At 37.5% G+C, this 72,089-nt stretch overlaps 1 protein-coding gene across 1 annotated transcript; it reads right to left on the reverse strand.

The window, feature by feature from the left end:
* Positions 1-26,155: 26,155 nt before the first annotated feature.
* On the reverse strand, positions 26,156-48,551 carry LOC113711684 (LRR receptor-like serine/threonine-protein kinase FEI 1). The gene is made up of 14 exons (XM_027234853.2): positions 48,191-48,551; positions 45,855-46,077; positions 45,355-45,490; positions 44,436-44,507; positions 44,253-44,324; positions 43,064-43,135; positions 40,732-40,803; positions 40,575-40,646; positions 34,765-34,856; positions 32,602-32,766; positions 32,151-32,483; positions 30,516-30,761; positions 28,248-28,381; positions 26,156-26,806 (listed from the first exon to the last, which is right to left on the reverse strand). The coding sequence occupies exons 2-14, from the start codon at positions 45,949-45,951 to the stop codon at positions 26,588-26,590; spliced, it is 1,782 nt and encodes a 593-aa protein (XP_027090654.1). The 5' UTR covers positions 45,952-46,077; positions 48,191-48,551; the 3' UTR covers positions 26,156-26,587.
* Positions 48,552-72,089: the final 23,538 nt, after the last annotated feature.

The following is a 72,089-nucleotide window of genomic DNA, read 5'->3' on the forward strand; positions in this document are numbered from 1 at the left end:
TCCGAATCTGGTTTCCTTTTTCTTTTCTTGCATTCTCTCCTTTTTTTTTTTTGAACACAACCAGATCTCTCTTTTCTTGCTTTCAATTCGGTTCACACTTCAAGGACAAGGATTTCGTGTGAGTTTTTGTGCAAGATCAGCCCCAATTTCAAGAAACAAGAACTAGCATTTAGTTTTTCAAGATATGGTCAACTTGACTTCAAGAACTTCAAGAACCAATCCAATACTTCAAGATTTGGTCCAAGAATTTCCAGAAATTCAAGATATTATCAAGACCTTCAAGAACAAAGGTAAACAGCCTTATGTAGTGCAAGATACAACTTTCCCAACCCTTTTGTTCAAGAAAAAAAAACCAAATCGCTTCAAGAACTAGCAATCAGATTTGTTGTTTGTTTTTTTTTTTTACTCAAGACACAAGGAAACGAGAAATATTGGCAACTAAACTAAACACAAAAAAAAATTACGAGTGAACAGTGACTTCGGATGAACAGTAACGATTTTTTTTTTTTGGATTCATGAATGACACAAAGAAACACAAAGAACAAGAAGGATATAACCTGGAAGTTGTCAACTAGCTCTAATACCAGATGATACGAACCCAACCGTGCTTGGCGAACTCGAATTCCAACAAACAGAATCTAGACACGTGACTCCAAGGTTTGATTGTGCGGAACCCTAAACCCCCTTAGAATCCCTTGGATGAAAACTAAGAATGATTCTTAACCCTCAAGAAAAGATTAAAGGAACTTATGATTTTGGTAGAATGGCGCCACAAACAAGTGTGATTCTTGCTTGATAAGCCAAGAAGAACACTTAGAACGAATCTAAGATATTCAAAGAATAACCAAAGCTAAGAGAAAGCACTCTTAAAACTTGAAAACTTTTATTGATGATTGAATTCAGAACAACTCGGCCAAGCCTTATATTTATAGGCTTTGGTACCCCTAATCCTAATTTGTAATGGAAACATCATTAACTCTAAATAATCCTAAACCTAACTTACTAAGGATCTACTTAATAATCTGAATTACTCATTCGGCCCATTGGACTAAGGCTGATCGGTTGGCTCAACATGAGCTTATTCTGCCTTTTATTCCTACAACTAGCTATTTAACTTGACAAAGGAAGCCCATCATGCAATCCGTGTACTCTTAGTCACCCATGGCTTTGGCTTCCTCATGGGCTTGGAGTAGGTTCACCAATGTGTGGTGATTCTCTTGAACCCTTCCTACGCGTGTATGCACGACTTGTAGGAATGCTTGGACAATCTTCATGTTCTCATCAGCCAGGCCCGCACGTCAAACAAGATGTGATATTACTCGAGTATATCCAAGCAAGTCAAGTACACGAACCCCAAGGTTTACACTCCTCAACCAAGCCCTTGCTGGCTCTAGTTGAATGGCTAGCCATTGGATTTTTGGGCCCCCAAGATCAAGTATAAGTCGATGAGATTGCTCTCAAATCGACACCAAGTCAAGCACAAGCACAAGTATAATTGTCAAGTACGAGCAAGTAAATTATTAATACAAGTAAGAGAGGACGAGTGAGATAAAGTACACACTCGCCTCGACAAGTTTAATTCACACAATCAACAAGTATCATCAAGAAGCAATCCAAGTAGTGTGCAATAAGACATGCACTTGACACTCACCAAAGCCAAAAGCAAACAAGTAAGCAAGTCCTTTACTATTCTGCACCGGGATTCCTTTCGAAATTCTCTTGGACACCTAAAGCAATATCAACCAACCATCACTAAAAACAAACCATCTTTAGCCAAATCCCCCCTTTTAACCATCACTCACGTAACTCTAAGTTACTTAACACATAAGGAGGAAAAATTCATTTGCTTAATCAACTAAGACAATACACCAATAGGGGTTTAAATCCTTTGAAAACCAAGATTCAAAACAAGGGGTTAAAGTCACAAGAGACCTTGTATCTATCCATTAAATCAACTTGAAATGGACTAACAATTTCAAAGGAAAGTTATAAGTTCTTAAAAGAATGTTTTTGTTTTAAACCAGAAATTCAGCTTTGCGCAACGTTACTTGAAAACTCATATCTTGAGTTCCATAAGTCCAAAAATTGCAAACTTTATACTTGGAAACTAGACTCAAAGGACTACATTTTTCCAGAAGACCCATTTGTAAGACTCTGTCCATAAATCAGTCAAATTCCAGTCTCAATGTGCTGCTTCATCAGGTAGAAAAACAGAACAGGTGTGAAATTTCAGTCAACTTTGGAAAATCATAGATATTCATAGGAATTGAGAAAAATTCTGAAATTTGCACGGTAGAAAGTAATCTGAATATAGTTTCAAACACAATAACCAGAACTCAATTTGGTTTTTTCTACACCAAGATACGACAGATTTCCCAAGACTGCTCAGAGTCTCCTACGGGAAAAATTTTAGTAACCCTTGACCCAACCTTCTCATTTAAGCTCATGTTTTTGGTTCAAAACCAACTTGCAATCAAAGTTTAATGTCTACACAGTTTGTGGAGCAAGATTTCCCCCAAAATTTCTTGAAAAATAAGGGCTAACAACACTCAAAAATTTCGGCCAGCTTGAAGCTTTCAAAACAGAATTTTTCCACCACCATTTGCAACAAAATCCAACCAAGATTTAAGCTTTCCAAGAAATATACACACAAGCCACAATATCAAGCTTTAAAGCACTAAAATCTATCACAACATTCATCATAAAAGCACAAGAATAAATCTCAAGTCCTCTACCTAGCTTGCCATGGAGACACAAGAAATTTTTCCTCAAGTCCTCTACCTAAAACAAGGTTTCAAAGAAACCCGTCAAAGATTTAACCTTTCAAGATACAAGTCTGCTAGAATCTAGTCCACAATTGCTTGAAAACAAAAGAGTGAAGTAGATTAATCACTTACCTCTTTAAAACTTCAAACCCTAGCAAGATTAACTCAAGGTGATGGCAAGATCAACCCTTAGGAGCCTCTTTCTCTCAAGATCTTCCAAAGATGCAAGTAAATTTGTGGAAGGAAAGCTTGGATCTTCAAAATTTTCAAGAAGGATGAAATTTCTCTCCCTCTCTTCCTCTCTCAAGTTTCGGCCAACCAAGAGGGAAAAATGAGGGTCTTTTGGTTGTTTTTGGAGGTAATATACAAGCCACAAGAAGGGTTTGCAAGGTCAACTTTGAATAGTGACCAATAGTGTCTCCCACTTAAGCTTTCTTACTATCCACCCTTAGCTCCTCTAACCTTCTTTTAACTCCCAAAAATCTTTCTTAACTTTACTAATGTCTCAACTAATAGTCTCCTAGGGTTTCGGCCAATCACCAATAAGTCGCAAAATCAACAATTTTCAAGAGTTTAATCGCTCGAAAGTTAAAATAAACAAGTAAGAGAAACTCTTTTATCAATTAACAAGTAAAACACTTAATGAATGCAATTTTTTGCAAAAAACATAATTTAAATAGAAATGCAAATAGTTGGGATGTAAGAAAATAATTAAATTTTTTTTTCCGGGTCATCACACTTACCACTTAGCTAATGATATTCCATTGCTTATATATCCAATTTCTAGTTCAAATCAAGCTGAGATTATTTTGTTTTTGTAGGATGTAAAACTGTCCAACCGTGTCCAAAATTATCTTGTGTAATGCAACCAGATTACATACGTGTTCCAGCAAAATGTTGTGACCTTTCATGCTTATTCCAACGTCTAAAAACTGGTTGCCAAGAGTTCATTTTGTCAACTTCAACTTGTACTAGTTCGTGTGCTTCTCATGAAGTGAAATTCAATTGTTTGCAGCCTCATATGTTTGAAGATGTGAACTTGTGTGTTAAGCAAGATCCACAAGCTATTCTTAACTTGTTGATTCATGCTTCTAAGGATGTACAACAACAAGTTGCTCTAGTTTTATTCGTGCTGGTAGATGCAAATGAGGTTGTTTGTGATGATTTAAGAGCAAAGTGGCGTTCCCATCAGATTCGTGTGCATTGGTACATACCTTGGTTGAAGTCTTTGCTCATAATCTTCTCACAACTACATAAACGCCATGCAACTTGGTATGCTCATATGAGAGTGATGCTCGAGTTGTTACATTCTCTCCAATCCATCGATTTGTAGGCAAATCGCTTTCAAGAGGAGGGGAATGATACGAACATGGGATCCAATGATTCATGTTCAAGTTATACAAGAGGTTGATCCATTGGAGTTCATCAAAACATCCATTAGAGTCATCAAATCCAAGATCCCTTCCTTGATTTTCCTTAGTTTTTAGTCATTTATGTTAGTCATTATTCATGATTGTCATTTCTTTAAATTAATTCCAGCAATGGTTGATTAACTAGAGTTAGCTTGGGTTTAATTGAGTTAATAGTTTGGAAGAATAAATGGCTCAAGGTCATGTGGACCAATGATCAAGCCGAATTTGTGTTAAGTTTCCTAGTTAGAGTTGAGTTAGGTTTAGTTAAGAAGTTTCCTAATCTAGTTAGGTTTTTGAGTCCTTGTAAAGGCTATAAATAAGCCTTAAGTGCCAATGTTTTTCAGAAGTCATGATGAATTAAAGAAAATTCCAGCAAAACATTTTGTGTTTAGCAAGTCTCTTGTCTAAGAGATCTTTTCTTGAATACTTGAGAGGATTCTTGAATTTTCAATCCACTTATCAATTCAAAATCACGTTGAATAGTGGCGTCATTCTACCTTTCTAATCAATCTAAAGCGGTCCTTGACTGTTTAGAATCCATCTTTTTATGTTCATAACCTGATCAAGATAGATCTTTCCGCTGCCTGTGCAATTTGTTTCTTCAAGAGCGGGAGTTTGAAGAATCGAGTTCGCATCAGGGTGGAATGGTGGACTTCCCTTCCCAGTTAGAATTTTTTCACAAGTATTCTTGTTGGCGTAGGTACCCTACAACATTGAAGAATGTTTAATTGGTTCATAATCTTTTTGGCTGATTAAAGCCATCCAATTTGTAAACATTTATACAAGATTATTTCTTGGGAAGTTGGTATTACTATTAATTAATTGAGTCAGCCATTATTCAAAAGTCTCAGTTTGTATTCATGATTAATTGCTATTTATTACATTTATTCAAGTTAACAATAATTATAACTGATATATTATATGCATGGACTATTAACCAAAAGTGTGTAAATCAAGATAATAAGATATGTGAGCACAAAACAGGTTTAATTCAAGGACAGTGGTGGAAATTGTACCTTGGGAAGTTACCAAGATGGACAAAAACATCCTATTCCACTCTCAGTCATAATATTCATTTATTTTGTTACATTTTTTCTCCAAATAATGTGGCAAGTATATATTTTACATATGGAGAGTAAAAATTATGATAGATAAATATTGTGTTCAAAGTAAAATGAACTTTGTTTTTGGAGAGAAAAATCACGAAAATTACATGGTGTGCATATGTGTATAACTGTGTGATCTAGGGTTTCTCTGACGGCATCTAGGGTTTCTCATCAGATTATGGATGCCCTTCAGCCATCGACTGAAGGGCAAAGCATTTCTCCAACAGCAAAAAAGTCTTTTCCCAACTATTCTCGTAACCAACCGTTTCTCCAATGCATGTTCGGCCAACAACCACGTACAAAGGTGAGGCTGCAGCTTTTTTCTCCAAAGAAGATGCTGACACACTTGTAGCACCTTTTCGTTTGGCTCTAGTTGGTAAATTTTCACATGAATGTCCGTTGTTGGAAGAGATTCGGAAGTTCTCCTCTGACCCTAAGAGACCACATATCTATCGGCTTGATGGACTATAGACATGTACTTATTAGCATTCAATTGAAGCAGATTTCAATCGAATTTGGATGTGGGGTATTTGGCAATTGGGAAAATATCCTATGCATGTTTTTTGTTGCACCAAGGATTTTCATATTCATAAGGAATCATCTTTGGTTCCAGTATGGGTTTCTTTGCCAGCTCTACCTATTCACTATTATGTCAAACACTCGCTTTTCTCAATCTTATCTCTAGTTGGGAAGCCCCTCTTCCTAGATGCGTGGCTAGGGTGTGTGTAGAAGTCGACTAACTGAAGCCCATTTGTTCAAGGGTGTGGGTGGCAGTAGAGGGTGAGACAGGTTTCTAACAAAAAATAGTGATAGATGATTTGCCTTCATATTGCACCTCTTGTTGGCGGTTGGGGCACTCAGTCGATGAGTGTAAGAAGGAAACTTTGGAGTTTGCATCCCTAAACCAGAATAGACGGAATCTAATTGCACAACATGTTTCAAAGACTGAAAAAGCTAGTAAAAAAAAGGTTTATGTCCCTGTTAACAAAGGCTCAGGTAGTGTGAATGTAGGTGTATCGGAGGTACCTCCTTTGGCTAAACTAGTTTCTAAAGGGGTTAATGAAATCCTCCCTGTACGGGATGGCACTAATCAGCTAGCAAATGAGATGCTTGTCGCTCCAAAAAATTCAGCAAAGGGCAAAGCAATCTTGGTTGATGGGGAGTGGCTTGTTGTTATAGATCCACAAGCTGAGTTAGCTGTGGGTGATATGTTTGATCAACGTTTCAAGGTTGCGAGTGATGTTGAAGAGGGAAAATTAGATGAGGTAGATCAAGAAATTACGATTGATTTGCCTCCCATAGCAGTACGTGAGTGCGAGGATCAACAAGTAAATGGGACTAACTTTGCTTCAGAGAAATTGATGGATGGCAAGGAACTCTTGGTTGTTGGAGAGCATCTTGCTATTGCTGTCCCGTCAGCTAATGTAGCTATAGTTAATAGCATCGGGATAGCTCATTCTACTTCGGATTTACCCTCACATGATGGAAACTTAAAGGGTGGAGCCAAGGGAGTTGTAATTGAGTTGCCTCTCGTTGCAGGTAACTTGTCTCCATGGATGGGTGTTGTTCAAGAGCAATCACTGGCTTCCCAGTTGATGATGTTGAACACTGACCATCTGCTATTGCTGAGCAAGGATTCAAACAGGTAAAAGCAAAAGGTATATGAGCTAAATTTCTGATACGTTCCTCGATCAACTCGTTTCGAGACACGTAGCACGTTTGCCCAAAGATCTAGCGAGGATGTCCAACGCTTGGAATTGCGGGATCTAGAACCAAACGGACGACACGATTTGATTCAAGACTGTAGGATGACGACTCCAATGAAGGTGGATACTCCACGGGATAGGTCGGTAGAACAATCTAGGACGAGACGCAAGATTGCTCAAAATCCTTGCCAGAGCAAGTAAAGGGTCGAATCTCTCTCTCAAGAAGAATCGAAAAATATGCAAACTTTATTGATAAAACGACTAGCTAAAACCTTACAAAGCAAGCCTATTTATAGGCTAAGGGTTACTAAAACCCTAAGCAAAAACAAGGAAGGGAAATTCGGCCATCTTGGGGTCAAGATGGGCCGGCCCATGCTCTACTAAATAACTAATCCAACTCTAAATAACTGGACTCTAACACTAAGGCCTAAGGCCCTATTTGGCCAACTCACTTGGAGGCCCACTTGACTCTTCATGGGCTTGGATCATGGTGTAGATAACTTGATTGTCTCCTTCCAAACCTTCAATATCTCTATGGACTCCATGTTGGTCTTGGACAATTCGAACAAGGGCTTGGAGGAATTCTTTGAAGAGCTTGGCTCGTGCATGTGTGACTGGGCCCAATGGAACTCGGACTGGGTCATTACTTGGGCTAAGGTCCATGCACACATCAGTCCCCTTTACTTGAGAAGGATTTGTCCTCAAATCTTGATGGAAATGAATGATACGAACAAAGGTTGGTAGTATGAATCCTCAAATCGAACGCCACCACACATTGACTTACATGTTTCTTGGTTAGTTTGAAAAATGCTCACAACCAGCCAAGAAAAACTCATGGCTTTACTCCAGAGGCTCCTTTTGTTCGTATCATTCCCCTCCTCTTGAAAGCAATTTGCCCACAAATTGAAGCACGAATGGTGACAAGACGAGTTACATTCCTTCGACTCAATCTTGTCATGATGGCTACAGATGGCATCCAATGCAAAGCCCATGTCCTAAGTGTCGCGCCCCACTTTTGAGTGTGTGTGAAAGTAGTGTGTATGTGAACGTGTGTGAAGATGAAAATAAAAGGCCGTGGGATTGTGAAATGCGACGATTTGGCCAAACAAAGTTCAAAAGGGTTTTTGAATGGAAAATGGAGTCGCCACTTGGTATAGAGTTAGGGTGTACCAAGTCACCCAAAAAGTGATTTTTTGGAAAGAAAAGTAAACAAACCTTTTTTAAAGAACTTTTAGGTCTACGTAACCAAAGAAAGGGATCGGGGGTCACATTTGATAAGGGAGAAGGCAAAGGCAAAACCTAAGGCACTCCCTTACCCTAGCCAAAGCTAGTTGCGTGACTTAGCCCTTCTTTTCTTAATTCTTCTACCCAAAATATGTGTTGCATGTTGGATGTAACTAATGGATATGAAAAAAGAAAAATGCAATCCTAAATCTAAAATGTCTCTTATGAGGCTTTTTGGTCCCAATCGCATGAATTGTGATGGCCAGTAAGGAAAGCCCTCATAGAGGTCACGAATAATGCAAATGAAGACCCAAATATAAGTGCAAGTGTGCAAATGTAAGAAAAGTGCATGTGTGCCAATTGAGAAAAGTGCATGTGTGCAAATTGAGAAAAATGCATGTGTGCAAATTGAGAAAATAAAGGTGTTTGTGTGCAAGTGGATGAAAATATGGTATAATAGTAGTAAATGCATATAAGTGCAATTGGGTCCAATTTGTGAGGTGAAAATAAATAAGTGATAGGGAAAGAAGAGAAGTGTGTGAACATGGCATGTGTAGTGAGAAAAATATAAGTAGTGAGAAAATGTAGATAAAAAGATGAAAAAGTGATATGGTAAAATGGGAGTGCATGAACCTAGAGGAGTGCATCAAGTCGGGTACGGGAATGACTTCTATCTTCGTGATTTTTATTTTTCCCTTTGATTAGAAGGAAGAACTAGCGTGCTAAGGCTATTTTGTAGCCACACTCGCTCGTTTCCCTTACCTAAAGGGGACTCTCAAGCAAATGTACCCTATAACTAGCATGAGGATGCAAAAACCTAAAATGAAGGGGAAAGGATTGGAGGAGCATGCCAAATGCTAGAAAACTAAGAAAAATGTATGAAATGTAGTGAAACATGCAAGTATGTACTAACGAGAGGGGACGGCCTATTGGGTCTAGCATTGGACTAGCCCTTTTTTAAAATTCTCTCACAAGCATTGGACTTCCGAGAACTCGAGGGGAAAGACCATGACCAGCGTTGGACTAGCCACGGTGATGCATTCATCCATCGCGTTCATCTATGACTATAGAAAACAAGTAGACATGCCAATCACCTATAAACACGTAGCACATAACACTTAGCATGCTCGACTAAATGCAAAAACCTAATAAAGCAATTAAACACATAGCACGTAGACATGCAAAACACACAAGGCAATTAAGGCCCTAACTATTACATTTTTAGGGGGGAAGGCCTACTACAATCTAAAAGGGGAAATAGAAGGAATAAAGCAATTAAATCCCTAACTATTACAATTTTGGCATTCGAGTGCCTCCCAAATGATAAAATTGAAGCCCAAAAATAAATATATGAAACTAAAACGACTAAAGCGAATAAATAAATAAAATGAAAACATTCAAAAGGCATGCAATTAAACACATAAATCACATAATGCACATAGGGTCAAATAAAGTGGAAATAGGGGATAGAATGTACCTCCCTTTGAATTGGCGCCCTAAATGGAGTAAAATCACTTATTTATCCTCCAAAATAAAAGAAAAGGTCAAGGCATCATTTTAATTGAGAAAATTAAAGAAAGTATGCAAACACAAGCTCACTTGGTCCGAAAGCCCTTAAAATTATGAATTAAAAGCAATTTAAACAAAGCAAGGTGGCTAATTGAAGCAAACAAGCAATGAAGTTGCCAAAATTAAAACTACCGAGGACCAAATTGATGAAATTATTCAATTGATTGGGTCCTAGTGGAACAAGGGGAGACTTGAGGGAGCCAAAAGGCAATATTTGAAAACTTTTCATGCAAGTTCATGCAAAGTAATACGAAACAAGCTTCTGCAAATTTTCCAGCCATGTTTCCTGCCATTCTTGTGTTCATTCTAATGCAACTTTTCCATCCAAACACAGCTAGAATCTTAAACAAACATCACCACCTTGACCTTAACAACAAAATCACCAAACTCAAAATCCAAATAAGCTAAACGACTTAGCAGGAGGATAGGCAATTCCAGAAAATTTCTGCTATTGCTGTCGTGAACAACAAAGCAGCATTTTTGATCAAAAACACAAACACAATCCGTTTAAACATGATAAAATGTGCACTAGACATTCAACCAATAACAAAACGGCCATCTTGAGCATTTACATACATATTTGTATCTACCCTGCTCCATTAAATTCACAAGTACAAAGCCCAAATAATAATAAAAAATGCAGCAGAGGTGCGAAAAGAAAGAAGCTTGCGGATGAGCATGCATGTCTTCGCGCAGAGACCCTTTTTATTTGTTCTGGGTTCCATAACTTTGTAGCTTGTTAGCAACTACAGACAGTTTTGCTAAGACTTTAAACACTGCCGTGAAACCCAACTCTCATAAAACAATCATGACACACGAAACTAAAATGTGCAAGCAAAGGAAATCTAAAACTGGCAAGTTCGGAAAACATCCACAGGTTTGTTGCTGCAATTTTCCCTTGGGTTCATCAACTACCCGAAGTAATGGGTAGGCTAACAAGATCATACAATTCACGGGTCATACTTCTATCATTCAATCCTCAAAGATTCACCAACTCAACAAGATTCATGGGCGAAGAAAATCATCTGAAATCCAGCATAGCAAAGGGAAAGGAAATGGTTCAAAACCCAGCAACAAAAGCTCAACCTTTCACGCATGATGGGATCCAGTTTAACATGCATTGTTCTTTCCTTTTAACAATCAAAGCAAACAATACTGGATAAACACAAGGTTCGGAAGAAACAATCACAGCAATCTGGGAAATTTCCTGCAAGTTCGTTTCATAAAAATACCCGCACAGCTGACAAAAACCAACCAAAATGACAATCTTTTGAACCAAAACATCACGTTATTCCTCTTATCAACAAGACCCAACCACATGTTATGCATTCCTTAAAAGATTTCCAACCCAGATCACGCACAAAGTCAAGCAAAACAGCCATGAATTCCCACACACAACAACTGACTTCACATGAACTCCCAAACAACAACGAACGAGAAACTCAAGATGACGACCCAACAAATGCATGAAGATGAAAGGAACTGAACATCCATCTAGGGGAATACATGATATAGTCGTTTGTATCGAAACCAGGACAGGAAAATGAGTGAAAAGAAAGCTGCTGGAATTTGCTTCGCTGCGGTTTCGAACCCGCACCAGTGAAGCCAAGTAGCGGGTTTTGGGTCTGAATTTGGGAGACCTCTAGGTGTTATTTGCGGAAACAATCTGAACACAACTCATTCTCCCAATTACCTAGTGTGTGAAGAGACTGAAATCCACCCGAATTAAGCTATGATGACCAAGATAATTTAACCACAAGATGGCTAAAAGTCAGCCTTTTTCCCGAAACTTCTGCAGAAATTTTTTTAACCACAGTTCTTTCTACAACTTCTAAAGCTTAACAACCCAGAAACCACACGAAACACATTCCAAGCAAAACAATATCCCCATACTCATGCACTTCTATCTACCACTAAAGAAACACAAAACAAGAACATCGTGACTCAAAGAAAATGTGAGAAGGAACTAAAGCCGAGAACTGAGAAAAGATTAAGAAATGGAAACAGCAAGATCAGATTACCGTGAGTATCGAGAATTAGCGAGGTATGTGCTCCTGCAATCTTCTCTTGATTATCCTGTGTCTCACAACGCGGTAACTCCCTTGCTAATGGCAATATCCTTCAAACTATATCTGCACCAGAATTGCCCACAAAGATCGTAGCTTTTCCCAAGATTTTCTTGCCCGTTTTCTTCTTCCTTCTGCAATCACTCGCTCGGCTCTTTTCCTCCTCTACTCTAGCCGCTGCTCACTCAACCCTTTTTTTTAGCCCAGCCGCCAACCTTAACTCTCATCCGACGTCAAAACCCTCCTCTTTCTACCTAGCTCTGCCTTTCCCTTCAGCCGTGAACAACCCCCATGAAGCTATCCGCCGTTTCTTGGCTTTCTCAGCTTTGCTGTTTTCCTCCCGTAGCCTAACTCTCCTTATCAGCCGTCACCTTCCTAACCCTCTCAACTCTCTCTCGATTTTCTCTAACTATCCCCGCCGCTACTTCCTACTCCCCCCTCTCTCTTGCCGTATCCCTTTGCCTTTTATATGGGAACCTCAAGTCCCTAAAACCCTCAAAACTCATCTTGATGGCCCTAAATGATTCCAGCACCCCGCCCCCCTCCTAGCCATTGATCATGATTTTGAATTGGAGCCCTTAGATGGCCTGTACTTACCTCATCTTAACGGAGCCAGAAAACGCAGTAATGAAAATAGGCCAAATGCCAGAAACCGCAGAAACTATCTTTTTCTCTTTTTCCATTCATTTTTCTTCTTTTTTTTCTCTTCAGAACAGCCCAAAACCCGCTATCGGGTTTCCCTTTTTCCCTTTTCCTTAAATAAATAACAATAAACCTTCCTAATTTGAATCTAAAAATTTAAAGAATATTTTTTTGTGAGCAATTCTCTCTTTTTAAAATTAATAGACAAATAAGCAAAAATGACTAAAATTAACAAATAAAACTAAATTAGAAGATTTAATGTCCAAAATGCTTTAAAAAAATGTCTAAGATAAAATTTTGAGATAATTAAAACAAAAATAGTAAATAAATAAACGAGTAAAAATTAGGTGTCTACACTAAGTTGGAAAATAACCCTTGTCGAACCTTGAATCTCACAAACCATCTTCAATGTATGCTCAACTTGATCATTTTTGGTCATGAGGTAAGGGTCCTCAAAGTGGTATGAAGTGTATCCCATGAAATCAAACTCTAGCTCGAACACACTTGCAAGGCACCAAGGCGGATTTGGTGATGTTGGAGCTTCATGTGGACTAAAAGCAAGACGAAAATCATAATGGTCATTGAGGTACTTGTTCTTTAAACGAACCCTTGGTACACAACCATCCCCAAAATGTGGAGTGTTCCCTTCAAGATGAGCTTGAATCAACTCCTCTTTGGTGTGGACTGATTTGGGTTGACATGGTTCCATGAATGGATACCAACGGGGTTTAACTGTTGAAGTTCCAACTCCATGGAGGCTTGCAAAGTCTACAATTGATTTTGGAATGGAACACACCAAGATCAGCTCAACTTGCCTTTGCTTGATCTGTATAAAAGAAGAAACACTAAACAAAGCAAAGGTAAGTTCGTTAGGAAAATAATAGGCCTTCACCGGGTTGCTCAAGATCAGCCCACTTTCTCTCTTTTCTTCCTTTTGACCACCTGTCTCATCAAATTTTTCCATCTCTTCTTCCAATTCAACAGCTGACCCTTTCATCTCATTGCTTTCAACTCCCTTGGGTTTTACCGCTTCAGGCACAATTCTCTCATCTAGCTTTTTCTCCATTCTATAACGTTCAAGCTCACTTTCCATGTATGCTAGATCAATACAAAGCTGGTCATACGTAAGTGATACAAGTGCCGAACGATGACTATTAAGTAAGAGGGAATACTTATTAGTATGTCCGACATATTTAACTTCTCGCCTCGACATCCATGCTTTGCCCAACAACACGTGTGTCACTTGAATTGGGACTACATCACACAACACCTCATCCACATATTTGCCGATTTGAATAGGTACAAGTGTGTGCTTAGTAACCCAAACATCACCATGAGGGCTCGTCAACTTGTACGGTTGAAGATGATCAATGGTTGGAAGATTTAATTTCTCAACCATGATAGCACTTGCAAGATTGACTTCACAACTCTCATCAATGGCCAAGCTACAAATTTTATCTTTGACACCGCAACGAGTATAAAACCAACCAAGTGATTGCGATGTGACGATGTCCAATTGCTCATCTAAGCCACGTAACGCCACTTCGTTGACTCCCTTAGGATCAGGAAGACAATGTTGTGAGTTAGCTTTTATGCGTCTTGTACTCGCCATGATGTATGAGGGAGCCTGCAAAAAATTAGTAACGAAAAGGAATTTTCCTCCCACACACAAGCTCACGTATGTACACTCTACTCTCGTGTATCACTCATCCTCGTGTGTATCACTCAAATAAAACACTCTAAAGGACTTACAAAATACCTTTACTTGTTGGTTTAGGTAGTTGAGAAATGCCGCTCAAGTCCAATAATTGTCACCACCTTTGCCATAAGAGTACCCAAGAAGGTAAGACACAAATGTGGGTGCAAAATGAAGTGAAATGGACGAATTTGGAAGGGATGTGGTCAGCAATGGTATGTGCGTCACAAAGAAAAGGAAACCCTAGCGTTCTAAAGTGTAGGAGTAGTTTCCGAAAGTGGATGAGAGAATATAGGAGAGTTTCCTAGAATGGATGAAAGTTTCCTAAAAATGGATGAGAGAATATAGGAGAGTTTCCAAAAATGGATGAGAGAATATAGGAAAGTTTTCCTAGAATGGATGAGAGAATATAGGAAAGTTTCCTAAAATGGATGAGAGATTATATGAGAGTTTCCTAAAATGGATGAGAGATTATATGAGAGTTTCCTAGAATGGATGAGAGAATATAGGAGAGTTTCCTAAAATGGATGAGAGAATATAGAAACGTGTTCCTAAAATGTAGGAGAGAATTTAGGAGAGTGTTCCTAAAATGTAGGAGAGAATGTAGGAGAGTGCCCCAAAATATAGGAAAGAATATAGGAGAGTGTCCAAGTGAAACAAAGAAACCCTAGCCGCAAGTAGACATCCTAGCCGCAAGTAGAAAACCCTAGCCGCAAGGATAACCCTAGCAAGAGAAGGAAACCCTAGCAGCCGTCACGTTATTGTTCTTGCTGCCCAAGCGACAACCAACTAACGAGACAGATTTGGGAGCAACGTTGAAACACCAACAACCAGAATTTTTGATGCAACAAACGACTCAAACGCAAGAAACAAGTTGTGGACAGAAATTATCAACAAACTAGACACAACACAAAGGAGATAACACACCAATAGATTTTGTGTTCGGTGAACAGTAACCATGAACAGTGACTTTTTTTTTTTTTTTTTTGGTAAAACAAGGCAGCGGAAACAAGGAAAACTAAGACAAAACTACGAATATAACGGAAGATACCTCCACCAAAGCTCTGAAGCCAACTGATACGTTCCTCGATCAACTTGTTTCGAGACACGTAGCACGTTTGCCCAAGGATCTATCGAGGATGTCCAACGCTTGGAATTGCGGGATCTAGAACCAAACGGACGACACGATTTGATTCAAGATGGTAGGACGACGACTCCAATGAAGGTGGATACTCCACCGGATAGGTCGGTAGAACAATCTAGGACGAGACGCAAGATTGCTCAAAACCCTTGCCAGAGCAAGTAAAGGGTCGAATCTCTCTCTCAAGAAGAATCGAAAAATATGCAAACTTTATTGATAAAACGACTACCTAAAACCTTACAAAGCAAGCCTATTTATAGGCTAAGGGTTACTAAAACCCTAAGGAAAACAAGGAAGGGAAATTCGGCCATCTTGGGGTCAAGATGGGCCAGCCCATGCTCTACTAAATAACTAATCCAACTCTAAATAACTGGACTCTAACACTAAGGCCTAAGGCCCTATTCGGCCAACTCACTTGGAGGCCCACTTGACTCTTCATGGGTTTGGATCATGGTGTAGATAACTTGATTGTCTCCTTCCAAACCTTCAATATCTCTATGGACTCCATGTTGGTCTTGGACAATTCGAACAAGGGCTTGGAGGAATTCTTTGAAGAGCTTGGCTCGTGCATGTGTGACTGGGCCCAATGGAACTCGGATTGGGTCATTACTTGGGCTAAGGTCCGTGCACACATCAGTCCCCTCCACTTGAGAATGATTTGTCCTCAAATCTGGATGGAAATGAATGATACGAACAAAGGTTGGTAGTATGAATCCTCAAATCGAACGCCACCACACATTGACTTACATGTTTCTTGGTTAGTTTGAAAAATGCTCACAACCAGCCAAGAAAAACTCATGGCTTTACTCCAGTGGCTCCTCTTGTTCGTATCAATTTCCTTCGGATAGATAGCTTCAATCCTCAATTTCTTCCCATAACTCTTTCTAGATTTTGTCTCATGATTAATGGAATTATTTGAAATATTAGAGAGGTCTCTAAAGCCCCTAATTTAAGAAGATTGATTAAATTAGTTCGGTTGTATGATGCTAAGTTTGTTTCTATCTATGAGCCAAAGTCAGACGTATCTAAAATTGATTCCATTCAGTAGCGATTGTCATTGGATTCAATGGTTGTTAATTTGTTGGCTAATCTTTGGGTATTTTATAGTTTGCCGTTTGTATGTTCTATAGTAGACAATTCTACCTAGCATATTTCCTTATTGATTCAGCATCCATTGCTACCTGGCCCTTTGATCTTTTCATTTGTCCGTGCTAAATATTCAATGGAGGAACGAAGGGAATTATGGTAGGCTTTACTAGCTGATAAGCCAAGTTCCCTTCCTTGATGTATTTGGGGCGATTTTAATGCGATAATGGCACCTCATGAAAAAAGAGAGGGTTGGCCCTTTACTACTTCTAAAGGATTGGAACTTATGTCTTTCATGGATGTGGCTGAAGTTTTTGATGCAGGACTTTCGGGATCCAATTTCACATAGTGCAAAAATCGGAGAGAAAGAGCTAGAATATGGAAGCAATTGGATAGGTTGCTAGTTAATGAAGAATGCTCGAACGTCTCTTCATCCATTTCTGTGGTTCATTTGGCGAGACATCCGTCTGACCATATGTCTTTGAAGGTTTCGTTTGCATCTTGATTGGATAATAAGCCGCAGCCTTTTCGGTTCTTGAATGTCTGGACTTATAAACCATCACTTTTGGATGTGATTAGAAATGCTTGGCAACTAGATGTGAATGGCTCTTCGTTGCGTATTTTGTGCTCTAAATTTTTGGCTACAAGAAGGGTTATTCATGAATGGAACAAGCAATTTTTTGGAAATGTTTTTGAAGTTGTTTGAGTGGAAGAGTCTATGGTCTTACAGGCAAAAATTATAGTGGAGAGTGATGATTCGAATGAGGCTCAACAAGGCTCAAATGGAATTGTGACAAGCGCTTTTTAATTGACCAATTTTGAAGTCGAAAGCCTCGAGTGAAATGGCTTCTCAGTGAAGATCGTAATTCCAAGTTTTTTCCTGTGGTGGTTAAGCAGAGGAGAGTGTAAGGGATGATTCATAGAATCAAAAATTCAAATGGAACTTGGGTGGATGCTGATGAAGATATAGCGAGGCAATAAGATATTTTTCAGATTTGTTTTTCGCGCCTGCAAGTTCTTCTTCTGAATTGTTGCATCTAATTCCGCTAATGATCACGGGGGAGGATAATAGGCTCTTTGAGGATATTCCTTCCATGGCGGAAGTTCAATGAGGGGTGTTTGCAATGGATGGGGATAGTACGGCTGGTCCTAATGGATTTACGGGTAAGTTTTTTGTCACGACCCCATTTTCCCCTAAGGCGAACCAGAGGGGTCAACGGGCCGCCTGCCCAGCTCTCGCCGGGACTCAGTCGTTCACTAAAGTCCTCAAATGAATTACCATATAAATCCCGATTATAACTCAAATATACATTACATGGTCCACAAATATACATCCAAGTCTCCAAAAATTACATGTCACAAATGCAGCGGAAACAATTCCAACTAAGCCATCCAGTCACATGAATAAGCACAACAAGCCCTTGCGAAGCCCTACCTTCGCCTTGAGCCCTGTGGAGGGGAATAAAATAGTTTTGGGGTGAGCTAGAAGCTCAGCGAGTAACCAGAAAATCAGTAATCAAATCGATTTAACAATATTTCTTTTCAATGATGTCATAAATCAAATGATAAGTCCAGAAACAATTACAACATTTACAAAACATTAAATATGGAGTATCAATAATTCAAGAAACATGTACAATGGAAAGCGATAGTAACATTCATGAAAAGATACGTTCGTTCTCCTGTCATTTCCTTTTTTTTTCATTTGAAATTGCATCATTTTTCCACCAACCTCCACCAACCTACAAAGGTAATACTCGAGTATACCAAACGTTCACCCAGGTCCCTAATCGCCCGACCGAGTCCGTTTCTGGCTCGAGACGACCGGTAACAAGGGGCAATGGCCAGTTCAGCCCAAAAGACTTACATTCATGCGCAAGTAGCATTTAATCATTTATCATGAAGATTTCACATTGATTTAGGTCGAGTGCGATAAAATACACACTCGCCTAGAAAGCTCGTTTTGGAAATCATTCAATGCACGTAACACGGTATCAATCAATAATACAAGTCATGAAGTCAAGGAAATATATCAAACAAGGAACACTTTCATATAAACACGCATGATATGCAAGAAAACAGTTCAAAAGTAGCTTTGGAAACAGTTCAAAAGTAAATAATGTAAGAAAACATTTCACAAGTACTTTGGAAATAGTTTAGGGTCACTCACCTCCATGGCTCAGAAATCATCCATCAAATATCATTGCCTTGCTCAAATCCAAGTCTTAAATCACAAACTCAATGCAAACGAGTTCCTTCAAAGTTCGGACAGCACTTCCCCTGAATTTGTTAACTTTTCCAGCCATCATGGCTTCATTACTTCCTCAAATCAGTCCCAAAGGTACACACACAACAACAAGTTCATCCAATAGCCATTCAGCAAGCTCCAAGTAGTACTAGTACAAGTCCAGCTAGGGAAAAGTCCGGAAATGAAAGTTTAGCTCAAACCAGAAAAACAGTTTTGACGTCATTTTGCGGTAATAGTATCAAAGGCGCTACGATTGTCGGATGAAGGTGTAAGACCCACCGTTTCGAAGCTAAAAGACAGGGCTACAACAATGTAGAAGGCCACTCAGTCCAAATCCTAGCATAACTAGGTCAAATATGCAAGACACTATACCAGAATCACAAAACAGGATCACAAACCGTATTCTAGTACAAACATCATAACTCAGCCTAAACAAGTCCAAATCCAGAAATTCCAAAGGCATATGATAGCTAGGACATCAAGCTACATTTCATCAGAAGACCTCAACACCCAAATCCAAACCAGAACCGTAATTGCAGGTTTACAAATCACACTATGCTGTAATTAGTCCAACTCAGTCTATACAGGTCCGAATGCAGAAATTCCAAAGGCATATGATAGCTAGGACATCAAGCTACATTTCATCAGAAGACCTCAACACCCAAATCCAAAACAATTCCAGTCAAAACAACCCATTTCAGACGCAGTTCTAACATCCTGATGAACCCAGAACAGCAATAGTAATTTCGGCTTATCTCATTCTACACTACTCCAAATGACCTGAAATTTTACAGGCACTTCAAACACATCAATACCTACAACTTTCATGTTTTAATCCAAGGCCAATTCGGCCTTTATCTAGGACCTAAAATTTCGGACAGAATGAAGAACCAAGAACCCTAATTTTCCAGAATTTCTTCCAAAACAGAAATTGATTGCAATTGCCAATCATTTACACTTACTAGAGTCATTCTAGGCCATTGCCAATCATCATACAAGGCCACAACAACATGATCACATTAAACCAGAAAATTCATCAATAAATTGAAAACTTCACCAATTCATCTCAAACCAAGAAATAAACCACAAATTTCAGCACTTTAGCCATCACTAAGCACAACTTAAGCTTCATTAAGTATAGGAGGAAGTTCATTCACCACTCACCTAGAACACAAGAGAGGGAGAGTTGTAGAACACCTTAGCTTCCTTGGACACTTCCACAAAAACACTTACAAGCACCAAATGGAGGGATTTTATGGAGTAGAAACAAGATCAAATGGTTGGATGATTACACTCAAGCAAGATGGAAGCAAGAATCTTGGAGAGTTTTTCTTTCTTCTTAGCTAGAGAGGTTCGGCCATATGAAGCTTAGAAATGAAGATATTTTGGTCAATTTTTGAAGTTATTATGGTAAATGGTAAAAGGTTGAATAGTAAGTCAAATGTCAAGACTAAATCTAATGGTGACACTTGTCACCTTTTTGGTTCAAAACTTATCTTTTTGTCTCTCCAATACAAATATCTTAACACATTGTAAAATAATATCACTTAATACCAAATTCCAACAAGTTGTCAAAAATATAATGCATTTACCGCACTTGCGGGTCCCACGTCCAAAATACGCTTTTAATTTCTCAAAAACTAACCGATACTAGAAAAATCATTTTAAAACTATCTTTGCTCATAAACTTTATCTGGAGAATTTTTCTAATCAAGAAAATGTAGAAAAGGCGGGCGATTAAAAAAAATAAACCCTAGAAAATTAGAAAATTTTCCGGGTTCTCAAACTCTCTTTTTTTTCGGGGCGTCACATTTTTTACTTTTACGTGGGTGTCATTGCTCATGATATTTATAATGCGGTGTTGAGTTTTTTCTGTAGGGCAAAGTTGCCTCGTTTTCTTACCTCCACCTCTATTGCTCTTATTCCAAAAGTTATGAATCCTCAGGATTGCTCTAAATTTCGGCCTATTAGTCTTTGCAATTTCTTTAATAAAGTATTGTCCAGAATTTTGGTTGATAGAGTAGCTTCTATTTTGCCAAAGATTATCTTAGCCCAACAGACTGGTTTCGTTAAGGGCCATAATATAACAGAAAATTACTTGCTAGCCCAGGAAATTATGTCGGGTATTGGGAAAAAGTCTAGAGGGGGAAACGCAACTTTAAAGCTGGATATATCTAAGGCATATGATCGTGTGTAATGGTTTGATATTATTAGTGTCTTATGGAAGTTTGGTTTTGGGGAACGATTCCTAGATATGGTATGGCGACTGGTATGTAATACGTGGTTCTCGGTCATTATCAATGGTATATCGTATGGTTTTTTCAAGTCTAGTAGGGGTCTTCGTCAGGGAGATCTGTTATCACCTATATTATGCGTTATTGGGGCCGAGGTTCTTTCAAGAGGTTTGAACAACCTTGGGTCACAGTCTGGATTCATGGGATTTAAAGTACGAAATGGTTGTCCTCCTGTGACTCATTTGGCATTTGCTGATGCTGTGCTTATATTTGGTAATGATTTTTCTACTTCTTTAAAAAAATATTATGCAAGTGTTGGATCTGTATCAAAAACCTCTGGACAGCTGGTGAATGTTCAAAAGAGTGGTTACTTAGTGCATCCACCTTTGTCACCTACTCGATGAAGGGTGGTTGAGCGTGTCACTAAGTTTTCTAGACAGTTTTTTCCACTTGCTATTTAGGCTTTCCTTTGTATTTTGGTCATACTATGGCGAGATGAGCCAATCCATTCTGGGGAGAATTCTATCTTTTCTTTCTTCAGGGGGAAGATAATTTTAATTTAGCATGTTCTTTCGTCTATCCCAATTCATTTACTATCCGCTACTGTGCTGCCCAACTCTTTGTTCAAAGTTATAGAGAAGGTTTGCTCAAACTTTTTGTGGGGATCAACAGATGAAGGATTGAAGTTTCATTGGATGCGTTGGTCTCAATTATGCTATTTGCTTGAGGAGGGAGGAGCGGGCTTTCGGAGGCTTGGGGACATATGCACAACTTTTTCTTGTAAGCTATGGTGGAGTTTTCATATGGGTTCATCTCTATGGGCATCTTTTATGCGAGCAAAATATTGTAGGGGAATTCATCCTTGCCAAGCGGATTTTAATCCATATGCATTAGCAGTCTAGAGACGAATGTTGAATGTTAGCTGACAAGTTGAACTATCTATGTTGTGGTTGGTACATAAGGGGTACTGTCATTTTTGGTATGACAACTGGATGGGTAGTGAAGCTCTATTTCTCAAAACACCTGTTATTTCGAATCTATCCTTTTGGGATTTCATCCTAAATGGGAATTGGGACTCACATTTGCTTTCTCAAGTATTACCAAAGGACATCATTCCTTCTATTTTAAAACAGCCGGTTACTTAAGGAGGACGTGCGGATGAGGTTGTTTGGATACCGATGAGGTCTGGAAAATTCTTATTATCATCAGCTTTTTAAGAGGTTCGTTAGGCTCGCAATACTTCCATTGTATTTCACATATTTGGCATTCTCGAATTCCATTGAAGGTGTCCTTTTTTATGTTACGACTTTTGATAGGGAGGCTGCCTTTGGATGACACGCTATGTAAGCTTGGAATTCACTTGCCTTCAAAATGCTTTTGTTGCTCATTAGCATCTGGTGAATCTATTGAACATGTGTTTTCTATGGGTTAAATTGCGATGGAGGTCTGGAATTATTTTGGGAGTATGTACGGTTTACTTTGCTCGGCTTCTACTTTGCGAGCTCGCATAGTCGCTTGGTGGTTGTCCTCGTAAAAATCAGATAACAGGTGTTTTGTTTTTACTATTCTTTCAATTTTTATATGCTAGCATATTTGGAAGGCTAGGAATAAAGCAGTATTTGAAGGTATCAAGCCACGTAGTGAAGCAATTTGTCAAGCTATCTTTCTGGAGGTCAAAACGGTTGTTGAGATCCAGTTTAAGCAAGCTATTGGAGTGCAAACCTTTCATCAATTCTATGATTGGTCTTCTCAACCATCAAGCTTATTTGGCTTCCAATTTGTTCGTTGGAAGGCAGATGGAGTTGAGGTGTTGACACTAAATACCGATGGGTGTTCTAAGGGGAATCCAGGAGTGTGTGGTGGTGGTGGTATTCTATGTGATTCCACTGGTCACCCTTTAGTAGCTTTTTCGTATTTTTTTTGGGAACCCTCTAGTTTATGCATAGAAACCTTGGCTCTTTTGACTGGTCTTTAGGTGTGTATCTAGAAGGGGTTTGAAAATGTTTGTGTGCAATCAGACTCTTTGGTTTTAATTGGGATCCTTTAGTGGCATTTGCATCGTCCTTGGCATATTCGCAGAAAGGTACGATAGATATGGCAATTGGTTACGAACTCTTCTAGATTCTTCCATTGTTTTAGGGAAGCTAACAATGTTGCTAACATATTGCCCAATGTGGGCATTTGTCATCCCCAAAACCATATTAGAATTTATGAGCATCTACATATGTTTCCAAAGTTGGCTCGAGGGGAAATCCAACTAGATAGATTAGGAATGCCTTCTGTTGGGAAGATCAAGCTCGTCTAAAATGTGTTTTCTTGACATTTTCATGTTGATACTTGAGGTAAGGCCTAGTCCCCCTCTTGTAACTTTGTTTTCTATAAATAAAATTTGGGGTGTCGGCTGTCCCCATATACGGAGTTAGCCAAAAAAAAAAAAAACATATGGAGAGCCAAAAATGGGAAAAGAAGTTACTAACCTTCCCCAATGTTTGTATTTGATTTTGAATTTACACCAACCCTTTCTATAAAGGTAAAAGTAGACAATTAAAGAATACTCATGTTAGATAAATGAACTACAACACCCGATCAATTACCTTGTCACGAAACAACAAATTTTATGTTGATTTGTTTCTGAATTATCTTAAACAAAGCATATTCCAAAATCATTTAAGACAAAAGTCCTAAAAGATGCTTAAAAGTAGTTCATACTTGTGTAATCTACGAATCTGCCTTTTTTTTTTTTTTGATAGCCTCGAAACCTTAGTTATTTTCTAATTCTTACAAATTGTTAAATAGAAGTAAATATAATCATATTCATTAGTAATTTTCATTATCATTTATAATTTCTTCAAACTAAAAATATTCTGACCCAGAAAGAGAAAATAATTACAAGTTTCAACAAAAAGAAACTTATGGGTCCAAAATTTTGGAGATGGCAGTGTATACATTCTCTTCTGCACACTATTTTGTCATTACTAACGGAAAACACTTACAAGTCCAAAAATTGTATATGATTTTGTCCTACATTTCTTGTCGAAGGTATCGAAGGAAAGCAAATCAAAATGGCCTGCAATTTGTTTTCTTCTTTTTTACTTTCGATACAATAGTTTTTATTTCTACTCCTATTCTATACAAAGGGAAGGAGTGGACCTAAGGTTTATGGGGGACTCGAAGTAGATTGAACTGTCTCTGCACTAAATGAATGCACTTTGCACTGGCCAATGAAATTATAAAATATTTTGAATTGTGAATATAAATGGAAGGTTTAGAATCCCGATCTACACTCAGAAAGGGACTGAAGCCCCTTTTCGCGACCAACTCAGTTGGGCCTGATTGGTTACATTGGGTTGCAATTGGCATCGCCTAAATGAAGGAGCATTTCTATCACATTTTAGTATCCCATGAGGTATTACTCACAAAAGTTATCTAGCATATGAGACTAGCAATAAAACTGATCACTTCAAAAGTAATATTTTCAAATATTTGTTGGCTATACATAAAATCAAAAAAATTATAACAAATTAAGTATAATAAGCTTAAAATAAAAGCTCATATAGACGATAACTACTAATAAAATGTTTTTAGTTGTAAGAAAATAAAGTATAAAACAAATATAAATAATAGACTTTCTAGTCATTTTATTTCCTAACAATGCAAGGGATGCGAGATTGTATTTTATTATCCTTCATTTGATCAGTTACACTAATTTTTGAATTAATATAATATTCTCAAAAAAATATTATAGCAAATAAAGCATAATAAGCTTTAAATGAAAATTCAGTAGATGATAACTAGCAATAAGATGTTTTAAGTTCTAAAAGATAAGGTATAAAACAAGTATAAACATTAGACTCTCTGCTCATTTTATTTCCTAACAATGTAAGGGATGGGAGACTATATTTTATGATCCTTCATTTGATCAAAAAACACTAATTGTTGAGTTAATATAATTTTCTAGAATTATTTCTTATTCAATGTCACATGATCAATGTATGAGCGACAATGATGGACCCAAGATTTTAGTTGGGATGGAGGGGGAAATAGTGAAACATATAATAAAAAAATCATATAAATAAAGCATAGTAAACTTAAAATTAAAGTTTGATAAATGATAATTAGCAATAAGATGATTTTAGTTGTGAAAGACAAAGTATAAAACAAATATAAATATTAGACTCTCTATTCATTTTATTTCCTAACAATGCAAAGGATACGAAACTGTATTTTATGATCCTTCATTTGATCAAATGCACTAATTGTTAAATTAACATAATTTTCTAGAACAAATTCTTTTTCAATGTCATATGATGAATGTATGAGCAAGAACATCATCGTAAAAAAATCTCAATGGAGTTGGCAATGACGGATACTTTATAACACATTAAAAAGTTATGGCAACTTGTGTTTGTTTTAACTAATAAACCTACATTTTTTTTTAATCCAAGTCAATCTTACAGTTTGCTGTCAGTTTTCTTAGATTTTTTAATGGGTTTGGCTAATGATTGTCCCGAAGGCACTTGTTAAGATAGTTTCAGTTTTTTTTTTTTTTTTTTTTTTTTGTGTAAGAGTGGAACTTATTTGAGGATGTATACAAATGCAGAAGGTCAATAAATGTAAGTATGTGTATTGACATGGTAAGTTAGGTACAATTTAGGTTGTTATAGACACTTGCACAAAGGCAAACTTGATTAGTTGCTATTCAAAGGCTAACTTGCTCCTAATTGTTTACTAATATTACATTATTATTAATCACAAGGAAAGTTAAGTAATAGGATACATTTTATAAAAAAACAAAAAACAAAAATTAAAGGGGGTAAAAAGTAACTTATCACAAAATTTGAGGGCAAAGTATTATTATTTTACTTAAAAATAAATAGACCCAATAGAAATTTTAAGAAAGAGAGAAAAAAAAAACGAGTAGACGTACTGCTGCAATTTGGCAAATTTGTATGGGGAGTACCGGTGGGGGATGAGTTAATCTAAAATTGAATGAATGAAATTAAGTATTATAAACAATATCTCAATGAATGACATACCTTATATTGACGTATGCTGATAAAGAAAAATGAATGACATATCTTATTGTATTTTTGCATATTGTTGACTTAAATATCTAAAATTGTTGCTTTGAAGTTTACATTTGTTGTGCCTATGCAAAATATTATTCCATCCAGTTGCGCGTGGCAAATCCACTGGCCCCAAATCATGTTCACATCGAAATCCCAGAGAACAAAGTAAAAAATGACTTGAAATCAGTTGGTTCACAAACCATAAAAAGATATATTACAAAAAAAATTGGCATTACAAGGATCCTCTATCTGAGTTGACATGAAGTTAAATCATTTCATATACAAATAATTATAGGGGATTACATAAATTAAAGAAAAGAAAAAAGAAACAAAGGGAGGAAATTGTGTAGAGAAAAAGAGATGAGAAGGCCCCAGATCTAAATTGGGATTCCAAATGGAGAAGAAAAGGCACAATTCGCACAGTGATGATGAACCATTTACTCTTGCGTCACATACCTGAGTATTTGCTATCATGAAGCTGCAGAAAACAATAAAAACGCTTTCAAGTACTGCACATTCTCAACCCCTTGTTCATCCTTTCTTCACTCCTGTGTTTGGTTGTCTAAGGTGGCAGAAGTATGGCATCCAACACGAATCTTTGCCCTTTCTTGTCAAAATTGCTTTCATTCTGAGGCTGAATCATAGAAGTCACTCGGGCATGGGGTCATGACCTCAGATTCAAGTATTTGAACTACCCTATGCATGGTAGGCCGATCCTCAGGGACACAGGACACACATTGAATGGCAACTGCTAGCAGGGCATCAAAGGTTTCTGCCTGAACTCCTTCACAGTGTGGATCCACTATCTCACGTTGTCTATTCTCAGATATAAGAAAATTTAACTGCAAGAACACATCCCAAAATGCAATAATGTCAAATTCATGCAAACAGACAATCTAAGGACCCTGGTTGGCAGGATTTCGGCCCAGTAAAGTAACCATCACGTTACGGAGTTTGAAAAGGAATAATCAGAATACAAATATTTTATACAATTGGTGTAGTAGTAAACTCTTTGCTTAACCAGAAAAGCACCAATTAAAACCAAAAAAAGCTTCCTACAATTTATACATCATCCAGTTACGAAGTCATATCTTAACGCTAAGGTTTCTGTTATATGATCATGCCTTCCAAATCCTTTCTGTATATGCAACGTTGCTGAAATATTCAGTAGCCCTCGTGGTCAACAAATAAAAACAGCAAAGAGAACCAAGCACCAAATTTAGGAAAAGAAAGTCCTTCAAAAAGCATCTTCCATCTCACAGACTCTAAATTCCATAGAATAGTGCTGGTACCTTGAGAGAACTCGAATTTTTAACTCAACGTACATATGTGCTGGTTGCCATGCTTATGTTTCTTAGTCACTGGATGAGGTCATAAACAAGTTGTAATTTAATTCAGGCACCCAAGCTTCATAATCTCTAGAGTGAATTGATTCTAAATTTCACCAGGGAATAAACAACCACTTCTTCCTGGTACATGATGGTGCCCTTTAATGTTACTGAGCATTTAAATTTCCATAGAATAGTATCTAAAAATAAATTTAAGAGTCAACAGTTTGCTTAGAAATACTTATATCAGTATCCAATGCATTTAGCTCAAACTTCCAAAATCTCCTTTTCAAATATACAAAGAAGAAAGTTTCATGTACATCGTAAAACAAATCCCACTCATATGCAGGTTATATGCGCACTATAATCAGCAAACATCAATTATGTGGCAATTTTTTTAACTGTCTCATGCTAACTACAAAGAATGTTCACAAACAGCACAAAGATATGGCTAAAGCAAAAAAGAATGAATAATAAGTAAATAATCAAATAAATAAACATAAATAAAATGCCAGACGCATCTTTTGGTGAAGACAAAAGAACAACTGAACCATAGCAGTTCCATTACTGGAGGCCAGAACTAGACGGTTAACAAGTTTTAAGGTACTTATTGACAATCCATATATATATATATATATAACAACTTTTGCCTTCAAACATAGAGCAACAAGATACATTCAACAAGCAACCATACTGAATGAAAATCGACAAATCTGAAATAAAATGATATTCTGTAAAAGACACTACATACATGTTAGAAAGCATTGCAGACAAAATAATCGAAAACTTGTTAAGCACAATCAAGTAATTCGTGAAGCTAAGAATGTAGACCATTGCACTAGGGTCTGATATACTGTTTGCTCATACAACTTGATTTGAAATACCAAGGCAGGAACTTTAATATATTTAATTTGTCATCCAGTGCAATAGAATCAAAAGAAGAAAGCAGACATACCCAGCCAACAATGTTTAGCCCTTTCTCAATAAAGGAGGCATCAGTAGGCCGCTTTCCACTTACAACTTCAAGCACCAGAACCCCAAAACTATAAACATCAGTCTTCTCTGTAGCTCTACCACTCTGCATGTATTCTGTTCATAAAGTCAAAATCAGATTTTAGCAAGTCTGAATCCGAGGGCAATGTTTATCTTCATCAAAAAGAAGGAAAAGGGGAAAATACAGAGGCAATCAACAGCTTTTTCATGCGACCAAGATGAAAATAAGATCTTAAACAACTCATTCTAATATTCATATCAGTTCTCTAATTTTTGGGCAAATCACACAGAATCCCCTGAGATAGATCAGACCTACACATTACTTCTTATGGTTTTCAAATCTATAAAAGACCCTTTTGTAATATGGACTAAGTGAAAATGTTAGGTTTCCATAAGTTTAAAAGTCAACACAAAAATGCCAAGAATTTTTCCATTGACATGATCAAAATGTCAGGTCCACCATTTTATTTATTTCTTCACCCAACCACTGCCTCCCTCCTCTGGCAAGGTGAGTCATGGCTGCAGTTCTCAAGAATATGCCATCTACTGCAAGTTAACTGGTCATTCACAATTGTTCCAGAAATGCACACAAGGAAATTACTGATTCAAAGAGATGCACTTAGATTCTACATGAGAAACTGAAACTAAAATACCTAAATCCCAGTTCCACCTAACCCACTCGACATTCTTCACCATGCCACTGTCCCATCCTTGACCCCTTTTTTCTTACCATCCATGGTAATACCTCCAGGTACTCCACTCTAAACACACAAACATCTCCAGATAGTGTACATTATTCACACATCCCCACCACCACCAATATTACCACTGTTGCCTCAACCACAAACTCTAAACCAGCCACTTTTAAGAAAATTTGAACAGATAAAATTTCATTGGGAAACAAGGGATCAGCAAAACCTGTTCCATTATGAAACAGAAAATGTGTTTTAAGTTTTACTTCTCTCGATTTCCCTCAGCCAATTTGCATCAGAAGCTTCATATTTTCAAAGCTATCAGCTATACATTTCAGCCCAAACCTCCATGTCAACACCAAAGCTTGTCTTCAGCACCATGATTCACTGCAAAGAAGCTCTCAACATCTAACACTTGAAAAGGGAAAAGAAGAAATCCAATCTTTCAGCCAAAACAACTAAAACTTTGAAAGCCGACAAAGCCAAAAGCTTTGCAGACCAGTGGGAAGGCAATGATGGAAGTTATGAAGGGGGGAGAAAAAGAACGATGGCCAGCTTGCTCGAAAGCAAGGGGCGGTAAGTGGAGAGGAAGCCCAGCTAAGACGAGGAAGGGGCAGCGAGTTAACCAGGGTGGGAGGGCTTGCAATACTCTCTCTCTCTCTCTCTCTCTGTCTCTCTCTCATCTAAAAAGGAGCCTTCTTTTCAGTTCTAATAATTAAATCATTTCAGCACTCAGATGACCAATAGATTCAGGTCAAATTTTTCAGTATTGGCCCCATCAACTATAACAGAAAATTTAACATTTTCACTTTAACCTATACCATAAGGTGGTCTTTTTGTATGTTTGAAAACCATGAGGCAATATATAGGTTTGATAGGCCATAGGGTTTTCTGTATCATACCCCTATTGATTTTAAGACTTATGGAATTGGGGATGTAATTGATTCGAGAAGATGCACAAAGGAGAACCATTTCAGTGGCTGTCATTGGTAAAGGATACAACAGGCTTTTAACATGCAAAAAAACAAGTAGACAGGAAACAAATGAAACAGGGGAAAAAAACAGTTCCAGATTCAAAACGTGAGTGTGCATACATATATTTGTATTTTTGGGTGGATAAATCAAGCAGAGCCAACATAATGCATTACACACAAACAATAAAATACATAAAGAGACAAAATTGAAGATTATCTGAGACAATCTCCTAAACATTTTTCATGCTTATTAATGTCTTTTCAGGTGGAGGGGTTGAAGTAGGACAAAAGTACTTTTCCTTTACACTTGTCTATACTTGAATAACCAGAGAGAAGAATTCTTCAGTGGCCGTTATTAAACACAGATCGTATAAAAAAAGCCATAACATAATCCATTCTGTACATGTCTCAAAGCACTCAAGTCACATGGAGAAAGAACAAACATATATGACCGTATGAGTTGCTCTAATAAACTGAATTCAACAATGGATTTGAAGCCAGAGAACAGTCAAATTAGCCCTCCTGAATGCAATAAACCAGACGGAAAAAGGATGTCTCCCTTACCTGGGGCCAAATACCCAAATGTACCGGCTACAATAGTTGTTATATGGGATTCCTCATCCTCCAGTAGTTTGGCCAATCCAAAGTCAGCAACACGCGCCTCGAAACTGGCGTCAAGCAAAATGTTGCTAGATTTTATGTCACGGTGGATAATTCGAGGAGCGCAATCATGATGCAAATAAGCAAGGCCTTTTGCTGCACCCATGATTATATTGAGCCTTGCATCCCAATCCAGTTGCTCAGACTTTTCTGTACAAGTGGAAAAGTACATTGTTGCAATCCAGGAATAAAGAATACTTGTATAACTTTCCAATAAGAATAGAAAATATAAAATCATCTAACAAAAAGGAAGGGTGAAAACAACCTTTAAACAGAAGAAAAAAGAACAAGAGGAAAAAAAAAAGATACAGTAGGGTTTTGATTCTCAATGTTTTGTGAAACATGAGCATGGACATTAAGTCTGAAAAGTACTTGTACCTTTGGCATAAAGTAAGCATATCTGCTTCTTGCATTCTTAGGTACACAGTTGGCTTAGAATACAGGCAAAAACAATAGGCAAGGGGAACACATTACCATTTATGCCTCACCCTTTACTTCATAGAGTGCAAATACTTTGACATAGTTAATGCATTCCACCTGTAAGTTTCAATATGAATCGCCTAAACATACAGAAACATAGGCAATGCTTTACAGGGGCTAAATCTGTTTCTTTATGGACTTTCAATTGCTGAGCTGAGAAACTTGTCTGTAAATTTCTGTTTCCATCTCTTTGTACTAGCATTTTTTTTTCCTTAAAACATAAAATCTCCCCATCAAGGAGAGATTCAGAAACAGTGATTCATGCCCCCAAGGATCAAGAGTTGATCGCCTGGACCTGGAAGAGACCTTTCAGATGAAATTATTTAACACATACTGCTTGCAGAACCAAATCCTATTTTCTTTTAATTCTGAAGACTATGGAACGGGAACTTGGTGGTTTGGGAGCAAAGAGCAAGAAAGGGGAATATGGGGAGTGAGAAGCAGTTCTACGATGATATCTGACAATTGGGCTATTTATGCTTCTCAAATACACAACACTGCAATCATCGAATAGCTTCAGTTAAACACCAGTAGATTGTCTACGATTTTTTGTGTATGGTGACCATTTCCACGATGTCTTAAATAAAATTTCCAGAATTTTGTTTACTTTAGGATTGGGATTTCAGTTCATTCAAGGAAGCAAGATTCCAGTACACCTCCAGCCATAGATTCAAAAGCAAGAAACACTAAAATTAATATTGATGCATTTTTTCCACAACTTTTATTTCTAAATCCCATAACCCATATATCTTGTTTCAGGTGATGCTTACTGCAAGCAAGACAATAACAGTGATCTTCATTACAGACGCCATATAAGCAATTATGTCAAAGATAATAAGGTCATGAATTTAGCAACTAACTGGGGATATAACTATAACCTAAAGAATTTTTCTGATAGGAACACCTTCCATCAAATTAAGTCTCATACAACCAAATAATCCATGTCTCCCCTATAGCATCACTTTCAAATGTTTATGCAAAAAAAGCACGTATTTCTACCTCTCCACAAGGAGAGCAAGGCGAGCAACAAACAGTAGCAGAAACAACATTTCAGCTTACCATGGAGAACTTCATCTAGGCTGCCTCCAGGAAGGAAATCATATATCAATAGCTTTGATGTTGGAGAATTGCAATATCCTCGCAGATTGACAAGATATCGATGTTTGATACTTCCAAGAATTTCAAGCTCTCTTTCAAAGAATCGATCAAACCCCTCATTCAACTTTAATATTCTTTTCAATGCAAACACATTGCCATCATCCATTGCAAGTCTGTAGACAGTTCCAAAGCCCCCAGAACCAATGATGTGTTCTTCATTCAAAGTCTCTAATTTTTTAATTATATCCTTGGAAGAATAAGGCAAGTCTCCATGAAACATCACAATTGATGCTCCTGGGACAACAAAAAGATTTGTATTTTAGTAATTGAATTCAATAGCACCAAGAAGCAAATAACTATGCATAAAAGCACATAAACACCGTAAGCTATGGACAGATATTTAGATCAGCACCTCCACCGACAACCATAGCAAGGTTTTTTCCATCTGTTTTCCCAAGCCTTTTATACAAGAAACACCCCCAGAAACACATCAATGCCACCAGAAGCAATGCACCAATAGTAGCAGAGGCACTTATAAGCAGTCGGCCAGAATATTTCTTCTTAGCTTGGTTATCAGCTAAAATACCAAGAGAAATTTGTCAGGACAACAGGAATAAAGAGGGAGTAATCAAGCAAGATAAAAATGCAAAAGCATGTCACCATAAACAAATGCATCTAAAATCATATTAGCCTGACTATTTCTGTTGAGCTGGTTTAAATAACAATAAAACTGCAAGGGACATACTTCCAATAGGTTATTCAAGTGAATTTGAAACAAATTCTTCAAATGCTGAAAGAAGAACATATCAAATGGAAATCATGTTTTTTGGGTCAAAGGTTTACATCAAGGTAAAAATGTAACTAATCCAAGGTTATATGTAATCCAAACTATAAGTCTTAGTCTATTCACAAACATCCACAACAGCACATCAACACAATCATGGTAAAAGAATTAAACACTAAAATTTAGCCCTCAAAATGATTTTTGAACTATGATAGGATGTTCAAAGATAGATTTACAAGATAGGAATATCATGGTGAAACAAGCAGCAACACTTATATTTGATGGCGATATGCAAGTTTCCCAACAAGAGGAACTGCAATACTAGTGTTCTTCACGTGTACACATTTTTACCAGGTCCTGGCACTGCAGGTGTCAGTGCCTGTACATGTTTCAAAAACTACGCAGGCACTCCTGAATAAACATAGACATGATGCAAATAATCTTTACATCCATATACTCGTCCTCCTGCCTCTACTTCCCCACTAGGGATGCAAATGAGCTGTGCTGAGACAAGCATTGCACTCATCAAGCTCAAGCTCAACTAAACGATATGTACTCAAACTTTGACTGAGACAAAGCATGCTAATTAATGAATGAGCTAAAGCTTGGCAAGCATAAGCTCCACTATCATTTGAGCCACTTGAGGTTGAGTGGAATACATCAAGCCTTGCTATAATGTAGTAAATATGCTTTCAGAAGCTGGTTACTCTATTACAGATACAAAACTCAACTTGGAGCTTTACCACCCAAGTACTTGACCTTGGCTCATATATTTACTCGAATAGCTGCAAATTCCATCGAACTTGGCTGCAGCTGAACAGCGTAAAGCTTTTGACCTAGTCTAGCTTTAGTTGCTCACGAGCAGCTTATTTCATGTGCAGATGCATTCCAAAAAGAAGAAAAGAAAAAAAAAGTTATAAGATATTGGAGGATGAGGATGAGAGAAACAGAGAACAAATTCTCAGGTAGAAGTGCAAGTCTTGGAAATAGAAACCATCCAGTAATGTCACACGACTTGATATGAGATATCCCAAGAGTTCTCTGTTTATGCATAATGAAGAGGCAGCATTTCCTCTGAGGAAGGGCTTTAAGTACTCATGTAAAAGAGAACATGTTTAATTTTTTTTTTTTAAAAAAACACACACACACACACACACACTGGATGCCTATGGTTTTTAGTGGAGTACAAAAATCTAGTGCTGCTATATACATTATTGTGGAATGAACTCTACTTTTGGATAAAGCTAAGCACTCTTATTGACAGAGTATACGGAGATTGCTAAGATGAAGCTCATTGTGGCACAGGAAGATAGAGCCTTTTTTTGTTTTTTTTTTTTTTTTGAGCTGCACTCCTCTGGTGCATGATAATAAAAATCTCCCCATTTTTGTCAAAAACAATTCACATTACGTGTCAATTGTATGGACTATTTGAAACATCAGCCAAAGCTAGACATTGTTTTGAAGATGAGGGCACTTGGGATGCCTGATGTTAACAAGCCTTATAGACTTTGAAGAGATTGATAGGTGGTATGAAAAGATGAATCTTGCAGTTTTAGGTGGTGTAAGAGATGGAGAATGCAATAGTTGCTACCCTATGAACATCGTTATACAGTAAGCAGCCTTTTTTCTGAAACATTTTCTACTCCGTTCCAGTCCACCACTTAATTAAGGTTTTGCACCAAAACGGGTTGTGAAGGAAGAAAATTACCAAAGACATGGGAAGAAAAACAATAGGCAACAAAAAAAGGAATAGAAAAAAATTTGGTGAATATCTTATAACTGATAACTTACGAGAAACTGGACTTCCGGGAAATGGTCGAGAACCAGCACCTTTACATACTTTGTTGATCTGTTGACCACACAAATCACGATTTCCAACAAAGCTGCAAAGCAAAATTTCAAATTAACATCTTATTTAAATGAACAAGCTTCTAACAGATTTTCAGGCACATATTTGAAACCAAAAAGATGTTAGTGCAGCTATGGGATAGTTCCTATATTGTTGAAATTAACGAATAATCCTTAGCTATTGTTGTTGAGATCTAGAATATCTTTTTCTATGTATATCCCATGATTTCTGCTATATCCCATGATTTCTGCTCTAATTTAGGATAGAATAATTTACTCCTAATGTATTTTAGGATAGAATAAATTAGCTCCTAATTTTTAGGAAATTACAGATTTCATGGAATTGACAAAAGTCAAATTCCATTTGTATAAATGTTGTACAGAGTCTGGAACAAAAGATATGACAGAACAATTCAGTTCTTCTTTTTGTTCATGGTATCAGAGCTTTTGCTCTTGGGACCTCTTCTTGTCAGCCTTCATTGCTGAGAACTTTCCTTTTTTTCAAGTCTTATTGCCAAGTGCAATTTCCAGCCTTCATTGCTGATTTTTTCCATTAGACCTTCATTGCCAATTTTTCTTTGAAACCTCCACCATGTCTGAAACTGAAACATCAGAAATCCACTCCAATACCAAATCAGAGGAGACCTCAAATATTCCACAAACAGGGGATTTGCAAAGTATCCAGGCAGCCTACAGGCTCAACGGGAAAAACTATTTGAAGTGGTCACAATTTGTTCAAACATTTCTCAAAGGAAAGGGCAAAATCAGCCACTTGCTTGGAACTGGACCGAAAAAGGGAGATCCTAAATTCGCTGCTTGGGATGAAGAGGATTCTATGGTCATGTCATGGCTGTGGAATTCCATGTTACCTGAAATAAGCGATACTTGCATGTTCCTACCAACAGCTCAAGATATATGGACTACTATTCGACAGACCTATTCAAAGGCAGGAGATGCTGCCCTAATCTATGAGATCAAAACAAAGATCTCAGCCACTAAACAGGGCAACCTTTCTGTTACTCAATATGCCAACCTTCTGCAAAATCTATGGCAGGAACTGGACCAATATCGGTGTGTTCAGATGGTGTGTAGTGAAGATGCAGCCACCTTGAAAAGCTTTATCGAAAAGGATAGAGTTTATGACTTCCTTGCAGGTCTGAATGTGGAATTTGATCAGGTCAGAATCCAGATATTGGGGAAGGAAAGATTATCATCTCTGAATGAGACAATATCATTGATTCGAGCTGAAGAGAACAGGCGAGAAGTCATGTTAGAGCCTAAAACATTAGAAGGCTCTGCAATGATTTCTACAAAGTCAAATAAAGACACAATTTGGTGCACGTACTGCAAAAAATCAAGCCATACGCGAGATGATTGCTTCAAACTCCATGGGAAGGAACAAGTCCTTAGTCGTAAAGGAGGATTCAAAGGGCGAAAAGCCCACTTAACTGCTGGAGAAGACCAAACACAAGAAAAATCCAACCAGGCTGGTATGGGAGAATTCAAGAAAGAAGAAATCGAAAAGCTAAGAAACCTCCTAAATTCCCTTGAAAAGTCCTCTAGTACGTGTTCATTGGCTCAATCAGGTAAGTACCTTAACTCTTATGCTTTAAGTGCCTCAAGCATGTCTTCTCTAGGCTCTTGGGTCATCGACTCAGGAGCTACTGATCATATGACTCACAGCCCAATCAGATTTAGAACATACAACCCATGTCCTGGAAATAGAAAAATTACTGTTGCGGATGGATCTCCTATAACTGTTGCTGGCCAAGGGACAGTAAATCTATCAAATTCTTTGTCCCTAAATAATGTGTTGCATGTCCCAAAATTGTCCTCCAATCTCATATCCATCCATCAAATTACCAAAGATCTGAACTGTAGAGTAATTTTCTATACTACTCACTGTGTTTTTCAGGATTTGGTTACGGGGAGGACGATTGGACTTGCTAAGGTGAATGATGGGCTTTATTACCTTGAGGAGATGAGTGGCAACAAGAAGAACAAAAATCAGTTATCCCTCACCTGCTCCTCAAATAATAAATCTGAAATTTGGCTTCATCATTTCCGTCTTGGTCATCCATCTTTTATTCTACTTAAAAGCATGTTTCCTTCACTTTTCAAGAATGAAGATGTTAGTAGTTTTCATTGTGATACATGTGAAATTGCTAAACATCATAGACTATCATTTCCATTGAGTAATACAAGATCTACGAGACCTTTCTCTTTGATACATACTGATATTTGGGGGCCTTGTAGAATTTCTAGTATTTCTGGAGCAAAATGGTTTGTCACATTCATTGATGATTGTACTAGAACTACTTGGTTATTTCTTATGAAAGAAAAATCAGAAGTAAGCAGTATTTTTCCAATGTTTCATAAAATGATTTGTACACAATTTGGAAGTCTGATTAAAAGAGTAAGATCTGATAATGCAAGAGACTATTTTAATCAAATTCTCTCATCTTTTTTCCAAAAAGAGGGTATAATACATGAGTCATCTTGTGTAGATACACCCCAACAAAATGGGATTGCTGAACGAAAAAATAGACATTTACTCAATGTGACTCGAGCAATTTTGTTTCAACATAAAGTTCCAAAAACTTTTTGGGGGGAGGCTGTTTTAACTGCTGCACATTTGATAAATAGAGTACCTTCAAAAGTACTAAATAATCAAAGTCCCATTGCTGCTCTTTCTGTTTTTTACCCTGATTTTAATGTCTCTTGCACATTGTCACCAAAAGTGTTTGGTTGTATTGCTTTTGTACATGTTCATGCACACCAAAGAGGGAAACTTGATCCAAGAGCTTTAAAATGTATTTTTGTGGGATACTCAAACACAAAGAAAGGATATAAGTGTTATCATCCTCCTTCAAAAAAATTTTTTACCTCCATGGATGTCACATTTGTTGAAAATGAACCTTATTCTCAAAGTAACAATCCTCATCCCCAGGGGGAGAGTTCTTGGGAAGATAAGGAATTTCTCCTTGATCTTCAAAGTCCTACACTAAACTTAAAGTCTTTCAAGCCTGACCATACACCAAATTCTAAAGGAGAACATACTAGCAGTGAACCTGAACCTGAATTTGAAGTTGAACATGCCAGTAAAGAAATTGAACCTGATCTTGCAGCTGAGGGAAAATCTGGTTTAAATCCAACTACACCACTCAAGGTCTACTCAAGGAAGAAAGTTCATATTTCTGAACCTGTGCAAATCCAAGAATCTGAACCACAATCAGGTACTGAAAATTCTGTTCCTTTGTGTGTTCAATCTGACTCTGCTCCTTGTGAATTTATTGATTTAGACCTGCCTATTGCTGTTCGAAAAGGAACACGAGAATGCACTAAGCACCCAATCTCAAATTTCGTGTCTTTCCATAGACTCTCTCCACAACATAAAACTTTCCTTACCACCATCAACTCCATTTCAATCCCACAAACACTACAAGAGGCACTTAGAAATAAGAACTGGTTACATGCTATGAAAGAGGAAATGAATGCCCTAGAGAGAAATAAGACTTGGGAAATTGTAAACCTGCCCAAAGGAAAGAAAACAGTGGGGTGTAAATGGGTGTTTACTTTGAAATATAGAGCTGATGGTTCATTAGAAAGGCATAAAGCTCGGTTGGTTGCAAAAGGATATACACAGACATATGGGATAGATTACCAAGAGACCTTTGCACCCGTTGCAAAAATGAATACTGTGCGTGTTCTTTTGTCTTTAGCCGCTAACTTTGGTTGGTGTTTACAGCAATTTGATGTTAAGAATGCATTCTTACATGGGGATTTAGAAGAAGAGGTGTACATGGAACCCCCACCGGGTTTCAATGAAATGTTTTTTAAAAAGAAAGTGTGCAGGTTAAAGAAAGCATTATATGGATTAAAACAATCGCCAAGGGCTTGGTTCGGAAGATTTACTAAAGTGATGCTAGCAATGCAATACAAACAAAGTCAAGGAGATCATACTTTGTTCATAAAATATTCAAAAGGAGGTGTTACAGCTCTACTTGTATATGTAGATGACATCATCATTACCGGGGATGATCCAATTGAAAGAGAAACACTCAAAAAGTGCTTAGCAAAGGAGTTTGAAATTAAAGAACTAGGGAGGCTGAAGTATTTTTTAGGCATTGAGGTGGCATACTCAAGTAAAGGCATCTTTGTTTCCCAACAAAAGTATGTCTTAGACTTGCTTAAAGAAACAGGCAATCTTGGATGCAAGGCAGCAAGTACACCCATTGAGCCTAACTTGAGATTGAATGAAGAGAAGGATGATAGCACAGTAGATAAGGGAAGATATCAGCGGTTGGTTGGGAAACTGATATACTTGTCCCATACAAGGCCGGACATAGCATTTGCTGTAAGTGTAGTAAGCCAATTTATGCATGATCCAAGAGAGAAACACTTGCAGGCTGTCAATAGAATTCTATCCTACCTCAAAGGGACACCAGGTAGAGGAATTTTGTTCAAGAAAAATGAAGGATTGCTCATAGAGGCATATACTGATGCTGATTATGCAGGTTCTGTTGTAGATCGTAGATCAACTTCAGGATATTGTACATTTCTTGGTGGGAACCTAGTGACATGGCGGAGTAAGAAGCAATCGGTTGTTGCAAGATCAAGTGCGGAAGCAGAGTTTAGAGCTATGGCTCATGGAGTTTGTGAATTGCTATGGCTCAAAATAATACTTGATGATCTTAAAATCAAGTGGGAAGGACCTATGAAACTCTATTGCGACAACAAGTCTGCCATCAACATTGCACACAATCCAGTGCAACATGATCGCACAAAGCACATCGAAGTTGATAGACATTTTATTAAAGAAAAGCTGGACAGTGGCATGATTTGCACTCCATATGTAGCATCAAATAATCAATTGGCAGATGTCTTAACTAAGGGAATGCCAACTTCCAACTTTGAAGACATTACATGCAAGATGGGAATGGAAAATATCTATTCACCATCTTGAGGGGGAGTGTTGAGATCTAGAATATCTTTTTCTATGTATATCCCATGATTTCTGCTATATCCCATGATTTCTGCTCTAATTTAGGATAGAATAATTTACTCCTAATGTATTTTAGGATAGAATAAATTAGCTCCTAATTTTTAGGAAATTACAGATTTCATGGAATTGACAAAAGTCAAATTCCATTTGTATAAATGTTGTACAGAGTCTGGAACAAAAGATATGACAGAACAATTCAGTTCTTCTTTTTGTTCAATTGTCATCAGACATAATCCTCAATGACACTATCATTCAACAATCAGGACAAGTTATCAGCTATAACATTCAGATGAGATAAGTACAAGACAAGGTGGGGATAAGTCAAAATATACTGAAGAATATAGGAAATCACCAAAAAGCAAACACTGTATTCTTGTTTTCAATTTTCTTTGACTCTGCATGTCAAATGAAGCAATGTTGAGCACATGATTTCCATTCGTTGTTTTTGCTAACAGAAACTACAAATTTGTTGGATAATAGTACTTTCAGAATTGTTTATAGAGTGATTTTCAGTAGGTATAAAAACAAGCTAGATATATATGTTACAATAAAAGATACATAAAAGTTGAAAAAAGACACAAACTCCCATACAGAAGCTAGTTAATACTTAAAACCAAGTCAGTCAAAGAAGTTCCAGTAACAAATGGGAAGAGGAACGGGTAAATCAAACGACAGATTTCAAACTAAATCTGAAAGCACATAGTATTCCTAATTGTCCAACTCAAGAATTAATAAGTTTAGCGCTTACGAATTATTACTGAAGGCAGTAAGACGACCATCAGATGGAATTTGCCCAACCAGGAAATTGGTCGACACATTGCTACACATATTGAAAGAAATTATACGTCAATGCTAGACATGAAGAAACTATTCAGAGCTGATCAAGATCCACAGAGAGTACTCACAAAAGTACGAGCTTGTTTAGCTTTCCCAGTGATGGTGGAATGCTTCCACTAAGGGAGTTGCTTGAGAGATCCCTGCAGTATCAGCATATAAATTTGCATTATACATGGGTTGTACACCAGGTCACATGAATTGTTTATGTCAATGTAGTCAATGCACGATGTCTCAAAAGATATCATCTAACATTAGTGGCAGATATTTAAGATTTTTATAAAAAAAAATAAAAATAAAAATTTTCAACAAGTTCTCAATAAGAAAACTCTCAGATTCTTGAACAAGTAGGAAACACCATATTTGCCAGTTAGCATCCAACTGATATCTGTTTGCCGAAGCTGAAAAAAAGTCCATTTCTATTGTCTAATAAAACTTTTCCATATGCAGATAGCAAGAGGCGCTTTAATAGTTTAAACATTTTATCTCTCATTTATTTCAGCACTCATGTTTACGGATATTAAAGGCAGTGAATAAGTTTGCACATATAATGAAATAGAAACTTCAGAAAAATAAAGATGATTGCTTTTGAAAAACATGGCGCTCCCCTAAACATTTTTAAAGCAGAAAAATATCCAAAGGGCTGAAGATTCCTTTGATTTATTGAGTTAAAACAATATTTGAACTTTCCACTTAAGTCGAAATCTACTAGTTTTGTTTATGAACCTATCTCACAAATCCACTCAATGATTTAGGATATACACCTGCTCTCATATTCTCAATCTCATTTTTCGCTTGTGAGGCCGAGGAGAAAGACTATGCACAAGTGTTAAGTCTGTGATCAACAAAGTCTACATGATATTGGTATCCCAAATTTATGACCAAGAAGCATTCCAGTTCCCTCGCCCTACAAACCAAATTCTAAACTGGACAACAAGAATTTGTCAGTCGCTACAGCAAAAACAACTGCCAACTCCTCAGATACCTGGTGAATTGCTGACATATTGGAAAGAGGAAGTTTCATTGATTATAGCTTTCACCCAATAATTCAGTTTTGGAGCAAAATGACATAAGCTACTCAGTGAATTCAAATGTGGGCGCACAAGTGATATTCATTGCAGTCATCAAATAGAAGCAATTAACCTGCTAGTCTTCTTCAGTCTTCAGATAAATAATTCAATCAAGATCCTGGTTCTAGCATTTCAAAAATTTAGATTTCTATATAGACGTTATCTTTTGAACTTTCCAATTTTTATGAAACTAGCAGCCTACAGATAACATCATCCTTAAGGATGTAACTTAGTTCCATACTTGCTTCACTTCATTGGTTATGCAACTTTGAAGTGTTAGCCTGCATTTTTTAAAATTTTCAAGGCACGTCGGTTCTGTTTTTTGAGGCTAATATTTTTTTCCCCTTCATTCTAGGCAAGAGGGAGTCCACCAGTGGAGGAATGCATACAAGAATTTTCTACCACAGCACACCAAGTCTTTCATCATCCGTTAAGACACCATCAGTTCACATGCACACATGCAAAATCTTCTATGCTACAAGTCCTGAGTTTGACACAATGGCAATCGAGAATTCATATGCCTTTTTAACAAATATTTCATGTAATTAAGCAACACCATTCAAACCACTAATGAAAACAGAAATGAGAGTTGTTGACAATAGTGGCAAATACGGACAGATGCATAGTCTGAACATAATCATATCATGTGTAAGAGTATCCTACGATAGCTGGCTGCAACATGCTAATCACTCGTTCAACGACTTTTAAAATTTTCAACCCATTTTTTCATATAGTAATAAACCCTTAACATTCATTAAAATCTCTTATTTTATTGTCCCTTGTTCCATGGCATATGGCTTATTTCCATCTTGACAAATATATGGCAAATATCTTCCAATAATGTTTCACATAGCATATCCAAAAACTATAGCAATTCATCTTCTACATTTTAATTTCTTTGTGATGGGCTTGTACTGCTCAAAAGGATTAAAAAGAAACTTAGCTATAGTTTTGCCAAACATTGGCATTTTCACTGAGTAGTTTTGCCAAACATCAGCATTTTCACTGAGTAGGTTTCACAAATGAACATAATAGTTCCAAGTAGAAACAGGAGGCAATAAAATCAAGGTTTATCAAGCTAGTGTACACTAAGATAAAGGAAGAAATTTTATTATAAAGTGTTTAGCAAAAGATAGGCCAACCTCCTTCAACCACCAAAATCACACGTGTTCAACCAAGCTAGCAAACTTTCAAGTTGAAGTTGGGATCAAAGGAAAAAAAAGAACTATACTTTTTGGGAAACCATCTGAGGCAAGGAAGAAAATTAAGCATAAAACAAGAAATGAATACAACATTAAAATGTTACAATTAGAAGGATTAGATAGTAACTCACAGATTTTCTAGCTCAGAAATATTTCCTAAGTCACTGGGAATCAATCCACTCAAGTAATTACCCTGCAAAAACCTGCACACAAAGATAGAATAAGAAAAACTTGTGAATCTGACTTGAAGCTAAAGAAAATGCCTTCTAGAGTTGAACAGACAAGTTCTCCATTGCAATTCTTGTTTCTATGGTCATAAATGTTTGTAAGGGTTGGGTGGGCATGTCAAAAAAAGCAGGACAATGTAGGACTTATCACACAACAGAAGGAGAAGCTGCATCAAGCCAGGAACTATCAAGAAATAGTTAGTTAAAACCAAGAGAAAATCCAAAAACTAGGCCAGAGGAGATTCTAAATTAATAAACAGAGAAATTGATTTTAAAGATTTGTCCTCTTACCAAACTATCAGAGATCAATGATTTGCAGCGATTTTCATTAGAAATTTCTCATATTATTTGCAATGTAACTTTGTGCTCCCAACTTCAGTTCTCATCAGTTTCAGTCTTCATTAGCTCACAACCCCAGATGCACTTGCAAAGTTCAGTGAGGTATAAAATAGACACATTCATGGGGCATGATTTTCTCATCGCCTATTAAGCCAAGATAAATAGCTCCATGATATCCCATTACAGGGAAATATGATAGTCTGAGAACCCTACAATTACATCACTCCTGATAGCAAACAAATGACTTTTGGCTAAGTTACATAGAAGATAAAAATGTATAGCAAACCTCAGTTGCAGTAAGACACAAAAAGAAAGACGTTCAGAGAGAAGAAAACAGACAAAATGTCATACTAATATTCTCCAATATTAGTACAACTCTTTCAAGGGAAAATGTGCTTCATGTACAATATGAAGGAAACAGAGGTTAGGTTCACAGCCAGATATGCAGATCCACCCACGGCAATTTAACTAAAACAGTCCAATGAAAGGTTAGTCCACAGCCAGAAATCAATCACACTAAGTTAATTAACGACTCAAGCATTTAAACTCTCTTAGACCATGGGATCACTAGAAAATCTGGAAAAACATCTAGGTCATCCATCCAATAGCTTGTCACAGTAAGCATCCATGATTTCAACTATTTTGTCGCATCAGCTAATAACTAGGTCAAGCATTCTTATAATGATGATGAGGAGAAAGAGAACTGGTAACAGCAAAGCAAATAATTATATTTAAAAATTAATCATCAACTTACAATGATCCCAAATAGGTGCAATTTCCTATGTCTGAAGGAATTGTCCCATAAAAGTTGTTGTCATGAAGAGCTCTACAAAGAAATATTTCGTCTTAGCATTGCACAAGTAACGATAAGCATGCTGATAAATAAAAATAAAATTTAAAAAAAATGAGAAAGATAGAGAGAGAATAAGATACATACAGAAATTGTAATTGGTCTAGCTTCCCAATATCTGGTGAGATAGATCCACTCAACTTATGACCAGGGAGACTCCTGGACAAGGATGGGGATAAATGCAAAACCATGATTATGCAAGCAATCAGCAATAGACTAGACCAAATGAGCATACATTGGACTACAGAAGTCAAAGAAAAACTAAAACCAAGTGAAAGACAAAGACAGTGAAGTAAAAAATTATCACTTATCAATAGCTATAAGAAAAGCTACCTATTACACAATAAGAATCATTGTTCCACTAATATTTCAGATACCATTAAAAAAGTTCATACATTTATTTCAGTCAACACAAACAGATTCTCAACATTTAGCTTACACTTAAGAAAGGTCTGGACATCAGCTACAGATTCAGCATTGACATGATTAGTAGTGAATCCAGAATTTGTGTGGCTGAGGATTGTATGGTGAAATGAAGAAATATAACAACCACATATAAAATTTAGATTGATTTATCACCACTTCCCGCTTGATGTAGCTCTCTGACAGAGATCGGAAGAGAGATAAGGTTTGACTGACAGCAACCAAAGCCAAAAGAAAAAAAAACACTACTACATATTTTATTAACCTACAAATCTTCTGGCAAAGACCCATCTTCAGGCTTTTAAAACAATCACTTTCAAAAAACTCTCTTAAAAGATCAAAAGAAAGGACATGCGAAAGGATAATAAGGTTACAGGATTACAGCAGGTAAAGGACGTTAAAGACCAAGATACAAGCAAACATGTGATACTGTCCTAGTGGTAGTTAATTAGGAAACCATTCACATCCAGACATATACACACGTCTTCCCAGGTGATTTTAGGATCAATGACTTTACTGGTACAAAAGTAATAAGTTCATCATTGAATTTTAGAGAAAATTAGAGGCTAGAATAAAAACTCACAAGGATATCACTCTCTTGGATTTTGGATCACATTTTACTCCTTTCCACCCACATGGATCAGGATCCTCTGGTCTCCACTGCTGGATAACACCATCCGAACTAAGAATGGCTGTTCTAAAATTGACGAGCGCTTGACCTACAAAACACAAAACATGTGTTGAAAGGACCATATCATTTTGTTTCCATTCCTTAGCTGGTCAGCATGCATGATGTTGTCAATCATAACTGCAAGCTCTCAATAGCACATGGTACTGTATGCTAGTTAGGGTCCAGAATGTTCACATGGTAACCTTAAAAGTTGAAAACAAAACTATATCCTGGTAATTGATAAAAAAGTCCCATCAGATTAGGATGAAAAATATATTCATGAACCAGCTAGGTAAATTGAGGCATCCACAACAGCTCTAGACTTTCAACTTTTTTTCTTCTTTGAATATCCTTAAGTAAAATGATGATACATCAGCATAGACACCTTCCTATTCACAAGAACCATTACTCACCATCAGGACTAAGTGTCCGAATTTCCTTTGCCAATGTGCAAAGTAGTAGAATGCATTGAAGCAACGGCCACTGAAAATTCCCAAAGAGACTGCTCATTGTGGCACTGGTCAAGCATAATAATGTTATGACAAATCATCTAATGTACCAGACAGTATCAAGTCTCTCGCAGACATATAGCTATCAAGTTTATCGATCTGCAAACCGGCCACCAAAAAGAAGTCCCTGGAGAAAAGGGAAAAGCATTAGATTTTAAGCAATGATAACCATGTCTACAAGCCCCAAAAATTTATTCAATAGATATATGAAAATCTTAAACTAAAACTGATAAAACTAACATGTATTCTTTATTGTATTATAACCTTAACAGGATAATAAAAATACATTCAGCAAACTGGGACAATGTTTACGACTTGATTTTGAGTCACATAAAATCAGTCAAAGGATCTACATAAGTCGGCATCAACGCTTACCCCAATATTAAACAAGAAACAGATTAGCGTTTTGAAGAAGTCATAGACAAATCTTTAACCTCAAAAGACCTACTCTTTCACAGGACAAACCCACAAAACTGCCATCAAAACAACCATCCAAAGACTCCCATTTTTTGAATACACTCTCCAGCCTTCTTAATGGCACGTCAAATTAGTAAATAGACTCATAAAGAATCTACTGATGTGCCAAATATCAAGATCCAACACCATCTATAGATGCTTAGTTACCACTTCATCTTCAAGCTCGACTTATTGGGGAGGTAAACAAATTATTTATTAAATGAATGCAATTAATCTACCAACAGCAATTATTAACATGTGGCAGAATCTACCATCTTTTAAATCCTGGAAGTCGTTGTCAAGTCAAATTACATGCGTATTATCCTCGTTTGTGAAATGCAGTACAAGCTGAGCTGAGGCATTTATAATATCAGATACAAATGGTTAGATTGGCTGCCAACTATCTTAAATACTAACAAGATAGCAAATAAAGAAATAATAACAATTGGTTCCTCATCTATGAAACACTAAGTGACTAACATGGCTCTTCTGCAATTATCCTGTTGTTGAGGAAAAACTAGAGATACTATAGCTTCAATCTTACTTTCAAAATTACAACCCTGTACATGCCAAACTGAAATTTATTGCACAAGAATTGGGAGTTAAGAAAATTAAGCTTTAGGTGCAAATTTGCATGTCAAAACCATGTACATTGATATTACTGCAAGATCTGTATTGGTGAGCATCATCTATCGAGATGTAGCCCTACAAGTGATGAGGTGTATAATTTCTTGCACTCCTTTATAAGTGCAACATGAATGTTAACACCGAACATTTAGAGTGAAACATTTCCAGACAAGATAGATGAGTTCATTGATTACGCTCCAGAACATCCTTAGTTTTGTTCATTCTCTGAAAACCTAAACATACCCCTATTTTTATGTGCTCCTGAAGTGTCCTCGAGATTGAGGTCGAACAAGTAACTCCTTATTCACATATGTAAAGTTGTTTGACTAGTAATTTGAGTATGACCTTTAACTCAATACACATTACAGTCATATCATCACAGACTACTAGATATTCTCTTCCATGTAAATTGTAACTCTTCTTTATCAAAAGCCTAGAAGCACCCAAATTTCTGAAACTGAGAATATCCTATAACTTATCTCATCCCCCAAGAATTAAAAATTCCGTTCAAATCCAACTATATGAACTACCACATCCCAAAATAGTATAGACTGTCATTCTAATTAAGAAAAAGAAATGCATAAAACAATCTGATAACAATCCAAAACTATAAGCACCTTTCCAAAGTACATAATTAAAGACACTCCTGAAATGGATGCTAAGCTTACAATTCGCCCGCTTTCTGTGGGAAATCATGTCCTTTAACTAACATGGTTAGTTTGCCTTGTGTCAAAATAGACTACATTCCATGAGAAATTAACCTACACCACAGTTCAAAATCAGCACCCCAATGGGCTCTGTTCAGAGTATTCATCTAATACCTCAAGCGCCAACCAACCAATAGCTCAAATGTAGAACTTCATCAGACTCTATTAAGGAAAAAAGGTAGTACTAGAAACGAAAACATTTTTACTAAAATTTAAAAAAAATGTAATATCAGCAAAATTACAACCTTTGATGCAAAAAGTACGACCAACTCAGCTCATTAATTTACCCTTATTCAACCTCACTATTACTCTAACTCAAACCCTCGAAAAAAAACTAAAGAACACCACCACAATCAATGCAAGTTACTGTTAATTCACAAACTACTACTAATATAAACTCAAAAACCAAAGAAAAAAAAAAAGAGAGTCAATTAAGCAAACGCACTATACCTGGAAATGGGTAGATTTGATCTGGGCCTAAAAAATGAAGCTGAAAAAAACCCAGAAAAAGGGTGAAATCTTCTCCTCGATTCAAAGTGCAGAGTTAGAGAGAGTGAGGTTGAGCTGTAAAGTCCTCTCCAAGTTAAATAGCTAAAAAACAAAAACAAAAACAAAGGACAAAATACAGAGCCCCTTTTTCTAGCTTTATCTATCTTCAATGTCTCAATCGGTCTGGGAACTGGAGCGAGGCCAGTGTGTGTTGTGTGTGTAGATTTGGGGGCAAGAAATGAGTGAGGGAGTGAATGAGTGATGATGGCTGCGCTGGTGATTCTTCTACTGGTGCTGGGTGGGAATTAAAAGTGGGGAGCATCAATCAGGCCAACGAGATATGCAGTGTAACTAGAATGGGTTCGCTCGTGTGAACATGACTCGCCGCACGTGCCACCGACGCTTGTGTTGTGTCTGTGTTGGCCGTTGGGAGCAGAGATAAGACGCTAGGAGGGATTTTGTAGATTTATTATTATTGTTAATAAGGGGGAAAATATTCATAAAAGACGGTATCAAAATTGAAAACAAAAGATAGATTTTATTGCATTTAAAGGTGTGGATTCACGAGAGTACTAGTAGAGAGCATAGGAGCTTGCTTGAACTTAGGTTCACTAATCATCACAAGCTAAACATGAATAGCAATTAATCTTTGTTAAACTTTCTCAAAGTGTAAAATTTTGCACTTGTCTTAGAGCTTAGCTACACTCACATGAAATGGATACTTATGCGCGATAAAGTTAAGTTAATTGAGCTCGATTTTTGGTCATCTCAATCAACGGTGAATGCAAAGGATTTCTATTTAATTTGACTTGTTTAAACTCCTAGTCATAGTTATTAAATACGGCTAGAACAAGAAACCAATGAAAATGGTGGGTCAACAAGTTACTAATACAACCATACAATTAAATTAGTGTGGTTGAACCGGTAAATTATTAAAATATTAATTTTTGATTAAAATATCGTATTCAATGATTTTTTAATACAAATATATTCTACAAACATTAATACACTATGTTACAGCAAATGTTTATTAATTTTGGATAAACTATAAGATAATTAAATACTTCTAGGGTTAGGAAAAAATAAATTTAAAGAGTAAACTTTAAATTTTTTTTAAATATATGAGTTTTCTAAATAAGTTTACTTATGATAATGTACAAACATATCATGTCTTTTCACTATGCATTAGATGGTTAGTTTGTGAAGATGGTTTATATATATATATCAAATACATTTGTACTTGATTTTTTATGATATTTTATTCACAAAATTTCATGTATAAAATTTTATTGATATTGATTTTTGTTGTGAGGACTTTAGTATCATGTAATTTGGTGAATCATCAACTTTTAGAATAGAATAAGGACAACAAATTTATAAAGAAAAAGTGAATAAGTTTTTAAAGGGATGTCTAAAAGAATAATATTAAAATAGCAAAGTTAGTTGATAAAATAGAAAAGAGAGTTATTTGTAGGATTTGAACAAATGTATTTAAAAGCATTACATAAGCACAAGACAAGTTTGGGCCTAGTGGTGAAAACGTGTCAAGTCTAGAAGGATATTATAGTGAAAAAAAATAGAATAACTAGAACTTAGTAACCGCTAGAAGAGTTGGTTAGAAGATATTGAGATTCAGTTGGCCAATGAAACTGTAGCTGAACATATGTAACTCAAATGAAATGTACTGAAAAGGCTTGAGGAATAAGACAACTCTATATTTTTGTCTTCTATCTCTACTCTCTCTCTCTCTCTCTCTCTCTCTCTCTCTCGTCCTCAATCTCCCTCTCTTTTCATTTCTTGTTTCTTGTTAACTGCATCTCTGCCAAACTCAAGAACTTGAGTTCTTGACAAATTGGTACTAGAGCAAGTGAATCTTGGCTAATAGAGGATAACTGTGAGAACCCATAATTTTCATTTTCTAGGTTTCTCGTATTTTTATGGCTTGTTTTCTGCATTTTCGTGATTAGAAAAATTTTCTAGATAATTTTAAGGAGCAGATATAATTTTTAGATGATTTTTCTAGTATCGAATGGATTTTGAGGAATTAAGAGCGTATACCGGACGTGGGACCCACTGGTGTGAAAAGTTCGGAAAAATTCGGCCAACTAGATTAAATTTTGAATACTGGAGTTAATTTACCGGGTGTTAAGAGATAAGTAGAGGTTGCAATTTGGATGGATATGAGAGAGACAAGTTAGGTAGATAGTTAATAAAAGGTGACAAGTGTCACCATTGGATTGGTCTTGAAGTAAGACCACTATTCCTATTCTTACCATTGACCAAATAAATCAAAAACTAACCAAAAAATTCACCATTTTCTCTTTTTCTTGGCCGACTCCTTTCAAGCACAAAGGAAAGAAAACTCTCCACAATTTTGGTCTCCAACCTTGCTCAATCTCCAACTTCAACCGGTTAAATTTGTAATTGCTCCATAAAACTCCTCCACTTAGTGATTTTGAGGTGATTGGTGAAGTTGTTTGGAAAGTTAAGGTGACCAATAGCTCTCTCTCTCTTGTTTTAAAGGTAAGTTGTGAAGAACCACCCTCCACCTTTAATTGATGCTTAAATCATGCTTAGTGGTTGTATGAGATGCAAATTTATGGGTTATTTCTTGATTTGTGGTTGAAATGATGGAATTTTATTATTTTTGGGGATTTTTCTGTTTTAATATAAGCATGATTGTGTGGCTATCTATGATGATTGGAAATGGTCTATATTGACTCTAGGAGGTGGAAAAAGTGATGAATTGCAACCAATTTCTGTTTTGGAAGAAAATTGAAAAACCTAGGGTTCTTAAGGGAGCATTCTATCCGAATTTTAGGTCCTAGATAGAGGCCGAATTGGCCTTAGCTCAAAACATTAAAGTTGTAGGGAATGACATTTTAGAGGTACCTACAAAATTTCAGATCAATCTGAGTAGTGTAGAATGAGATAAGTCGAAATTACTATTGCTGTTCTGGTTTTACCCGAAATTGAGAACTGCGCCTGTAATTGGTTGTTTTGGCTGGAATTGCTTCCAAATTGGTTGTTGAGGACTTCTGATGAAATTTATCCCTGTTTCTTAGCTTTCAGCTGGTTTTGGAATTTCTGGATTTGGACTTGTAGAGCCTGAGTTATGATGTTTCCGCTAGAATGCGTTTTGGTGAATCTGTTTTACGTTGTTGATGAAGTATCTTGTATTTTTGACCTGTTTGCACTCAAAACTGGGTTGAGTGACCTTCTGTGATGTTGTAACCCTGTCTTTTAGCTTCGAAATGGTGGGTCTTTCACCCTCATCCGATAATCGTAGTGAAATTGGTGCCATTACCGCAAAATGAGGACAAAAACTGTTTTTTTCAGGGGCAAAGCTAGTTACATTTCCGAAATTTCTGGTTTCCTTTAATGTTTGTATATGCTTATGGAACCCTATTGGGGTCATGTTTGGCCTTGGTTTATGACTCGATATCGAGTCTCATTGTATTTGTTTGTATGTTTTAGGACGTGACCGTGGTGCACAACGTTCTTTTGACGGAAGTGCATGAAACCACATTTGCTAGCTTGGTGAGTGTACTACTCACTTGTGTGTTACTATATGGCTTTGAATGTAAATTGCTTGAAGTGAAGTGAATGTGACTTGATCGAAGTGAAAGTGTACTTTATCACTCTCACTTATATGCCTTATATCATTGTTGTCATGTTATTGAAATGTTATATGAAATGTTACATGAAATGAAAGTTGAAATGAAAGTGCTTGTCGATTGGACGAGTATCCAACGACTACAAATGTTATCAATGAGCTCAACTCCATTGGTAGTTGATTGAATCGAGCCGGCGAGGGCTTGGTCGTGCCAATTAATGAACCTTGGGTAAAGTTATATGGAATCTTGTAGTATGCGAGACTCTCGATTCCGGTATACTCGAGTAATACCAAAGTGCAAGTGTTTGGAGTTCGGGCCCGGTAGGGGGATGTTAGGTGGAAGGAGTGGAGGGAAAGTGGAGTCTACGGTTGGTTACTTTTGAACATTGACGGAGGGTCAATGACGTCCGATCAAGAAATGCAAACGAGGAAAAGGCTCTTGAGAGCCATCCATATCCTTTTATCACCATATTTGACGTGTACCTTTGCTTATTTTACTATATTGAATGAAAGCTTGATACTTATATGCACTTGGTTGCGTAAGTGATAGTATCTCACTGGGCAATTAGCTCACACCGTTCCTTTTGTTTTCCTTACAGGAATATGGAATATGACTCTTTTTGGAATGAATTTTGATAGATGGTTGCCGAATGAACTAGATGTATATTTTTTTTTGTATTGTATATGAAGGAAAACCCTAAATGTATCTTTAGGGCCGTTTTCACTTTCAATTTGGCAAACCGTGTATATATTCACTTTTGACAACTTTTGTATGTCACTTTGGATTGTATTTGCTAAAGTTCAAGATGTGAATGTTTGTTCGATATTTGGTTGCGTTCTGACGGGTCGGTTACTATTCATGGCCGACTCCGAATTTCATTTTTTTTTATTTTGGGTTATTTTGCCCTTTAGCCTTGTTTACGCGTGTTATAAGTTCCGGAACGCAATAGATCGCTCTAAACTACACCGTTAGTCCTGGCGAGAGTTGGGCAGGCAGTCCGCTAACCTCTTTGGTTCGCCTTAGGGGAAGGTGGGGCTGTCACAATAACCATGGTGGAGAGTACAAGATTTAAGACCCTGGAAGACTAGATCAAAAGGTAGGATGCTAAACTACAGGAGGTAATGGAAGACATGCACAAGTTTCATTTTCAATGCCGTGAAGAAATGGAAGGAAAAAATAAGCAAATTGAATCATTGATCACTGGAATGGACCAAAAGTTCAATGCACTCGGTACAAATGGGGAAGATGATGATCAACAAGGATAAAGGAGGAATCAAAGAACCCTTGCTGCCTACCCCTCCCTCCCATCACAGATTGAATATAGGGACAAATACTGAAGGGAAAAGCTGTTAAATATCGATAAGAATTTATATTACAACCCTTCTAAAGTTGAACTAGTTATGTTCTGTGGTGAAAAACCAAGAGAATAGTTGTGAAAGTGTAACAAGGATTTCTTAGTTAATCGAATTCCAGAAGAACATAAGCTGCTAACGGTCGAAATGTTCTTAGATGGAAAAGTTGATAACTAGTATCAAGGGGCAAAACTAGAAAAATCGAACATGAATTGGTAAGAATTTGAAGAGTTATTATGCAAGAGATTTACTAGCAGTGGTGATAGAGATGTTGTAGAAGAATTTAACAAGTTAGAACAAGAAGGTACAGTTGAAAATTATCAAGAAAGGTTTGAATAACTGAAAACCTTGATGTTGCTGAAAAATCCCAATTTAAGTGCAGAATAGTTCATTTCTAGTTTTATCAGTGGACTTAAAGAGGAGATTAAACCCATGGTCAAGATGCTCAAGCCAGATTCCTTATTTGGAGAGGCTGAGGTGGCTCAATTACAGGAGCAAGCCCTTAAACTTCAAGGTAAAACTGTGAAGACTGGAGGAAAGGTAATGGCTGAACGCAAAAATGGACTATATAGGAGTCTTGTATCTGCAAGTGAGGGAGGTAATTACTATAAGTTACCAGAGACTCATAATAACACTACATCTACATCTAAGCAGCCAAAAGCCAAGAGGATATCCCCATAAGAAATCCAATTCAAAAGAAACAATGGACTCTATTTTAAATATGGTGAGAAATTTAGCGTTGGACATTAATGTAAAATAAAGCACCTAAATTTCACGCTGACTGAGAAAGATGATGAATTAGAATTTGTTGATGCTATTGGAGAACAAGATGAGTACACCGGGAAACCTGGAGAAACTGCAAATGTGTCCTTAAATGCACACTCAGACTCCCTAAAAAGGAATACTATCCTATTTGAAGGACAAATTGCAAGGGAAACTGTCAAGATTTTGGTGGATACTAGGAGTTTTGATAATTATATTCACTATAAACTGGTCTCAAAATCAGGTATTCCTTATGAGTATGCCAAACCATTTACAGTCACCATGGGGGATGGCAGTTTGGTTACCAGTTGTGCCAAGTGTCCTGGAGTACTTCAGAATCTACAACGATATAGATTCTATTTTGATCTCAGAAATATGAAGCTGGAAGAATGGGATATAATCCTGGGAGTAGATTGGATGAATAATTATAGTCCAATAACCTTTGACTTTCATCAGCTGAAAGTGTCAATGTTCCATCAAGGGGAATCGATAACCTTGCATGGAGCAGTAAATGAGACTACTATGGATTTGGTCAGAAGAAAAGATCTCAAAAGGTTTTTGCAAAAGAAAAGGAGATACTGTGCTATTTCTGTCCAATTGAGAGAGAGCCTGTAATTCAACAAGAGGCCACTCCAACATCCATATCAGAAGTTTTTAAATCAATTCCCTGAAGTATTTGAACCACTTACACAACTGCCTCCTGCTAGAGAACTAGACCACCAAATACCATTGAAACCAAGGTCACAACCTTTCAAGATGAAACCATACAGATATCCCTATTCATAGAGAAGCAAGTGGCTGAAATGTTATAGGCAGGGCTTATTAAACACAATGGTAGTCCATATGCCTCTCCAGTGTTGTTGGTTAAACAGAAGATAACACCTAGCATTTCTGTGTGGATTATAGACATCTAAATGGTGTCACTATGAAGGACAGATACCCAATTCCTAATGTAGATGAGTTGTTGGATGAATTACATGGTTCCAAGTACTTTACCAAGCTTGATCTTAGATCTGGGTACCATCAAATCAAAGTGAAGCTGGAAGACACTCACAAAACTGCTTTTCAAACACACTATAGGCACTATGAGTTTCTTGTCATGCCAAATGCTCCAACAACCCTTCGAGCTCTCATGAGTCAAGTATTTAGACCTTTCTTAAGGAAGCATGTGCTGGTATTTTTTTGATGACATTCTAATCTATAGTTCCACATTGACTGCTAACATTGAACATTTGAGAAAAGTATTGACTGTACTCAAGGAGAATTAGTTATTTACTAAAATGGCTAAATGTTCATTTGCACAAACTAGAGTAGAGTACCTGGGGCATGTTATTTCAAAAAAAAGGGGTCAGTATGGATGAAGGAAAAATGGAATGTATTCTATCTTGGCCAGTCTTTAAAAATGTCAAAGAGTTAAAGAGTTTTTGGGAGTTAACATGATACTATAGAAGGCTTATTCAAGAGTATAGCATCATATGTGAACCTCTCACAACTCTATTGAAGAAAGATGCTTTTACATGGGGAAAAAAATTACAACAAACATTTGAGCAACTCAAACTAGCCATTAGTAATGCACCAGTGTTGAGATTACCAGACTTTATCATTCCATTTATAGTCGAAATAGATGCTTGTTATGATGACCCCACCTCTCCCAAGGGTGTACCCTAAGGTATCAGCGGGTTTACCCAACTCTCACCAGGACTCGTTAACAAACCACAAAATCAAACCCAATAGCCAATCTTACCACAAAGTACGTTAAATACAACTAATACATACAGTTGTTCGGCGAAGCAACTTAAAATACAAAAGAGGGTTTAAACTTACAATTCACATTCAAAATAATGCAGTATCCTAATCACTTAGTCTAACTAAAACAAAAGCTAAGTGCTAATCTCCGAATCATGAACCAACCCTACTAAGGAAAACAAAAGGGAAGGTATGAGCTTGCGTCCAGTGAGGTCTAAGAAAGACATGCAATTTAAGAAGCAATTATTTCACATATATAAATTAACAAGAAACATAAACAAGAGGTATCATATAAGCACATCATTAAAATCGATATGTCAATCATAAACAAGAGGATACTCAGCACTGGCAAACACTCGATCAATCGGTAATTCAAGTAGTTGACACTCCGTCAACTTTTATGTCCATGTAGAATCTCCACTTTACACCACTCCGTTCACTTTTCACCCTCTACCGGGCCCATACACCAATAAAATTTCAATGATTGGTATTACTCGAGTATACCCAGAACAGTATGGATCCAACACATATACACTACCCAAGGTTTGCTAATCGAGTCGACCAAGCCCTTGTCGGCTCAATCTCAAATAACTAGTCATTGGGTTTTGGGAGCCCCACATATCAATAATATCATGCCACATTCACTTATAGCAATAACAATTCAGTAGGGTCGACTGCGATAAAGTACACATTCGCCGGTTCATAAACAAGTTCAAGAATGTCAGTTCATAATCATATCATTTTTCTCAAACTCATTGACATATCAAGCATATATATAGTGCTACCACGCACTTAGAACACTCACCAAAGTACTCAAGCGTCCACAGAAAGATTATGAGGACTCGTATTTTTATTCTTAATTTTTACTTATTTTAAAATTATTTGCATTGGTGTAATTTAATTTTATTATTTTAGCATAAATTTTACTCAAAACATATTTTTATCTCTTACGCGTCAAAAATTTCAAAAAAAGTCGCATCGGCGCGATTAATTGGAGATTTGGAGAATTAATCTCGAACTAGTAAGAATGAGTATTAGTGGTGTAAAGGAAACTACCTTGAAAGATTAGTATTAGAAAGTAAGAAACAAGAAGGAAACTAGTAGTGCATGACACTATTTGGTCATTATTCCTAGTTGACCTTTTAACCCACTAAAAAGCAATCTTTCTTTTCAATTTCACATCACAATTCAAAGCTCCATCTCTTCTCCTTTTCCTCTCACTTGGCCGGCCATTGAAGCTCAAAAATAAGGGTAGAAAACTCCTCCTTCAAACAACAAGTTTTGCTCCAAGAATCTCTCCAAAACCCTCAAACCTTTGGAAGTTGATCAAGATAGAGGAAAGCTCCTACCTTGTGGTGATTTCTTGGTGGATTGGTGGTGCAATGCTTGGCTCTAACTAGGGTTAAATAAGCTTGAGTGAGGTAACTAGTTTCACTTCACTTGATCTTTAGTTCATGCAAGATTTAGTAGTAGCTATGGGTGATTATGAAAGGGTATTCGAAACCTTAAACAAAGCTAGGCAAGATGACTTGAGGAAACCCTTGTCTTCTTGATTTATACTTAGGTAGATGCCTTGAGGTGGATTATTAGGAAGCGAACTTGAAGATTTCTTATTTGTTTGATTGATATTTAGTGATTTCTAGCTTGATTTTGGGCTTGAAAGTTGGAGAGAAAATTTAAAGAAAAGAGGAGGAAATGCTATTTGAATTTTTGCTGATTTATTCCTCTTGATTTATTTTGGAATTTTGCTGTAAAAATGCTTGTTATATGTTGGATTATGTGTGTAAAAATCATCTCTCAAAAATCATTTCATTTGAGTGGGTGAAAGTTAGGCTAAAGAGAGAAAAATCAAATCTAGAATTTTTGATCAGTGCAGCCTGCCTATGTGCACTCAACAGCCTATAAATTTTCGTACAGGAGTCGAAATCAAGTGCCGTTTGCGGCATTTGAAACTAGACTCCGAGGACTTTCCAATGGTATAATTCATTTTCTGTGAGCCATAGTGAACTGGCAAAGTTGACTGATTTTCTCCTAGTGTTTTACCCGTGAGACCTGCACAGCTGCATCTTGTAGCCCGTTTTCACTCCTCTTGTGAAATGAATTTGAAAATAGTTTTTTCTAGTGATTTTTGGAATTTTGAATCTAGTTTTCAACACCATAAACCATGTTAATTTTGGACTTGTGTAGTCTTAGTTATGACTTGATTTCGAAACTGTGTCGGATGCTCCAAGGCTGAAAATCCGTGAACCAGGTTTCAAAAACCAGTTTTCGAAGAACTATTGTATCTTGGTGTAAAAAAATCCAAATTGAGTTCCACTTGTTGCGTTTGAAACTAGACTTGAAGTTCTTTCAATATTACAAATTTCAGATGCCAATTCGATTCCTATCAATTTTGCTAAATTTTCAAATTTCACTAAAAATCATGACTGTTTTGCCCTGTTTTAATGAAGCAGCAAGTTGGAGCTGAGATTTGAATGATTTCTGATTTGAATATGGAAAAACCATCTTCTAGAGAGTTTTAGTACATTGAATCTAGTTTTCAACAGTATAAATTTCCCAATCTTTGGATTTACGGAACTCAAGATATGATTTTTCAAGTATTGTCGCACAAATCTGGGATTTTCTGGTTTCAAACAAAATGTTCTTTTAAGGACTTCCAACTTTCCTTTGAGATTGTTAGTCCACTTTAAGCTTGATTTCATGGATGGATACAAGGTTTTTTGTGACTTTAAACCTTCATTTTGAATCTTGATTTTCAAAGGATTAACCCTCTCTTGATGCGTTGTCTTGGTTGCCTAAGCAAATGAATTTTCTTCCTTATATGCCAAGCGACTTAGGATATACATGAATGATGTATTAAGGGGAAAAATTGACCTAAAGGTGGTTTGCATTTAGTGATGGTTGGTTAATATTTCTTCAGGTGTTCAAGAGGATTTTGAAAGGAATCCCGGTGCAGACAATTAAAGGGCATACTTGCTCGCTTGCTTTTGAATTTGGTGAGTGTCAAGTACATAACTTGTTGCATAATACTTGGATCGCTTCTTGTTGATTATGTGAATTAAATTTACCGAGACAAGTGTGTACTTTATCTCACTGGTTCTCTCTTGCTTGACTTGATGATTGACTCGCTCGTACTTGACAATTATGCTTGTGCTTGTGCTTGACTTGGCGTCGATTTGAGAGCAATCTCATCGACTTATACTTGAACTTGGGGGCCCCAAAACCCAATGGCTAGACATTCAATTCAAGCCGGCAAGGGCTTGGTAGAGAAGTTTGGTGAACCTTGGGCTCGTGTACTTGACTTGCTTTGATATAGTCGAATAATATCACAACTTGTTTGATGTTTGGGCCCTGTAGGGGGTGTAACGGTGGACGAAAAATTGGTGAAAACTGGGTACTACGGACTTGTTACTTGCTCGATTGACGGATTGTCAATACTTGGAAATTTTAGATCAAGATATCGGTGAAGCAGTGTGGATTTAGCTCCTGAGAGCTCCTGTATCCTTTATTGATTGTGTTTTATTTTCTTTTGTGAGTTTACATGAATATCGTGGCTATTTTTTTATGTTGTTAATGCTACCTGTACCTACTTGCTTGCCTATTTTCTTGGCCTTATTGGGCGTTAACTCACCCCTTAAGTTTGTTTTCTTTAACAGGAACTTGAAGTGGAAAGATTGGAAGAAGCTGGTCTTGGTTATATTTTTTGTCTGATTATGGATGTAAATGTTTTAGCTGGCCTTTTGGTAGTTGTAAATTGGGAAAGTTTGATGTAATTTTTGGAAATACTATGGCGTTGAATTTTATGTCTTTTGAAGGAAGCGACTTCTTCTTTATATTAGTTTTCTTATTGGTTGATTAGTTCTAAGTTAAAATCTGGTCTTGTATCAAGTCCTAACAAGAGTTAGGTAGGTGACCTGCCGAAACCCTAGGGTTCTCCCTAAGGAGAAGTGGGGTCGTCACAGGTGGTATTAGAGCCTAGGTTTGAATTATTTGGACAATTAGGAGTCTTGATCCTGTGAAAAGTATACGTAATAGTGTGAAGTATTAGGATCTAGTTTATTGAGTGTATTTGAGTTGTCTAAACTTCTAATTGTAATTGTAGGTCATGGAAGGAAATGGTGGAAATGAACCATCTTCGAGGCGTCTTCCAGTGATCCGTTATCGAGAAAGGCCTGGGAGCGCTCTTTGGATGTGGAATCCAATTCGTCGAACTAGGCCTTCATGCGATTGTCGGAGGATTTACTCGTACCCTAACGACGTGGTGCTAGCGTTATATGATAAGTGTAGGCAGTTATCTAATGCGAATGGGATAGCCCAAAAGATAATCGAGGACTGAGGATGACTATGGATGCCTAGACCGCTAGGATTCATGTGCTGGAGACGGATGTATTCGAAGAGCGAAATAGAGCAAAGGCTCTTCATAAGCAGCTTCAAGAGGCTAATCGTCGGCTTGCTAGAGTAGTATAAGAAGTACGGGATCGAACTGAGGGAATGTTGGCTGAGTGTGTGACCTAGGTTGAACAAGTAGTTGATGGCAAGCTACTTGATGAGGGATAGGAGAGTGCAAATCCTAGTGCTGAAGATGAGGATGATCCTACTGAAGTAGTCGAGACCTCTGCCTCCGCCAATCACTAAACTAGTAGTTTATTCCACTTTAGTAGTTTTTGTCCAGGATAGTTGGGTTGGTGCTTGTTCTAAGACCATTGTATTTTGTTTAACTATGCTAATTATCTTTTGAAGCACTTGAACGTTATGCATGATGTGCTTGGCTTTGTTGTTCTATAACTTTTAATCTATGTTATGGGTTGTGCATATTTGCAATTATTTGTGTCGCACACATTTATTTTTCGTCTTGCATATTTAAAGTGTCACTTTAAATCTCACTTATGCATATTTATCTTCCGTTCATTCCTTTAGAAAATACTAGAATTATGGACAGACGAAAAAGTGCAAGGGGCCGAGGGCGCGGAGTTAGGCAACCCCAAGTTCAAGGAGATGATCAGGAATCGGCAACCTGACCGAACCAAGGGAAAGGAATGAAGGGGACAATCAAGTAGCTACCGCTATTAACCGTATGACAGATATTTTAGAACGGTTAGCAGATCGTCAGGGTTCAGGACCTGTTAACTAACCTGGGGTTCAGGAAAGAGGAGAGGATAGAGTCTCAGAGCGATTTTTAAAGTTTACCCCGCCTAAATTTCTTGGAGGGCCTGACCCAAAATTAGCGGAGAATTGGTTGGAGAAAATGACTAACATCTTTGTCGCTTTAGACTATGCTGAGATCGTTGAAGGTACGATTCCTATTTACCACAACTTAGCTAAGGTTTTAATTGACCATGGTGCTACACATTCTTTTATAAACCCTAAATTCATGATGGGGTAGACGTGAGGCCGATTAAACTACCATATGACTTGGAAGTTAAACCGCCTACTGGGGATCAAATTTTGATTGCTAATTTGGTGTATAGAAATTGTGAGATATGGATTGGAGAGCGGAAGTTGTTGGCCGACTTGATAGGTCTAGCTATTAAGGGATATGATGTTATCCAAGGTATGGATTGGTTAGCTTGCTACCATACTCAGTTGAATTGTAAGATGAAAACGGTCGAACTATGTATTCCGGGAGAGGCAACCCTAAAATTGGATGTAAGGGGTAGACTAGCCTCGTTCACTCTTATTTTAGAAATTCAATTTAGGAAGTTGTTGAGTAAGGGAGTTCAAGGATATTTGGCCTTTCTTATAAACACTCCCGGTGATAAGGTGAGGTTGGAAGATACGCCAGTGGTAAAGGAATATCCAGATGTTTTTCTTGAGGAACTAGAGTCATTGCCACCAGAAAGAGAGATAGCATTTAAAATTGATGTGATTTCAGGGGTAGCACCTATCTCTAAAACACCGTATAGAATGGCTCCAATCGAATTGAAAGAACTAAAGTGGCAATTGCAGGATTTACTAGAGCGAGGCTTTATTAAAAAAAGTGATTTTTCGTGGGGAGCTCCAGTGTTATTTGTTAAGAAGAAGGACGGGAGCTTGAGATTGTATATAGATTACTGAGACTTGAACGATGTTACTATTAAAATAAGTATCTTTTACCTCATATTGATGAATTGTTCGACCAATTGCAAGGGGCGGTATGATGTGTGCACGGACCTTAGCCCAAGTAATGACCCAGTCCGAGTTCCATTGGGCCCAGTCACACGTGCACGAGTCAAGCTCTTCAAAGAATCCCTCCAAACCCTTGTTCGAATTGTCCAAAACCAACATGGAGTCCATAGAGATATTGAAGGTTTGGAAGGAGACAATCAAGTTATCTACACCATGATCCAAGCCCATGAAGAGTTAAGTGGGCCTCCAAGTGAGTTGGCCGAATAGGGCCTTAGGCCTTGGTGTTAGAGTGCAGTTATTTAGAGTTGGATTAGTTATTTAGTAGAGCATGGGCCGGCCCATCTTATCCCAAGACCATGGGCCGACTTTTCCCTTTCCTAATCCCTTTAGGGTTTCAGTCACTTTAGCCTATAAATAGGCTTGCTTTGTAAGGTTTTAGGGTAGTCATTTTATCAATAAAATTGGTTTAATTCGTTCCTTCTTCTAAGAAGAGAGTTCGAGCACTTTAACTTGCTTTGGCAAGGGTTATTGAGCAATTTTGCGTCCTGTCCTCGATTGTTCATCCGACCTATTCCCCTGGAGTATTCACCTTCATCGGAGTGTCGTCTACTACCTAAATCAAATCGTGTCGTCCGTTTGATTCTAGGTCCCGCAATCCAAGCGTTGGACAATCTAACTAGATCCTTGGGCAAACGTGCTACGTGTCTCGAAACGTGTTGATCGAGAAACGTATCAGTTGGCTTCAGAGCTTTGGTGGAGGTATCTTCCGTTATATCCGTAGTTTTGTCTTAGTTTTCCTTGTTTCCGTTGCCTTGTTTTACAAAAAAAAAAAAAAAAAAACGTTTGTTGGTGTGTTAACTCCTTTGTGTTGTGTCTAGTTTGTTGATAATTTCTGTCCACAACTTGTTTCTTGCGTTTGAGTCGTTTGTTGCATCAAAAATTCTGGTTGTTGGTGTTTCAACGTTGCTCCCAAATCTGTCTCGTTAGTTGGTTGTCGCTTGGGCAGCAAGAACAATAACATGACGGCTACTAGGGTTTCCTTCTCTTACTAGGGATCCTTGCGGCTAGGGTTTTCTACTTGCGGCTAGGGTTTTCTACTTGCGGCTAGGGTTTCATTTGCGCTAGGGTTCCTTTGTTTCAAATCTGTCCAAGTGTTGCTTGCTTCATCCAAGTTGTTTAATAAATTTTCCAAAACTAACTTGCTTTCCAAAGTCAATTAGGAAACTAAGTAAAGCACTTGGATTACTCTTGTCTCACTTGGATACTCTCCTACATTTTAGGAATACTCTCCTACATCCTCTCCTATATTTTAGGGATACTTTCATACATTCTCTCCTAATTTTTAGGAACACTCTCCTACATTTTCTCCTACATTCTCTCCTACATTTTAGGAACACTCTCCTACATTTTCTCCTACATTCTCTCCTACATTTTAGGAACACTCTCCTACATTCTCTCCTACATTTTAGGAATACTCTCCTACATTCTAGGAACCCACTCCTACATTTTAGGAAGCTAGGGTTTCTTTCTTTTGTGTCCCCATTGGCGCACTTCCATTTCTGTCCGCCATTATGGGCCTTTCAAAGTCGTCCATTTCCACTTCATTTTGCACCCATATTTGTGTCTTACCTTCTTGGTTACTCTCGTGGAAAAAAGTTGGTGACAATTATTGGACTTGAACGGCCTTTCTCAACTACCTAACCCAACAGGTAAAGGTATTTGGTAAGTCCATTAGAGTGACATCCATATACACGAGTGCGAGTGGATACACGTAAGGGAGCGTGAAAGGCAATATCTTCGGTTTCGTTGCTAACTTTTTGCAGGTTCCCTCATACGTCATGGCGAATACAAGACGCATAAAAGCTAGCCCACAACATTGTCTTCCTGATCCTAAGGGAGTCAAAGAAGTGGCATTACGTGGTGTAGATGAGCAATTGGACCTCGTCAAATCTCAGTTGCTTGGTTGGTTTTATACCCGTTGCGGTGTCAAAGATAAAATTTGTAGCTTGGCCATTGATGGGAGTTGTGAAGTCAACCTTGCAAGCGCTATCATGGTTGAGAAATTAAATCTTCCAACCATTGATCATCTTCAACCGTACAAGTTGACGAGCACTCATGGTGATGTTTGGGTTACTAAGCACACACTTGTACCTATTCACATCGGCAAATATGTGGATGACGTGTTGTGTGATGTAGTCCCAATTCAAGTGACATATGTGTTGTTGGGCAAAGCATGGATGTCGAGGCGAGAAATTAAATATGACGGACATACTAATATAAGTATTCCTTCTTATTTAATAGTCATCGTCTTGCACTTGTATCACTTACTTATGACCAACTTTGTATTGATCTAACATGCATGAAAAGTGAGCTTGAGCGTTATAGAATGGAGAAAAAACTAGATGAGGGAATTGTGCCTGAAGAGGTAAAACCCGAGGGAGTTGAAAGTAATGAGATGAAAGGGTCAGCTGCTGAACTAGAAAAAGAGATGGAAAAATCTAATGAGATGGGTGGTAAAAAGGAAGAAAAGAGAGAAAGTGGGCTGATTTTGAGCAACCCGGTGAAGGCCTATTATTTTCCTAACGAACTTACCTTCGCTTTGTTTAGGGTTTCTACTTTTATACAGATCAAGCAAAGGCAAGTTGAGTTGATCTTGGTGTGTTCCATTCCAAAATCAATTGTAGACTTTGCAAGCCTCCATGGAGTTGGCACTCCAAGAGTTAAACCCCGTTGGTATCCATTCATGGAACAATGTCAACTCAAATCAGTCCACACCAAAGGGGAGTTGATTCGAGCTCGTCTTGAAAGCAACACTCCACATTTTGGGGATCGTTGTGTACCAAGGGTTCGTTTAAAGAACAAGTACCTCAATGACCATTATGATTTTCGTCTTGCTCTTAGTCCACATGAAGCTCCAACATCACCAAATCCGCCTTGGTGCCTTGCAAGTGTGTTCGAGTCGGAGTTCGATTTCATGGGATACACTTCATACCACTTTGAGAACCCTTACCTCATGACCACAAACGATCAAGTTGAGCATACATTGAAGATGGTTTGTGAGATTCAAGGTTCGACAAGGGTTATTTTCCAACTTAGCACATGGGCTTTGCATTGGATGCCATCTGTAGCCATCATAACAAGATTGAGTCGAAGGCATGTAACTCGTCTTGTCACTATTCGTGCTTCAATTTGTGGGCAAATTGCTTTCAAGAGGGGGGGAATGATATGAACAAGAGGAGCCACTGGAGCCATGATACCAACCCTTGTTCGTGTCATTCATTTCCATCCAGATTTGAGGACAAATCCTGCTCAAGTGGAGGGGACTGATGTGTGCACGGACCTTAGCCCAAGTAATGACCCAGTCCGAGTTCCATTGGGCCCAGTCACACGTGCACGAGCCAAGCTCTTCAAAGAATCCCTCCAAACCCTTGTTCGAATTGTCCAAAACCAACATGGAGTCCATAGAGATATTGAAGGCTTGGAAGGAGACAATCAAGTTATCTACACCATGATCCAAGCCCATGAAGAGTTAAGTGGGCCTCCAAGTGAGTTGGCCGAATAGGGCCTTAGGCCTTGGTGTTAGAGTGCAGTTATTTAGAGTTGGATTAGTTATTTAGTAGAGCATGGGCCGGCCCATCTTGTCCCAAGACCATGGGCCGACTTTTCCCTTTCCTAGTCCCTTTAGGGTTTCAGTCACTTTAGCCTATAAATAGGCTTGCTTTGTAAGGTTTTAGGGTAGTCGTTTTATCAATAAAATTGGTTTAATTCGTTCCTTCTTCTAAGAAGAGAGTTCGAGCACTTTAACTTGTTTTGGCAAGGGTTATTGAGCAATCTTGCGTCCTGTCCTCGATTGTTCATCCGACCTATTCCCCTGGAGTATTCACCTTCATCGGAGTGTCGTCTACCACCTAAATCAAATCGTGTCGTCCGTTTGATTCTAGGTCCCGTAATCCAAGCGTTGGACAATCTCGCTAGATCCTTGGGCAAACGTGCTACGTGTCTCGAAACGTGTTGATCGAGGAACGTATCACGGTAGTATTTTCAAAGTTGGATCTCAGGCAGGGTTATTATCAATTAAGAATTTTGAAAAAAGATATACCTAAGACTGCCTTTAATTCTTGCGTTAGTTGTCTGCTATAAAATAGCCAATTTTGGGGCTTTCGACATAAAAAAACCTATCCCACTTACGTGTTTTCTCTTTTGCGCTGTCTACCGCTATGTCTGCATCCTTCCCCTAAACACACATACCATGGGCTCTCTGGCCAAACGACCTTCATCCCCTTTGTGCTTTCAGCTCTTTCAAAGAATTCATTTTGGACATATTCCTTTTCTGGATAGCATCCGATTCGATAGCAGATAGAGTTACTCTTCTTCAATGGTTCTTCCTTCATCAGGAAAAAAAGATCTCATTCTCAATGTGACTCCCCCACTTCTCTCTAAGACGAATCAAAGGGTATCCGTGGAACGCCTGTCCAGCTCTCGCCAGGACTTAAGACAAATTGATTCAAGCTTAACGATACATAACAATTAATACAAGTCGAATAAAGAAAAATCGCTTCCATAACCGAATATCCAAATCTTACACCACAAGTTCGAAGTAAATCAATTTTCCAAATCTTACATCAGGTTCTCAAAAGATACATCAAGTCTCAAAATACAACCATTAAAAGTCGACTGAATATTTACAACCAAGATTTCCAATAAAAAACATAACGTAGTCGGCTTTTCATAATCTTCCAATCCACCTATTAAGGAAAACAAATCTACGGGATGAGCAATTGCTCGTGAGGCCAAAAACACATATGCAAGCACATTGTCCAAGTAACAATCCCATCCAACAAGTGAAACAATAATATTCAAGTAAATAACAATTCAGACGAGAAAAGTAAACAGAAACAATTCAAGGTTATAAGAGCTCTCAGGAGTTATTTTTCACTTGCACGATCAAGAACCTCCACGATTTGACACTCCGTCAATCGGGTAGGTTAAAATCCATAGAATTTCACTTACTTGTTCCCCGATCACCATTACATACCCCTGTACCGGGCTTGCCTGTCTTTTATTTAAGGCGATACTACTGGAGTATGCCAAGCAAGATCTCCCCATTAGATCAAGGTTATACACGTTTCTCATGGCTCACCGAGCTTCTCGACCGTGCCCATGCCGACTCGAGTCGCAAGGTCGGCCGATGATATTTAGGCGTCCCCCACTAGTATCACTAGGAGTCGAGGAGGTTCACTCCAATCGACTTATGCAGCCATAGCATAATTAATCATTGAAACACTTCACTTAAATCACTTAACAAGTCAATTCAAGCAATTCACTTCAAGTAATTCAAGTATATTTCACGTAAATATTCATTTCAAGTATTTTATGTCAAGTAATTCAAGTACACTTCACTTTAATGAGAACGAGTACGGTAAAGAACACATTCGACTCAGCATTTTCAAAATACTCAATTACCAGTAACAATTAAACACGTAATTCGTTTTCACACACTTGACACTCACCTAGACAAAAGGAGAGTGTGTTGCATAGATCAAGTACTTAAACGTCCCTTGTGAGATCCTCTTGAAGGTCCCCTTGAACATCTGAGCAAACAATAGTTAACTATCACTTATAAATCCTTTCTTATCAAGAGAGAGAGATTGTACACTTGTACAATCTAGGAAAATATCACGAAATAGAGCTTTACTTGCTCAAAATTTAAGGTTCAAAGGTGGTAATTAATAACACAAGAAAAAACTGATTTCCTTTGTGAAAACAAGTCCAAAATGGTCAATTAGTATTGAAGGATAGAGAAGAGTCTCCAAAAACTCAATTCCCGTCAAGTTTGAAAATTTCAGATTTGAGGTGCATTCTTTAAAAAAATCATATCTCACTTTTCGTAGGTCCAAAATTGAAAAAATTGGTACCGTTGGAAACTACTTCTAAAGTACTAAAAGTTCCTAGAAGGCGCTTTTTCTTGATTTAAAACGTAAGACACTCAAATTTTGGCTTCACTTTTTCTTGATTTAAAACGTAAGACACTCAAATTTTGGCTTCATGTTGCTGATTTGGATTCCCAAGACAGATTCGGGGTTGATTTTTGGCAAATTTTGGAAATTCGGCAAAATTCACAAAATGCGAACTAGCCTCTCAAATTTGAAACTCAATTACAGTTACAATCAAAGTTTAAAACACAACAAACAGAACACGAATCGGAGTTTTGAGCACCAAGATATAGCAGCTCAAAGTTGGTTCAAAATGAAGACCATTGGGCAATTTTCCAGATTTGAAATACAAACTTTGGGACTTCAGTTGGGCATTGAAATGGACTTGGAATAGCACGAAATTTCGTATGATTATACTACTATATAAGGGCTACTCGTCTGTCAAATTTCATGCAAAAATTCATACGGGAAGTCAGTTAATAAGACCACTAAAATTCTAGGAATATACAAGGCAATTCTGCCTTATGCTTCCGTTTTCCTTTTTCGAACCTTTTGCCAATGAAATCATCTCAAACATGGTTCATTTATGAAGAAAAGGTCTAAAAAACATCCAACATACATTTGGTAGGTGATTGACACCAAAAGTTTCAAAACAACAAGTCCCAATTCGAGCTAGGCTATCGGCTGGCCCAAAACTAGGGTTTTCTATCACTGACGTAGTTCTGTAATTCGGCCACAACTCACTCAATGCAACTTAGAATTAAGCATGGTTAGTGGCGTTGGAAACTACATTCATAAGGCTACAATTCATCAGAAGAAATAATTTTGAAATTCAGTCCATAGCTAGCTCAAATTCAAGCAACAAGTCCCAGCACATCATTGACTCTCTAACACAGGAGTGAAACAGGATAGGTAATTTTGAAGAGCTAGTACGGTTCACTCAAGTCGAATCAGGGGATACATTTTATACCGTTAGAAAACTGAAAGCGTCTAGTTTCAAATGCCATAAACGGCACTCGATTTCGATGTCAGAGCAAGGAGTTATGATCTTTTAAAGTTCACTGCCAGAGTACCTCTGTACACGTTTTCCAGGTTTGAACATGTTTCGAAAATGTAACTTTTACCCAACCAAATCAAGTGATTTTTGGTGAAAACTTTCCACACAACCTATACAACATATCTACATCAAAATCAAGGCAATTTGATCACAAAAAATTGCACCAAGTGCTCTGTAAAAACAGGGCAGAATCCTTTGATTTTCTTTCCACTTTTTCAACTTATATCCACTAGTTTAACACTTAATCAACATAAATAACACCCAAAATCATCATATCAGTCCAACATGTCCATTGTGGAATTTCATAGAGCCCACTCAAGTGATTTTCAACCAACCAAAGTTACCCACATGAAGCTACAAGCTTCCAAGTCCAATCTAACTCACAATAATCAAGTTTCAAAGGTTGGATGATATACTATCTCTTGGGTGTTGAAACTCAGAAACTGCGGTCACCTCAAAGCTCCAAGAAACCGTGGAAATGATGCTCTTTTCCTAGCCCAAGTGAAGCTCCAAGTTGTTTTGAGTTTGTGTGACAAATTTGGAGTGAAATGGTGATGAAGTTTTTTGGTCTTCTTCCTCCTCCAAGTTTCGGCCAGCAAGAGAGAGTGAGTGAGAGTGAAAATCTGATATGGGAAGCTTCTTGGAGAAGCTTGGTGGTTGGTGGCCTTTTTGGGCACAAAAGTCAACTCTCAATAGTGCGCGTATGCGCGCGTTTCATGCCCGTTTCCTCTTGGGTTTGTTTCACTTGTGTACTAAACCTCTAATGCACTTCCTTTAACACTATTATAATCCACTCTTAGTAGTCTAACAATAATTTCTAAAATCTTCCAATTAGTCGTGCGCGCGAAAACGCGAACTTCCGACTTGTGCGCGATAAAGCGAAATTTCTAAGAAATTCTTATAACGATAGTATAACTAACTAATACTTGAGTACTTAATCATAAAAATAACCATTTTAGGGTAAACCAATAAATAAGTGAATAAATCAATAAAATAAATATAAAAATTACAAGTCCTCACACTTAAGCACTAGTCGCAAAGAGCTCTCAGTCTTTCTCTCAATCCTTGCTTGATTAGTATACAGGCACTTTGAATTTGCCGTGATACCGTTTGGACTAACTAATGCTCCTGCAGCTTTTATAGATTTAATGCACCGAGTTTTTAAACCTTATTTAGATCAATTTGTGGTAGTGTTCATTGATGATACGCTGGTGTACTCTAAGACTTTGGAAGATCATGAGAAACATTTGAGAATTTTCTTGCAAACCTTGAGAGAACATCAACTGTACGCTAAATTCAACAAATGCGAATTCTGGTTGAAGGAAGTAACTTTTCTAGGTCACATAATCTCCAAAGAAGGAATTGAGGTGGATCCATCCAAAGTAGAAGCAGTTTCTAAGTAGAAGCAACCGAAAAATTCTACTGAAGTTTGAAATTTCTTAGAGTTAGCAGGGTATTACCGCAGGTTTATCAAGAATTTTTCTAAGATTGCGGGACCCTTAACCGAGTTGACTAAGTGATACGAACATCGCCAACCTTGTGACGAAACCCATAAGAGATTAGATTCAGGATCGACAAGAGGATTCTAAGTTTGGAACTGATGACCTCAACCCGTTAATCACGTGGTTAATGAACTTTGGTATAAAGGTAGTAGACGCCACAATCTAGTGCGATTCTAGATTGATAAGTCACGAACACTTAGAGAAATTCTAAGTTGTTCAAGAAGCCTTGGAGAAACCAAGAAAACTCTCACATTTGATTGTATTATCGAATGACTAAAACATGACCCTAGGTAGGCTATTTATAGCCATACAAGTAGAAGACCTAAAGTGAACTGGAAAGGGCTAGACCTAAAGTGCAATGAAAAGGCTAAACACGACAAGGTTCCTACATTTTAGGAACCTAGAGTCAGCTCCTCTAGCTAGCAAGCTGGCCGAATTATTCCTTGATTTAAAATGACTAAACAAGACTCAAAAATGACTAAATAAACAGCTAAACAAATACTCGCACTAGGAAGAGGTCAACGTGGTCCTCATGTTCAAGTCCCTCAATGATCTTGGGGATAATTTCTTGGCTTTGCACCTCACGAACAAGTCCTTGGTGTTCCTCTCGCATCTTCTGATATGTTTCTCGGTCAACTTGTTCCAAGACCCGTAGCACGATTCGCCCAAGGATCTAGACGGATTATCAATCGTTGTATTGGTGGAACCAAGAATCAAGAATGACGACTCAACTTGATAAAAGGTAGTAGAACAACGACTCTAATTGAGGTGGTTACTCAAGTAGATAGACTGGTTTGAACAATCAAGGACAATAAGCGATATTGATCAAGGAACCCTTGCCATGCAAGTAAGAAGAATTGCCCACGGTTTGGAGACAACGAAAGTAACTTTATTCTAAAAAATTCGTAACCCTTTACTAGTACATGAGGTGCCTTTTTATAGGTTAGAAAACTAAGGGCAAATCCGTTTGGAGTCAGGATTGACGGACCACTAACTCTACCTAATCTAAGACATGTATTCGGGCCACACTTGTGGGTTGACTTGCGAACATAAATGACTAAGAAATAACTACCAAACCAAACGACTAGAATAACTAATAATAAACGGCTAAACGACTAAGAACTTGTGTGGCCAGAACATGAAGCTTCATTGGCTTGAATCAACGTGTAGACAACTTGATTAACACCTTCCAAACCATCAATGTTTCTATAGACCCCTTGTTGATCTTGAACACTTTGAACAAGTGCTTGAAGTGACTCCTTGAATCGTTTTGCCCTTGCACGTGTAACCGGGCCAAGTGGAACTCTCACTGGATCATCCGTGCACACATCAGTCTCCTCCACTTGAGAAGGATTTGTCCTTAAATCTGGATCATCTTCGCCAAAGAAGGGACTCAAAGCAGAGACATTAAACATTGCACTTTCATTATACTCTCCAGGCAGCTCCAATTTGTATGCGTTGTCATTGACACGTTGAACCACTTGGAAGGGTCCATCGCCCCGTGGAGACAATTTGCTTTGGTGTTGTTTAGGGAACCGCTCTTTCCTTAAGTGCAACCAAACCCAATCTCTAGGTCCAAAAACCATCTTGCGACGATGCTTGTTAACTTCCTGGAGATATTGCATGGTACGTTTTTTAATATTGGCTCGCACAGCTTCATGTAACCTGCGGACAAAATCAGCTTTCCTTTTCCCATCTAAGCTTTTGTGCTCAGAAGAAAGTAAGGGTGCCAAATCTAGAGGGGTCAAAGGATTAAACCCATAAACAACCTCAAATGGTGAGTGGT

This window comes from Coffea arabica, chromosome 8e, assembly GCF_036785885.1.
Source record: "Coffea arabica cultivar ET-39 chromosome 8e, Coffea Arabica ET-39 HiFi, whole genome shotgun sequence".
NCBI lineage: Eukaryota > Viridiplantae > Streptophyta > Magnoliopsida > Gentianales > Rubiaceae > Coffea > Coffea arabica.

Coding starts and splice junctions, on each gene's coding strand:
- LOC113711684 (XM_027234853.2), bottom strand. CDS start 45,951: ATGAGCAGTCTCTTTGGGAATTTTCAGTGGCCGTTGCTTCAATGCATT. Junction 45,491..45,854: donor TCGGACACTTAGTCCTGATG/GTGAGTAATGGT, acceptor TGTGTTTTGTAG/GTCAAGCGCTCGTCAATTTT. Junction 34,857..40,574: donor ACTGCCTTCAGTAATAATTC/GTAAGCGCTAAA, acceptor TTTGCTTTGCAG/CTTTGTTGGAAATCGTGATT.